Source organism: Sus scrofa, chromosome 9 (assembly GCF_054392235.1).
Source record: "Sus scrofa isolate SSC_HxYL_T2T_F1_AM1 chromosome 9, Sscrofa_HxYL_maternal_Yorkshire_Landrace_v2.0, whole genome shotgun sequence".
Lineage (NCBI taxonomy): Eukaryota > Metazoa > Chordata > Mammalia > Artiodactyla > Suidae > Sus > Sus scrofa.
In genome coordinates this window covers 142,979,602-143,051,690 of record NC_139391.1, presented here as the reverse complement: position 1 = coordinate 143,051,690, position 72,089 = coordinate 142,979,602, and the positions used below count along the sequence as shown (strand labels likewise).

Sequence of the window (72,089 nt, the reverse complement as noted above, 5' to 3'; positions counted from 1 at the left end):
TATACATCTGAATCTCACACCACGTTCGAAGCTGCAACTTCATCTCAATAAAGAGAGACAGTATGGTGCTAGTACAGATTTTCATGCATATGCGAAATGTATCCTGAATCTAGTGTATGTCTTGAATTTTCTATACCTATTTGCTCAAAGCAGAGGCCAGGGGTTATAGCCTAAAACCTTCCCCCTCTCCTCCTTCGCTCTGCTCCCACTTACGAACAAGATTAAACATGAGAAATAACACGGTTCTGTGGTTAAGGCATGGGCTTTGGAGCTACGCTTCCAGGAATGGAACCCCAGCTCATGCCTTCACCAGGTTGCACCATTAGGAAAGTGACGTAGGCTCTCTCTGTTTCTTCATCTGCCAAGGGGTTGACAATGATAATATCATGATCATTCCACAGGATAAAGAAGTACATCTTTATAAAACAAATAGACTCATATCTGGCAAAATATAATAAACCCATGTATTTTTAAAGACTTTAAAGATACACTTTTCCCTTCTATAATTTGTTTGATGTCTAAATTCAAAACCATTTCATTCTTTTTTTTTTTTTTTTTTTTTTTTTTTGTTGTTGTTGTTGTTGTTGTTGCTATTTCTTGGGCCGCTCCCTCGGCATATGGAGGTTCCCACGCTAGGGGTTGAATCGGAGCTGTAGCCACCGGCCTACGCCAGAGCCACAGCAACGCGGGATCCGAGCCGCGTCTGCAACCTACACCACAGCTCACGGCAACACCGGATCGTTAACCCACTGAGCAAGGGCAGGGACCGAACCTGCACCCTCATGGTTCCTAGTCGGATTCGTTAACCACTGCGCCACGACGGGAACTCCCCATTTCATTCTTATGTTACTTTCATAACTGGTCTTCCTGGCACCAAATTCCCCACTTTTGCTAAATTTTATTTCACACTGAAAAAAATGTTTTTTTCCTATAAAATAAAAGCCCTTTATTGATCATACTTCATTATTTTATTTGCTGGTCTCTAAACTCCTTATCATGACGTCCTTGTTCTTAAGCTGACCTCTACTTCTCTGGCAAGATGCATTGATTGCCCACTCGTCGTTTTCATCGTGTAGCAAGTTAATTGTGGTTCTTGAATTCCAACACACTCTCTGGTGCCTTTGTGTATTTGTATGTATTTCCTTGGTAGTGCCTTCGTTTGCCCAGTCATTGCCATTGCTTTTCAAGTCTTACCACGACCATCTTCTCTGCTTTGCAGTTTTTCTTGACTGTTTGATTCCAGCAATATTTTTTTTCCACCAGACGCAGCCTTTTCTTTGCATTCAAAACACATTTTTATGGACTGTGACTGCTACATAAAGGAACATATTCTCTGTACTTATTTGCTCACCTTTCTAGGAAACAATACATGTCTAGAGGGTCCTAAATGGTGCTTAACTGTCCAGTGTTTAGAGTTCATTCTCTATGTAGAGCACGAAGGTTTGCCAACCAGAAGTTAATTGAATGCCCACCCAATTCATTAATGAAAGAATAAAATTTGGGGTGATAAATGTTTTTCGGAAAATAGTTCTCATTTATCACAGGATCGAGCATCACTTCAGAAAGTTCGCTAGAAACAAGCAGGGCTCTCTTGGCATGGGAACGTCCCTCAGTTCTGACCGCAAGAATCAAGAAAACACACACATGTGCAGACGCAGACAGAAGCAAGTAAGAGAAGAGACTGCTTTGTTTTGTTGTTCTTTTTTATGATGATATGGCATACGGATGTGATTTATATATTTTTAATATCTATCATTTTGCGCATATTTCTGATATTTTAATCACCTTCAGTTATGTTATGAGAACATTTAAAAGCTTAGTAATATGGAATGTGAGGTTACTCAGTATAGACTAACTCATCGGAGTGGAAATTTCTTTAATAGAACCTCCTAAATAATCACTCCTTGGCAAGACACAGAAAAACAAAGATTAGGAGTTCCCGTCGTGGCGCAGTGGTTAACGAATCCGACTAGGAACCATGAGGTTGCGGGTTCAGTCCCTGCCCTTGCTCAGTGGGTTAAGGATCCGGCGTTGCCGTGAGCTGTGGTGTAGGTTGCAGACACGGCTCGGATCTCGCGTTGCTGTGGCTCTGGCGTAGGCCGGTGGCTACAGCTCCGATTGGACCCTTAGCCTGGGAACCTCCATATGCCGCTGGAGCGGCCCAAGAAATAGCAACAACAACAAAAAGACAAAAAAGACAAAAAAAAAAAAAGAAAAACAAAGATTATATTTGTAACAAAGTACTGACAAATAAGTAAACTTACGAATTTGATTAAGTATATTTATTTTGGTAAACTAGGAAAACTTTCTGAGGAAAAATAAATAGTTCTGTTTCCCCAATAAACACAAATGTGATAACTCCATCTGTAACGTGGTATTTACATGGAAATTTATGTTTCCAGAAAAGTCAGTGGAAGTCTCCACAAATCCTCCCTGTGGCTCTTTTGACTCAGCTACAATTATCACAAAACTGACTCCTGATTGCTCCATCACTTGGTTCTCTGGAGGATGCTAAATGCATTCTTTTTCATGCTCATAAGAGAGAAATAAAGCAAAACGAAAATCCTTTGCCAGAATGGAGGCTCCAGAAGGATTCTGGAAGAGCGGAAAATAGGCATCATGGAATCTCATCAATGCATCCCTGTGTCTATGGCCTTGAATATTCATTCTTCGAATGTCAAGTGTGTTAAACATCCTTCTGTTAGAACCACCCCTTCCTCTGGCTACTGGGCTGCACACGAACCAAAAGGAAGCAGTGTCTCTCCACGAAGTGGCTTTCTGGACAACATAAAAGGGATCGGTTACTCACAAATTAAGCCGCATATACTCAGGAGTTTTCCTATCAGAATTTGACGTTGATAATATTTGTATTTTAATAGAAGTAAATGCATATGAAATTTCAAAATGAATTTTTGCCATCCACAGGGGGCCGCTATCCCATCTACCCCCACCCCCACAAACATGATGGAGAAATGCAGCATAACAAGCTGAGGCATCAAACGTGGTTGCCGCTTCAGTGCCGTGGACACATGCGGAATGCGTAGCACTGAGATCCTGACGAGGCCTCCTCGTCTCACTTGCCAGCCCCCAGCAAAACAGCTCACCCCAGCTCAAAGAGCCTACAAACTGTGGCACACACAGTAATCCACATGGAATCCAGAGGCCGGACCCCCTCCAGGTGATGGGATGAAGTTGAATTCAATCCTAGGAAGAAGTTAGGTTTGAATGAAATATTGGTTTAGCCAAATCAATGATGGAGAAAGTGCTTTCCAGGCAAAAGGAAAGTCTGTTGGACGTGCGTCCAAGGCCCTGTGCGTCTGGGAGCTGTATGCAGGTGCAGCAAGGGCCGGGAAGGTCCTGAAGTTAAGAGTCAGTGCCAGGCTCCCCCAGGACAAAAGCACACATTGTGTTGTGGATTATGGGGGGTGACAGACGCTATGATATGGAGCATGGTAACCGACAGGCAAGCATACAGTTACTGATTGAGTCTGAAGATGGTCACCAGGCTATTGTAGTTAAGTAAGAAAAGAGAGTTCTAGCTAAGGCCATTCTACAGTGAGTTGCAATAGGACAAGGAGATACATATATATGACTGACTATCGAATTGGAATGAATCACAAAATGTAGATTTACAAGTAAAAATAAATGTTCAGTTGGGACATTTTCAGCTGGAAGAAGAAGTGAACAAAAACCACGGATAATGGGAGAGAAGCACTTGACACAAATGAAGTTGCCCTAGAAGGTCGCCAACAAAGCAGTAGCATCAGAAACACGGTGCCAAAGACCCATGAGCACGGTGTTTGTTAAAATCTTCCTGGTGTCACGGGGGAAAGAAATGGGAATGCGAGTAAGACATTGAAGCAATGAAGTCGCTCACCGATTTACAGCTGTTTTGACGGCAACTGGCCTGTGATGCTCCAACTATTAAACATCCAGTACAGTCCACACACCTGCCTGTCCAGACAGAGGCTGATGACAACTCCAAAGTCATCAAAAGGTGAGAAAATTTACATATGTGCACATATTACAATCAGTTTCTTAAGAGCCTCAAAGTCGTCATCGTGGGACAGACCAGAGATTTGTTGGTCTACGTTGTGCATTTTATGATGTATGACTTTGACTTTGAGTAACACATACGTGTGTTAGAAACAGGTGGCTCTCACCAGAGGCAGAATCTTGCACCGTCATCTGTCCAGGGTCAGATGTCAAAGCCTCCCTGGAGTTGCCAGCATCACTGTGTGCCCTTTGGATGTGAGGAGGTGACTTGATGTTCACCAGCATTTTGAGAAGAACCCTCCTCAAGCAGGAACTGTGGAGAGTGTGAGCTTTTGCCCTCCTTGTAAGCAAACAAGGTAACCAGCACAGTTGCACGGATGCTGGCAGAAGACATCCGAACCCCAGCTCGGAGACAAAGGACTTCACTCCTCCTGGCCCGGAGGCAGTCTCAGCTTCATGTTTACATCGGGTTCCTTGCCATTAAGTTCCTTTCAGAGACACTGAATGCAGGTCGAGGTCTACGTATGGGCTTTAGCAAAAGGGAACTAAGAAACCCCAACCTCATAGGTGAGCTGCTGGCAAATCAGCCTGACCTTCCTGTCAGAGGAAAGCCTTATCTTTCTTTTTTTTTTCTTTATTTTTTTATTGCTCAGTGAATGTTATTGCATTTATAGATCATCGTACAATGATCATCACAACCCAATTTTATAGCATTTCCATCCCCAACCCCCGGTGCATCCCCCTACCTCCCGACCTGTCTCATTTGGAAACCCTAAGTTTTTCAGTCTGTGAGTCAGTACCTGTTCTGCAAAGAGGTTCATTGTGTCCTTTTTTTAGATTCCACGTGTAAGTGATACATGTGAAGTTGGTGACTCATTGTCTGACTGACTTCACTTAGCATGATAATTTCTAGGTCCATCCATGTTGCCGCAAATGCCGTTCTTTCTTTCCTTTTAATGGCTGAGTAATGTTCCATGTGTATCTGGACCACATTATCTTTCTTATCCTGGTCAGGGAATGCACCTGTCTTCTGCGTGGGAAGGAGACACTCTATCGTCCCAGGCGGCCGATTCCTCATCACCTCAACGGACATCTGTAAACACGGCTGTTGACACCTCTTCACAGGTGTGCAGACAGAGCTTCATGTGGGGTGGTCTCCAAAATTACCTTTAATTCCCCACTACACAGCTTAAGAAAGCCTCCAAACTTTTATCAAGAAAGGCAAACCACTAGGCAAGCTAAGAAGACCCTTTATAATAAATGAAATTTATAGTCAGTATCACTGTGACATGTGTCTGGAGCTTTTCTCTGTGCGTATCCAGCTTAAATGAATGGTTACAGGCTCACGAACCCCAATGGCAAAATATCTCAAAGATTTCTTTTTTTTTTTTTCACATGCAGCATTTTGAAGTTCCCAGGCCAAGGATCAAACTCATGCCACAGCAGTGACAAGCCAGCTCTTTAGCCTGCTGAGTCTTAGGGAAACTCCTCAAATCATTCATTTTTATGTATTATTATTATATTATTATTTTGGTCTATAAGCAAGAGTCAGGATGCAAAGGTTTGATTCTTGAGTTCGGTAAAATGGCTGTGGTCAGAGACCTCGTGTGATTTCTGATTATCAGTCTTTCTATCAATTTGAGCAGAGAATGTTTGTTCCCTCCGGTGAAAGCACCTGTCTCCACAGCCACAATCCCGTCATCTTTGCCACGGGGACAGAGGCAGATGATCACAGCCAAATTCATTACCCGACATCAGTATGTCTCTCAGAGCTGGGTCATTTAAACGACCCCCGGAGGAAAACAGCCACAAGGGCGACGGCGCGAGTCTGTCCCCCGCACGCGCTCAGCAGCCGCTTAGTCTCCCACAGAGAATGTCCCCATCGCTGAGGGCCACCAGACAGCTAACTTCCCTCAGATCACGAGGAAAGGTTTAAACACCTCCTCTTTCCAAGACACCGGCCGCCACTCTGGCCCTAATGGGATGCCCTGTTGCTAAGGTCTGAACGTCTATGACCCCTTCAAATGCCTATGTTGAAATCCTAGCTCCCAAGATGAAGGCTTTAGGAGATGGGCGCTTTGGGAAGGGGATTGGATCATGCATAACCTCATGAATGAGGGGACACTCAGGCTGGTGGCCTGAGAGCGTGCCCTCGCCCCTCCGCTGGTGAGTCAGTGAGAAGCTGGCAGTCTCTGAGAGCTCTCCTCAGAATGCCACCAGGCTGGGGCCTGATCCTGCACTGCCAGCCTCCAGAACTGTGAGAAGGAAATCTCTGCTGTTTATCGGCTGCTTGCTCTGCTTTTTTTTGTCTTTTTAGGGCTGTACCTGTGGCATATGGAGGTTCCCAGGCTAGGGGTTGAATTGGAGCTGTTGCCGCCGGCCTGCGCCAGAGCCACAGCAATGCAAGATCTGAGCTGCATTTGCGACCTACACCCCAGCTCACTGCAACGCCAGATCCTTAACCCACTGAGCGAGGCCAGGGGTCGAACCCACATCCTCATGGATCCTAGTTGGGTTCGTTAACCCCTGAGCCACGATGGGAACTCCTTGTTCTGCTCTCTTTTGTGAAAGCAGCCCAAGTGGACTGGGACAGGCCCACAGCTTCTCTATTATGTGGGAGAGAGTTCAGAATTAGCTATGTATTTCTGCCGTATTCAGGCAGCCCACAATGTGTCTGAGAGGTTGCAGACCTTACGAAGGACTGTGCGTCATGAAGCAATTAAGTTACACGCAGTACAACTGTCACAGCAGGTAGGTAGCTAAGTAGCAGCAGAGAAAGAGGCCCCCAGGGCCAGATGGCAGGAAACCAAGCATCATGCAAACAGCAGGGCCCTTGGGCCAAAAACAAAAGCAGGACCTTCCAGACTGACAGGAAGCCACCCACTTTGGGGCAATAAGTTCCCTGGAGAAAGGTGGAAGCAAAAGAAAGAAAAGTGGAAAAGCCTGAATCGCCAGCATCTGAATGTAGCATGTTGCTCATTATGCCCTCATTACAATAAAATTATAATAAAATTATCTATGCAGGTAAGAGGGACCCCTCACCCACCAAAGCCAGGACACTTCGGATCAAAGCTAAATAAGGACAAAAACCCCTCCTCCCCTCGGGAAAGTGGAGCTGGAATGAAAATTAGGGAATGTGACCCCCACACCTCTCCTTCCAGTAACTACTCCACCTATGCAGCTGGATGCCACTGAAAACTCCCGTGCCAAGGACACCGCAGCTGCTGACCCTCTGCCCACGTCTTCAAGAGGCGGCTTTCTCACTTATGTGATCCTCACTTTACTTCCTCCATCTCCGTCTCGCTTCTGAATTCCTCCAGGGACAAGGCAAGATCGTTCCTGCGGGAACACAGCCAAATGTTGTCTGTCCTGTTCCTCGATTCTCTTAAAATCTACAGTAACAGAGCATTTGCGACCCGATTGCTACCCATTTTCAGCCACTCCTTGGAGGTTAACACCCTTCTCCAGGAAGCAGTAAAGATGCCGCTTCTTCCCACTGTGCGGATGGCGTTCCTGGTCTCAGGAGCAGCAGCTTGAATAGAAACCCCCCCTCGACCGGGGTCAACATGGGTCTGCAGAGTCTGGCCTACGTTTATGTTTAGAGAAGACATTTCAAAGAGTCTGACTCTTCTCAAAACGGGTAAATTGGACTTTATCGCAGGAACTAATTCAGTGGCTTTAAGCCTCAGAAAAACTCCTATGGAGCTTTTCAAATGTTCTCAGGCTGGAAAGGGTCTTTGCTTTGCATCTGAATAACTCAAGGGCAAACATTCATGGTTTTCTCAGAGCAAAGGAACAAAGTTTATGTTGAACCTAACTCTTCAATTTTATCCAGAATGGAAAAAAAAAAAAGATATCTAATCAAACATTTCCTAGATTTTTTTTATTATTCTCATAAGAGTCGAACATCTTAGATCTCAGTTTCAGCCAGATTTTCGTTACACACATTGATGACTTAACTTTTTTTTTCTTCTCTGTGCTTTATAAAGGAAATGATTTCTGATAATAGCTAAATGGTCTCAATTAGAGAAGATGATGATAATACAAGGGTCCCAAAATAGATTACATACTAAAGTAGCAGAACAAATGAATGCAGTACTTCATCCAAGCCCAATTTTAAAAAACAAAATTCATCCAAGTAAAATTCAAAGATTTATCTGGCTTTTACGATTAATATTTGAAATAATGAGGAATGAATGACTCCTGAGTCATTGAGTGATTCCTAAACCAGGTAGCATCCTGTTTAACAATTAGAAGGAAACCTTTGCTGAGCTGTAGAAAAGGACGGTCTCCAAGGCAGAAAAGGGGCAGAAAAAGACATTATTAGCAAAGAATGCACTCTTTCCAGCAGGAGCACCCTAAATTTGCATAATCAGGTGTTCGTCCTTTGTTTGGTGATGAGGGCTTCATAAAATGACTCCATTTTGAGCTTTTGTAACAGTTCCCCCTTTTGGTTATACTCGCAGCTTAACTGAAAGCTGTGGTCAAAGCACCATGCACCTGCCCCACTCCCAGGTGCTGCTCTACAGTTCTCACAGCGTTTCTTGATCTTCGGTATGCTATTCACAAGTCATGATGTTTTTGCTTAATCTCTGTGACATTCATAGGCCATGGCTCCAGGCTCACAACTTTTAAGTTGGTCTCTTTGTTCCTTTTTCTCATTGTTCTCTCTTTGAGCCTTTTCTGACATTTCTGTCTCAGGGATATCATGTGTCTGGTGGTTAGCAACTGTGAACACGATTTCAAGCCTTTGCGAGAAGACAACATGCCAGGGACATTCCTGTGATTACTGTATTCTAGACAGGATAATTCCCAATATCAGGGTACACCTGAGAGCTGTGGTTCCTAGGATCCAAACCACTCAAAACCAAAGTTGGGAGTTCTCTTGTGGCTCAGTGGGTTAAGGACCTGGTGTTGTCACTGCTGTGGCTCAGGTTGAAGACAGAATACGGGGTCAGTCCCTGGCCTGGGAACTTCCACATGCTGCAGGCCTGGCAGAAAAAGAAGAAGTCAAGGAAAGAGCCATTGAATGAGTCACTTTTTAAGCCAAGTGGCTTAAAACTTTCCTCGGAAAACCCACATCCTCCCCCCACCCCTTCCTATTCCTCTTATTTTCCTCAACACTCTCCACCTGTTCTTTTGCAGAATCTTGTTTTATCCAGGGTTAGACTCATTCGGAAGCTGATATTGTCAGAGATGAGCAAAGACACACCCACTGCCACGGAGAAGAGGGTTTGCACTGTCCCTGCAATTGAGCCAAGGAGGTCTGTTAACTGCCTTTTCTCAAAGGTAGGCGCTTCTCCCCCAGAGACTGGAGTCAGGGGCTTGATCCTTCTTGATGATGAAATTTCAAAAGAATGGTTTTCAGGTCTTTGGAGTCGAGAGGATACCTCTGGCCACAAAGACAAAGAGGAAGCATTCATAATAGTATGCATACATAGATAGATATTAAGAAAGGGAAGGCACAGACCTACCTTCCAAGTACTGACCACTCGGGAAGGGAAGTTGGGGAAAGCCTTGAGCTTTTCCAGTCAGGAAATGGAAAAGGACCCTGGGTGTTCCCTGGGACTAGATATGAGGCAGCTAGAAGGCTCACTGTGAGCGCGGGGTCCAGGAGAGTCTTTGTCCGAATAGAACACGCTCTACTTTGGCCGTTCGGCACTCCTAGCAGGAAGGACACAAGAGGCTGGCGGCTGTTTGGATTCTATTTTTTCCTAGTGAGGCGTAAAGGAAAGAAAGGTAAGCAGTTTAGTTTTCATTTTGATTCTATTTGAAAATGCTCACGAGCATGTATTTCTTTGTGACAAGCACAGTTTTTTTTCCCCCTTTATTATTGACACTGCCAGGGAGTAATTATTCCAACCTCCTCCTTGCTTCACCCCAGACTTTCATCTCTCAGGGACCCGCACTTATGAATATGTTTCTGTGGCCTTTCAGGGAAGGCTTCCCTTAATTGCCAAGGTTTGGGGGCTTCATCAGGTGTTTTATCATTTGAAGTTTTCCGAGGACTTAAACAAGATGTTTCAGGTCAGGAATTAACCATTTCACTCCCAAACGTAAAGTCATCTATTTATCACAGTTTTAGATGGTTCTCCACCGAGGACAGTGATTAATTCCAAAGAGTAGGAACTAATTCGCATCTTTCCCCAAAAAACCTTGAATCTAAAGCAACTATAAATTTTGAGCTCTCAGAATGTTTTACTATGAGCATTACAAAGAAAGGTGAAAAAAAAAATCAATCAACCTTAAGTTCTTCCTACAGGAAGAAATTGTGAAATGGGATTGCTTTCTCAATTAACATTTCATAATCAACTGCATTTTGAAACTCCATTTTGAAAAAACTGACATTTATACTGTATCTGTAGTAGCCAGCTTTTATAGGTAAAAGTGCTTAAACATCAGGGCTTAACTATAGATATCCAACTTTATTCAATGATAAGTTTTCAGAGAAGACATTGATTGTATCAGAGACATATAAGGATAATGAAATTGTGAAAAAATAGTGAAGATCTCCGGCACTCCTCATAATTACACTCTGAGAGCCGCAAGAATATTGTGCAGCTCTCAACTTAGAATGAGTCCCTCCATGTATAGTTATGATTGAAAGATTCCTATTTATTCACAGGTTAGATATAAGCCATATGGGTTTGTTGCCAAACGTTGGCATCCTGCAGAGGCACTCGTGGCTGTGATTTCACAAATAAAGAAGCCGAGTCATGGAGAAACCCACCTGCGGTCACTAGTGATGCGAGGCTTCCTGTGACACCAGGTGGGGCCACTTCAGAGCACGCCGGCCAGTCCCCCGGGCACTCCACTGTCCTGTGATAAGCTGTTCAGGTGACTCTGTTGAAGAGGACTTGATGTGAATGCAAGTGCTGGTATGAAATATTGGGGAGAAAACGGAGTTAGGAAGGAACTTAACTTTTCCAGAGAAATCAAAGGAAGAAACTCTAATCAAGAAGCTCGTCAAAAACATAGTCGTGTTACAAATGCTGGGAAGCAGAACAAAAAGGGACGGTTTAGTCCCAACCACACTTTAGAGGAGCCGCGGGGCCTTGCTGGTGTCACGGGTCCCCGCGGAGCAGGGGGTAAAGCTCAAGAGAGCTGGACGCCCTTTCGGGCGTTGTCTCCCCCGCAGGATGTCGCATACGGAGGACAGCTCCCCACCCGGCAAGGACACCAAAGAACCACGCAAAGGTGCGCAGAGGTGACACATAGCCCATGGGAAAGGCATACGGAGGCAGGAAGTGGATATTTTACCAGAACAGAAGCTGTGATATCAAGACCACCTGCCCAGGATCCCATTTTTAATCCCCAAAAGGCAGAGTAAAATTTCAGCACCAACTGACTGAATCAAAAGGCTGTTTCTTGTAGAAGCTTGTTTTCTTTTTTTTCTTTTTTTGGGAGGGGGTGCTTTTTAGAGCTGTGCCAGTGGCAAATGGAGGTTCCCAGGCTAGGGGTCCAATTGGAGCTCTAGCCACCGGCCAGCACCACAGCCACAGCAAGGCAGGATCTGAGCTGCGTCTGCGACCTACACCACAGCTCACAGAAATACTGGATCCTTAACCCACTGAGTGAGGCCAGGGATCGAACCTGCATGCTCCTGAATGCTAGTCAGATTCTTTTCCTCTGAGCCACGACAGGCACTCCTTTGTAGAAGTTTCTATGTGACAGTCACAACATTAGAATTTGTTCAGAACATTAGCTAAATGGGCCATGCAGTTATCCGTTTGAATTTTTTTTTTTTTTTTTTTTTTTTTACTTTAAAGTCATTTTCGCTTAAAAAGTTCTCATCCCGACGGGCCATGCTGAGAAAGAAGACGTCTGATGTACATAGACGGCCTGAGGGTGTGGCTGCGGGCAGAGGGACCCTGTGCCCGGCCGTGTTCTGAGCGAAGCCCTTACTCCCAGGGAGAAGCAGCAGGAGGCACACAGAAGCAGGGACTCTATGCCCATCAATTAATGAGTCAAAAAAATAGGACGTTAGCGAGGCACCCAGGGAAGGGAAACGGCAGCCCAGCGAGGATTAATTCACACCTCCGACGCTTTTCTATGAATTTTAGATTTTCTCCCTCGACATAAAACTTTGGTACCCTCCTTTGAAATTTATGTTTAGATAAAATTGAAAAAAATTATTGAACACCTACCGAGTGCAATCTAGTGTGCAAACGACCATAAATCTCTAAATGACCAGTATATGGAGAGACAAAATCAAAAATGTATAGCGAGTTTTGCTAATCAAATATTATAGACTATCCTTGTTTGATAGGTAAATAGGTATTAAAAAACACAATCAAGACAACAATTTTTCTTACCGAGGAGTTTGCACAACTTCACAAACTTTACTGGACAACACTGTTTGCTTACAAGGCTCTTTTCCCTCAGGAAATATGTGATTAAGTGAAATTCTTCCGCATGTACAGGTAGATGCAATTTTTACAGTGTTTTACACTTTATACTTGGTTTTTGATTAAAAGGAATTGGACGTCTATGCAAACACAGAGATGGAACTCACTGTCTTTTTCTGTATTGATCACGCTTTAAAAGAGAAACAACTATTTCAATAATAATACATTTTAATTAACTTGCATTGAACACCTTCTACCTCTGAAAGGTCAGCTCTTAACATTTTAGAAATAATTATTATTTACTGAAGACATCTGAAACTAATTGCTTCAGCCTCTCTATCATTAATTTGGGGATTTAGTATTAGGAGTATTGCCTGCCTTGGCAGAAATTGGAGCTTCCGTGTGTTACCTGTAATTTAAGGAGAGAGGACGCGTTCACCATGAATCTACTTTTAGCAATTACAAAGTGATTATTTTGAGCTCTTCCATGGAAGTAAAACTTAAAATCTCATCTTGTGAAGGCAATTAAAACACTCTAGAAAAGTCACCACATTTAAGAATTGAAAGCCATTATTAGGGAATTTCACACTCTTGTAAGTAAAACTCTATCTTTTCCATTTGGAACAGAATCTGAATTTAATTAAATAAGTGTATGCCTGGACTCTCCAGGGCAGAAGATTCATCTAAAATAAATTAGGTAACTGAGACTTGAAATATATTTGCTAGGAATGTACATTGTGTTTCATTTGAAGGTAAAGAATGGGAGGAAATGGAGAATTTACAAAGAGAAACCAAGGAAGAATGACTTTTTTTTTCTAGAAAAATTAGTTACAATTATATGTGAATATGCGTTTGGTCACAACATAAAATGACTTCCTCAACTTATAATTAATGATATTTTAAAAGGAATTTATATTTTTAAATAACGCCAATACAAAACAACCTAATACATAATTCTTTTTTCTTTATAAAATTGATCTACAGTTTATCTTGACAGCATTTTTTTTCTTTTCATTCATTCATTGAGTCACTGTGCCGCATGGGGCCTGAGAGCTGGTAAGAGGTCAATTCAGTGGCAGACTTGAACTTGGTGAGCAAAGACTGTGCGGAGGTAAAAACATTACAGAGAGGGAAGGTGAGGTTGGTCCACGTAGAACCCACCTGGCTTGGCTCCCACCTGGCTTGGCTCCCACCTGGCTTGGCTAACTGGAGTGTGGAAGTTAGGCTCCTCCTTGCTGAGTCTAGGATGTGGCACCCATTCCTCAGGGATGGAGTGGAGCAAACGATGCATCAGTACATCTCTGGCAACCTTGAGTTTACTTTAAGGGGGCGGGGGCCACCTAGGGATGCTGATGTGAGCTGTTAGAAGCTGTGTTCCTGCTTGCTCATGTCTTCAAAAGGTCCAGGTGGAAGCCTTGTGGAGAAGAGCCCAGCCAGGGTTTGGTCAAGGCAAGAATCTTCGTCATGACTACACACTACTCGACATCAAGCCAAATAGTCACCTTTTAAACACACACTTTTACGTTTTGCGTGTCCTCCAAATTACCCTGCAGAGTGCTTGGACTCGTGTGCGGCCAGCAGCCCGGCATGGACATTTTTATTTCCCTCATTACCTTTTACTTATTAATTAGCTAATATATTAGGGGCAGTTTCTCTGTGATAGGTTTCCTGTAAAATTGCTAGAAATTATTCTGTCTGCGATATCCCATTCGCCTCTTTACTGTTACACTAATTTTTCGTGACGTGGGTGCTGTGGCTCGAGTTGTGTCTCATTCTCTCCAAATGCGTGGAAAAGCCCTGATGCCCAGTGTGACCGTGTGTGGAGATCACAGGAAGAGAATGACTGTTAACTGAAAGGTCGTAAAGGTGAGACCTTGATCCGATGGGATCAGTGACCTTACAAAGCGACACCAGGCACTGGCTCTCCCGCTTTCTCTGTCTTTCTCTCTCTTTTTCCCTCCGTGAAGGCGGTTGCCTGCAAGCCAGGAAGAGAGCTCGCAACAGAAATTACATCCCACTGCCCCTGGATCTTTAACCCAGTCACCGGAACTGGGAGAAACTAAATTTCCAAGGCATAAGCCACGCAAACTGCGGTGTTTGGTGTGGCAGGATAGCAGCCCAAGATGACTGGCAATTTTCATGTGCCTTAACTTATCAATGTATTGTTTCCTACTATTTATGCTATGGCTGCTGGGGCCATAAATCCAAAGATTTAAAAGATGAAATCAGTGTGTTACTCCACAGTTAACCAAATAGGACTCCGTTGTGGTAAAATTTATAAACTTGACATAGTATGCTATTATGTTAAAATAGGGTTTTCTAATAAATACACTGGTGTTTGTCCCTGGGTTACCATTTTAGTCAATGGACCAAACTATTCTGCCATTTCCCCCTCACTTCATGTCATTCCCTTGTCAACTGTTTTAATATATGAGGGTTTAATTCCACTTTTATAATCTGTGGTCAATCTAGCCTGCTGCTGGCCCATAAATACATAATCCCAAGCCACTTGTGCAGTTTTAAGTTTCGTAGTAGTCACATTTAAAAAGTAAAAAGAAATATGAACGTTAATGTTAATAACATTTATTTTATCTAATATTAAATTATTTCATTTATAATCAATATAAAAATTTTAGTGAACCATTTTATGTTTTTTTTTTTTGCTACAAGAGTGTATTTTACACTTAATACATGCACTTGTGTTTGTGTCTGTCTGAATATTCAGACTAGCCTCACTTTAACTGCTCAGTAGCCGCAGCGACCTAGCAGTTGCTACATTAGAAAATGCAGTTCAAGTATATACTTTATTTTACAGATGAACAGTATAATTTTCCCAAGTTGAAATATTATTTAATGAAATTATGTTAGGGTTATAGGTGAATTTTAAGGGGATTTATGAGTTTATTCATCACATGGATATACAAGCAACGCTAGCTTCTAAAATGAAAAGGATGTGAAGTTTCACATGTATACTTTTTAACTTACAAGTTTTTCTGTGTAGATAGATAAATAGGATAGAAAATCAATAGAATGTTTTTAGACAGACCGTATTTTCACAGGGCTGAATTTCCACAAAAGAATTTGGGTAGCCATTGAACTGGTAAAATTTCTAGGATAAAACTTTTCCCAACTAGTGCAGAATTAAGACCAACTGTACAGCATCACCAAGAAAACCCTCGACAAGAGGCTGTGCAGTAGGTGAATGAAGGCTCATTTCCTTGTCATCTAACTGTTCGAGGAACTTCGGGAATGGATGCTCTTACTCACCTGAGTGTAGAAATGCATTCCCGCCAGGAACTGGAATTGCAGATTTAAGCAGCATTCCTGAATACTGCACCATCAAAGGTAATAAGAGAGAGACGTCTGCACCTTAGCCAAGAGCTTGTGTACCTTCATGTCGAGGAGACTTTGCTGTTCACGCCCTGGAACGTTCAAGGATTGTGACCTACGCAAAACGCTGGGAACCAGAACGGCTACACCCTCTTGGCGGCTCGTGCTGCCCGGCCATCCATTCAGTCTGTTTCTGAGGCAAACAAATAGTATCGACTCACCAAACAGGGTTTTAAATCAAGATTTCAACATGCTTCTTTAGTGTTCCTGTATGAAACCCTGGCTACTTTACCATAAAAACTGAACTGAAAAATGAAGCCAAAACATAAGGGTTCCGCCCACGCTTCGTTATTCGATTATTTCTATTTTTCCACTGTAGCTGTAGAAACTTTCAGTTTGACATCTGCATTTTGCTTATGTGGACTAAGACTTTTGTTCCCTGCTGCAAGTTGCCATGGAACCATTTTTCACTCGATCAATGCTTTCATCACTCTTCGCAATTGATTTTTGCACAGCCAATTGGATAGACATGCAGTTAATAAAATGTAGTCTGGACAATAGACAAAAGAGTCACAGCAACAGTCTCTCCTTCAATATTATACTTTTACTGGGGAGAGACATACAGTTGATCTGTACTCTTGCCACCCACTTGTTCTCTTCAAAATATGTCACGATGAGTGACATTTTGCTTTCATCCTCTAAAAACTTTGCATCCGTATGAAGAGTGGCTCAGTCCTTAGCTGAGCTCCGCTGACACTGCAGCTCTCTTTAGAACTAGGCTATTTCTCATTATCCAAATTTGGTTTATGCAAATCTTTGGTCATTTTAAAAATACCACCATTAATTTTCTGTCCCCAGTGCCCAGGGCAGTGTCATCCTGTAGCAGGGGTCACACGTGTATTTTCAAAATGAGAAGCTGTGCGGATCATTGACCAATGAATGCAGAGGGTCTTGCTTTAAAATGACACAATATTGCAAGTAAGCGTACGGTCTAGCAGATAGGTGATAGATTTTAGATCTGTCATGGTTGAAAGGTTGAGATTTCTCCCATCTAATCTTTTCTGTGCTAGATCAGGCCCTGTTGTTGATGTCCCATCTGATAAGCAGCAGAAACGCTTGCTGACGTTCTGGCTTGCTGTCCTCAGGACCAGAGAATGACTTGACCCTAAGCAGGCGAAGGAACTCTCATGCAAAGATACTGGACCTTTAAAGTCTCCATTCATCTCTCTGCTTGCGTGACAAACTGCTGACAGATACCACGTTTCCCCAAGGACTGCACCTACCTTTCTGACCTCAACTACGACTCCAAGACAAAGCCTCTGCCTGAGGTTCGCTGGGTCCCCAACCGTCAACGGCATCTGCTTAGACCGTTTGGTGTGGAATATTTCACCCTCCACTTTTTATCAAAAGGGCCAATGGAGAAAATAGGGTTTCCATTTCCCCTCCTTGGTTGAATAAAAGAATGTAATTGATACATATGCAGGGAAATGACAACTAAATATTATGTGTAATGACAATGGATACGTTTCCAGAGAAATAGCTATATTTATATTTTTTTCCAGGAAACGACATGCCTCAGGCCCCCCAAGCCCCATACAATCATTCATTGAACACGTCAGGTGCCTAATATGTGTCAGAAAAACTGGCAGAAGTGGGACAACTAGGCTTCCGTTTTGATGGAACTCGCTACCCCAGGGAGGCATATGCACATGAGGAAGAGGGGGAATAGATGACGAACCAGCAAATCAGTAGATGGATAACTGAACTTCAGATGTTACATAGCTTTGCTAACTCATGAATGAAAAGGGGTCTTTCATGGGATAGTCTTGGAATGCCTATGAAACCAAGGGCAAAACAGAAAAAGCCCACCTTGGGTGAGGTCAAACATGGACTATTGATGGAATGTCAAAATTGAGGCTGTGATAAGGATGAGGAGAGCAAGGGAATTACTTGGCTCAGGGGACTCAAAAAAACAGTAATTCAGATAAAACTTTGTGTGCAATATTTTATTTTTTCACATTTTAAATGATTTTTATTTTTTCCCTTATAGCTGGTTTGCAGTGTTCTGTCAAATTTCTACTGTACAGCAAAGTGACCCAGTCACACATACATATTACCTTCTTTTTCTCACTTCATCATGCTCCGTCATAAGTGACTAGATATGGTTCCCAGTGCTGCACAGCAGGATCTCATTGCTCATCCATTCCAATGGCAGTAGTTTGCATTTATTAACCCCAAGCTCCTAGTCCATCCCACTCCCTCCCCCTCCTCCTTGGCAACCACAAGTCTGTTCTCCAAGTCCATGAGTTTCTCTTCTGTGAAAATGTTCATTTGTGCCATGTATTAGATTCCAGATATGTGATATCAGGTGGTATTTGTCTTTCCCTTTCTGACTTACTTCACTTAGTATGAGTCTATGGCTCCACCCATATTGCTGCAAATGGCATTCTTTTGTTTTTTTATGGCTGAGTAGTACTCCATTGTGCATATATATGTATATACCACATCTTCCTAATCCATTCACCTCTCGATGGACATTTAGGTTGTTTCCATGACTTGGCTCTTGGGAATAGTGCTGCAATGAATGTACGGGTGCATGTGTCTCTTTCAAGGAAAGTTTTGTCCAGATAAAATCCCAAGAGTGGGATTGCGGGGTCATGTGGTAGTTCTATATTTAGTGTGCAATATTTTAAAACATAAAGACAAAGTTAATGCTAAATGTGATGAACTGAATAGAAGAATATTCTAAAGACAGGTTGTTGTTTTGTCTTTTGCCCTGAGTACAGGGGACAAAGGGGACAGTGCACCTCCACGAGCGCAGCCCCCGGCCGCTCGACCGTACAGCACTGTCCTCTGCCACACAGGTTTATGAGGGCTGACGATGGCAGGAGAAGACACTGGGCAGCAGAGGGGTATAATCGTATTCTTTCTTCCGTTGGATCCAAGCTATGGAAGGCTATTTTGAGACGTGTGTATGGTGATGCACAGTTCCCCTTGCCTCTGGCTCCAGGGGGCTCAGCAACCCGCTGGAGCATCACGTGGGAGTATCCCATAAGAAGGAAGGTGGAGGCCCAGGGCTGGTGACCCATACTGTTATGAGTTCAGGGGAATCTTACTCTTTGATTTTCTCCAGTACAGTTAGAGGGTGAAGACAAAATGAGTTTTATCTGGGAGCGATGCTAAATCAGTCAACATTCAGTGCTCTGCTGCTATTTAATTTTATATTTTAAGGTTGTAGACAGCTTGTCTGTAAGTTCAGAATGTAACTTTTAAAATTACGTACATGCTGTTATTTTGACTTGGATCAAGGGCAGATGCTATTGTGTCCAGTCGGCGGAACCTAACGAATCTTTTTTAGAAGATGCCGCACAGGGTTTTTATCATCCCTGTTGGTCTTCAAAAGCATCGCATCGACTTGCTACTCTGCCCTCCGACAACGTTACTCGTTAGAATACTTGCATACATTTATACTTCAGCTGTTAAAAAGTTCATGCAGAAACCCAACAGTTCCTTGCCTGAAGTTGCAAGATAAAGTGTGGGGTTGTTGAGCACATGGCGTTGGACGCCTCTTGGAAAGTCCTGATCCATTTGGGATCATCTTGTTCACAGTCAGCAGCACATCTGAGGCAATCTCATTACACACACGCTTTGAATTTCGCAGAACAGATCGAGGCAGTTTGCAGTGGCTGAGCTGGCTGGGAACCCCGAAAATAGAAAAGAGATTGTGAGTGTACGCTTCATTCTAGAAGCGGAGCAGGATGTCTCCATTTTGATTTCATCTGATAAACCGTCACCTATGAAAATTAAACGGGACCCCTATTCACCTCCCTCATAGAGAAAGCAGATGTTTAAACTTTTCCAACCTGACATAAGTGTACAGAGAGTCACACAATTTGAAATCTAATTAGTGTTTAATAAGCCATTTGAAACGATGTCGGTCAACTCTTACAGATTAATCTCGCTCTCTCAACACCTGCTGGCATTTTGCAACAGTAATTATTGCATGACAAAAAGAGGCCTGAACCAGGCTGTATTAACGGAAGCATCTCTCGCGACTGCTCCACCCTGTGTCTCTGAGAGATGGTAAAACTCTCCTCCTGGCCTAAAAGGAGAGAAACTGCTACAGACAAAATGAGACTCCTTCTAAGCAAAGGACAGTTGACTCTCCTGAAATAGAATCTCTGGAGCTCGGCGGGAGAAAAGGACCTCCCCCCCCCCCCCCCCCCCCGTCTATTAAGAACATTTCGGAGATGCCTTAACTAAGCACCTGTCTACCTGTCTTTCAAGAAACAGACTTGCATTAGACAGTACAATCGACAAAGAAACTTAATAAAAAAAAGCTCTTTCACTAAAAGTGGGAATTTGTAAATGAAATAGAATATCTTCTTTAAAATAAAGTAAACCCTGCTATAAAACTGTCAAATCATTGTCAAATCTTTCCTGAACCAATGTTTAACATCTCAGAATAACTGACTGCTTTGGTTTAACTGAAATTCAACTGAGTTGTTACCATTTCATTATGGGAGGTTTTAGTTATAAAGTTACCCAAAGCAAAAAATACTAAGTGAACCATACTAAAAATACTGAGTGAAGTCAAGTCAGAAAGAGAAAGACAAATACCATATGATATCACTTATACGTGGAATCTAAAATACGGCACAAACCATCCTATCTCCAAAACAGAAACAGAGTGTGGACATGGAGAGCAGACGTGTGGTTGCCAAGGAGGAGGGGGAGGGAGTGGGATGGGCGGGGAGTTTGGGTTGGTAGATACAAACTATTAGATTTAGAATCGATAAGCAGTGAGGTCCTCCTGTACAGCACAGGGAACTCTGTCCAATCTCTTGGGACAGAACATGATGGAGTTAATATGAGAAAAAATGTACACATATGGATGACCGGGTCACTATGCCACACAGCAGCAATTGACACAACACTGTAAGTCACTATACTCTAAATAAATAACAAATAGGTTGACATGCAGACAAAAATTGCGCTTACTTCCCAAAGCCTGTGGGGTTATTATCAAAGTTAGGAATGCGAGAACCCCTCCCACTTGCTAGTCATTCAACAAACACATGGGCTTTTCTTCTTTAGGCCCAGCACGGCTGTGGAAGTCCTCGGAGCCTCAGGGTTATGACAAACACGAGGGCCGCTCCACGTGCATGAACTCACCTCTACACAAGAGCCACACTTTTATCTGAGAGAAAAACATTAGCATAGATTGTCAACCATGAGTTCTAAGACATTACATTTCTTGGTTGAGTGATTCTGCTGATTTATCTTCTTCCAAGTAAAGAGGAATATGTGTGCATATCACTCAACTCATTTCATTTGACTGTCTTTCCATGTTCTGAGCCCCATGATCAGTTACCTTCAGTCAAAAGAAATGATTCTTCTACACCTTAGGTCCTTGTTTCAGCTATTGTATTTCTGAAAGCGTGGATGTGGGTTTCGGTATAACGGAGTCACTTTGGTGTTCAGGAGAGAGTGTCACAACAGGGGAATCAGCCACACTTCACTAAGACGTTAAAAACTGTTTCTGGCGTCATTTTTATTTTCCTTTCAAAGAGCAAGTCCTGTTATAGCATCATAATCTTCACAAATGAGTAAATACAGTGTAAAAAGCAATATCTTGCAAAAGAAGTTTTACTGTAAAGATAATGCCTTGGTAGAACAGAATCCATGCTCCAGTGCAAAATGGCAAGTGTTTCTATAGGCGATGAAGTGGGTGACTCGAGCGGATAAGTACAATGAGGAATGGACTCCGTGTGTGTGTGTGTGTGTGTGTGTGTGTGTGTCTAAAACTTGTGGGTGATGTGGTAGAAACTGTTATTTTACAACATCAATTTGTTCCTATATTGACTCCGTAAAGTTAACAACAAGCCCGACCTCCGTTTAAGCGAAGGGAAGCATCTAAGCAGCTTCATTCCTGGAGTGGGTGTAGGAAGAGGACACGGCCTTTGAAAGGTAGCAGATGCTCCTCTGAACATGTCTTCACGCCTGTGGATTATGTGAATTACAGGAGCAGGCGCCGTCTTGCGCCCGAGACAGAAGGTGAAGGAGAGTGTCTAGGCCCTGGGACTGGCTGGTAGGCGCTCCGGCACCTCCGACAGTGACTGCCCCCATCCCCCCGCTCCTTCCAGACTCCTTGGCACATGGGGAAAATAAACCCCTGAGTTTTGTTATGCTAGTGCAACTCATCTGATACCAGGAGCGAGAGAAAGGACATTCACCATGCCGGAGATTAATTGTTCTCAAGTCTAGAAATACTGCCTGAAGATCAGAGCCACACTCCAAGGCCCGTCTTCAGTCCGTCTTCAAGAAAAGACACAGTAAAGAACAGAGAGAAAATGTGTCTTGAAAGAGGATTGATTATTAGCTTCCAGAAAAGCCATCTACTGCTTCCATTCCCAAGTCACATCAAGAGGTGTAAGGAGAATTTGAAGAAGCCAGGCTCTACCACCATGAAAACGGCCATATGCTGCTCCTAAGGTGAACGGCTTGATGCATCTGTACCCTCCTTCCGTACCCTGCCAGAGAGTACCTTAGTCCCAGGACCACGTGCACGTCAAGACACTTCCACAGAAGCACGTGTTACTTGTCACATTAAAAACAGGGCCTTTCTTTAAAGATCTAAGCAATTTTCTTCCTTTTACTCACAAATGAAACCACCCTTCTCTGTGGTTCACTTCCTAATATGTTGGCCCCAGAGTTTCCGATACACTCACTGCATTCCTCCTACCTATAATTGTCTATAGATTACTATCTATAATATTCTAAAGATTACTCTCTATAATCGTCTACAGATTACTATCTATAATGTTCTATAGATTAATAACATGTAATCGTCTTTAAGATGTTACAGGGAGGAGTTACCACTGTGGCTCAGCGGAAACGAATCACGCTAGCATCCCTGAGGATGCGGGTTTGATCCCTGGTCTCGCTCAGTGGGTTAAGGACCCGGCATTGCCATGAGCTGTGGTGTAGGTTGCAGATGCAGCTGGGACTGAACCCCTAGTCTGGGAACCTCCATATGCCATGGGTACGGCCCTAAAAAGCAAAAAAAAAAAAAAAGTTATAGAGAATTTTGGGAGGATAAATAATCTTGAATGTGTATCTTCCCAAAGGAAAAATGGTTATAACTAAGCTGGAGGTATTTTTCTGATTTTCTCTCACAGCTGTGGTTTTTTTTTTTCTCAATGAGCCTTTGAAGGTTTGTACTAAACACCCACACCAAAGAAGTCAGAGGTAGAACTTACATTGCAGCTCCTTCTGTTGGACTGTCTACAAAAATCACCTGGATTTCTTTTCCACAAGAAATGTGTCTATTCTCCCACAGTTATTTGTTTATTTAATCATTTGGTTTTTTTTTTTTTTTTTTGTCTTTTGTCTTTTTGTCTTTTGTTGTTGTTGTTGCTATTTCTTGGGCCGATCCCAGGGCATATGGAGGTTCCCAGGCTAGGGGTTGAATCGGAGCTGTAGCCACCGGCCTACGCCAGAGCCACAGCAACGCAGGATCCGAGCCGCGTCTGCAACCTACACCACAGCTCACGGCAACGCCGGATCGTTAACTCACTGAGCAAGGGCAGGGACCGAACCTGCAACCTCATGGTTCCTAGTTGGATTCGCTAACCACTGCGCCACGACGGGAACTCCTAATCATTTGATTTTATCAGCATAATATCAGGGATATATACTTCATACACTGTGTCGTGATCAAATGGTGTTTATTTGGCTCAAATGGTCCTGCTTTGACCATTGGGAACTTGTTCACTGGGTCCCTTTGCCGATTTGATTTGCTAATATATTGCTGAGGATGTCTGCAATTACATTCCCGAGAGCTAGTGCCCTATAGTTTTCTTCTCTTACGATATCTTTATCTGGTTGTGAAATGAGAGTAATACTGACTTTTTTTGGGATGGAGCTAGGAAGTCCTCTTTCCGCTTCTATATTCTGTAAGACATTTTAGAAAATTGATACCAATCATATCCTTACTGCTTTTCTGCCTGTTTGATCTATCTGTACTGGAAGAGAGGGGCTGAAGTGTCCCGTAGTATATTTATCTATTTTTTGCTTGCAGTTCTTTCACTTTTTGCTTCACATATACTGATGAACTGTTATTAGATGCATACATATTTAGGATTGTTCTGTATTCTTAGAGAATTAACCCCTTTAACTTTATGCAATTTCTTTCATCATCCATGATAAATTTCCATGTTCTAAAATCTGCTTTTTTATGGAATTTAATATAGCTGCTCTGGTTTTATTTTGTTTAGTCTTAATAGGCCATATCTTTTCCCAGCACTTGACTTAGCCTATCCTAAATTTATATTTAACCGTGATTTCTTTTCACAGTGAGCTCTTTCTTTTGTCCAGTAGGAACTTTTCTAAAAGGCTCAAAATGCTGGCTAAAACGGCGTATTCACAAAAGGAGAGCACGGTACGTGACCTTGTGTGGGCAGCGTGGGCGCCGATGTTTCCAGCGGCTGGTTTCAAGAGCGCAGTGTATTTTTAAAATTGGGCCCATTTGTCCAGGCGGTAGTCCTCCTCTCCACCTTTTTAGAACCTCTGCTACCCAGCTTGGATGATGGCTAGGAAACAGAAATGGAGTGCAATACATTTTATTCCATTTCATCACATCCATCCCCATTTCCCAGTCTCCTCTGGCCATCCCAGTGAATGGCACCGCGTGTCATCACTTAGAGCAGCTGACGGAAGAGAGCTTCAAGCTATCTCAGACCCCCTTTTTCTCAACCAATTTTCAAAATGCATAGCAGTCTGTCCACAACACCAGGTATCGTTCTCCTAACACGTATTTAATGTCGATGATTTCACACCTTTTGGGAATGAGTACCTCTCCTCTGCTGGCCATGGCTTTTTTTTTTCTCCTCTCCTTGTAATAACTAATAACAAAGCCAAGTGGAGCTTTTAAATTTAAGATTAAAAAGGAATTAAATTATATGAATAAAAACAATTCAAACTGCGAGAAATCACAATGATTATGTTCAACGGCATATGCTCATGTACCAACACGCCAGCGAAAATCAGGCTCACATACCCACCCCATTAGGAGTTAAAGCTTCCACGAGACCCTTGCAAAGCACTGAAATGATCGTCTCCTTTAAGAATCTGAAGATAAAAGCCAACTTGTCCTGCTTCCCTTGTGGTCAGGGTTCTACACTTGATCTAGATTCTGACGATCTGATGTATCCTCCAGAAAATATCCCGGGGCAGAGGTAAATCAGCAAGCGTGTGGTGAGCTTATATTTCATAACTTCCGTGGCAGAGCAACAAGGAAGGCGCCTCCGAGGGTCATACTGATGTGTTTGCAGGAACAGCCCTGCGACATATTCAGGAGTTTTCTTGAGCTGCTTTATTCCTGATCACTGTCATGATGTAACATAACAGATATATTTTAATGAAATTCTGCACGCTTAAAGCGTGTTGCCTAAGCGCACTAGAGTATGTTCCACAAGCGGGGATGGACATCAGCTTTGGTTCTTTTCTTCCTTACGCCTGATGAGACAGTTGGCCAGTCAACATGAACGTGAATCGGCATTGACGCTTGATGGCTTTGGAATGAACATTTACCAGAAAGAAACAAGTGTGTTCAGCTGGTGGATCTGAACTCTAAAGTGTCCGGGTACCTCGTATGTGGAATCTAATGAAAAACGATACCAAAGAACGTACTCACAGGACAGAAGTGGACTCAAAGACTTCAAAACCAAACTTTTGGTTCCCCAAGGGGCAAATGTGGGAGAGGAGGCATCCGTGAGAGGGTTGGGACTGACAGATACCCACGACTACTTACAAAGTAGATAAATAACAGGGACCCACTACATAGCACAGAGAACGCTACTCAGTACTTTGTAATAACATATTGGAAAGTAATCTGAAAAGGAATGGATACATGCACACATACAACCGATTCACACACCCGAAACCAATGCAACATTGTTAAGTCAGCTGCATACTCCAAACATTAAAAAAAAAAAGGTCTGACTCCTCCCACAATGGAACTTGAAAATGCTAGTACCGCAGCCCACAGCCCACATGACATCCAGGACACTGGAGCTCAGGCCAGAGGAGCAAGCAGGCGAGCCAGGAGGATGATCAGAGGGAGAGGATGGGTTTCCCCCCCTGCCCACCTGAGACTTCACTTTCACTGGACTGGAAGGCAGATCAATGAGAAAAATGGATTTCCATCATTCTCTGACAATGGACAGTACCTATGCATCTGTGCAGACATTGGAAGGTGGAAGTGACAAGACATGTGGTGACAACACACCGAGCAGTCCGATGCCCACATAAACCAAATCTGGAGTAATCGAAGTTAACTTTAAGGAGAATACCAAAATTGCCTGTGTGTGAGCTGGAGTGATGACGGCATATGGAGGGCTAAGAGGCATGGGGATTTCAAAGCTCTTACGTCACATTATGGAAGGGGCATGGAAATAATTCACGGTGTCTACGAAAGAAAGGTGGCATAATGCATTAATGTCTATCTACAACAAGATGGTAGAGCGCCCCCAAACTGGAGACCATAAGAAGTAAAATGCCTTCATAAAAGAAACACAATAGACAACAGCATATGCTGTCCAGCCGTCTCCAGCGGGCACTTGAGGAGGAAAAGCTCGTGTCCAGACGAAGGAGCAGAGCTGCCTTTCGGACTGCCTGAAGGCAGCAGTACTTGAGCGGGCTTTCTGGATGGTAATCAAAGTTGAAAAAATAGAGTTGAAACTCATCCGGATCATTAAATAACATTAATATTTAAGATTTATCTGCACCAAGGCAACAGGAGGAGTTTATCTAAAGCACCAAGGGTAGAGGCTAGCTGGGAAAAATCAAAACACACACAACTGGGCATGTGTAGGCTTATATAGAAAACAAAGGTAAGACACGGCCACAGGGGAAGTTATTTTGTGTAGGCTTAGTTTTGGTTCAATTATTTCGTGCGAATCTGTGACCTTCCGCAGTAATTTTTGGCTCTCAGACAATCCATTCACTAAGAATTGATCATACTTTCAAAAATATATTATTTTGAGAGTATTTTAAGGCTCTACACTAAGATTGTTGTTTATCAGGAAAACTGAATAGTGGCAGAATGTGTTGAGACTGTACAGTATTTTCACTCATGAAAGACAGAAGTGGTAGAGTTCCCGCTGTGGAGCCACGGGGTCCGTGGCATCCCTGCAGCCCCAGGATGCAGGTTCAGTCCCCCACCTGAAACAGTGGGTTAAGGATCCAGCATTGCTGCAGCTGTGGTGTAGGTTGCAACTGCAGCTGGGATCAGATCTGTGGCCCAAGAACTCCATATGCCTCGGGGTGGCCAAAAAGGGGAAAAAAAAAAAAAGATAGAAGCAATAATTCTGGTTTTATAGGTAGTTACATCCCTTTAGAAATGAGGAATTAAATACCTTATAAAGTTTCATAACATTGGCTAAATGCCGCAAAATTGGCAGCAAGTCCTGAGAACTGCCTAAGAGTTTTGGCCTGCTTTACATAATGGATATATTTTCTGCCATTATCTTAAATATACGTATATATTTTTAAACTTTAGAATATTTTGAGAGACTAATTGGAAAGACAATAAATTCATATTTACCCCCTACACAGGGGGTAAATAGTCTTAACATTTAACATTAAAGGGTAAATTGGTTAAAATTAATAAAGAACTAAGTCTTCCTTCTTTTTTATACTGCTGTAAATATTTTTATTTTCTTTTAGCTTCGCATTCCAATTATCATGACTGGTGTGTGGGTATAACAGCATTTTACCCCTTAACCAATCTACACTCACTATTACAAGGGATTATTTGAAGATTCTTTGGGATTTTTTTTTAATCCATGAAATGCCACATGTGAAAATGATAGTTTTAGAGTGTCCTTTGTAATCTAAGAAGAAGGCTCTATATGTAAACAGAAACGGCAGCCTAACTAAAACTAAAAGCCTATTTGCAATGAAACTATCTACTAACAGGAATTTGCACTTTATCTTTTATTTCTAGTTTAACATTTGCTGGCTCTTGTATGATTGCACAAAAGGTCTTTCATGCAAACTTTGAATTGTCTTCCTTTCAGCAGGTTCCTACCTCCAGCCTTTGCTCTATCGACTGGCTCCAGCCGGGGCTTCTCTTTTGGTGTCGATGCTGGAACTCTCTGCGGGTTTCCGTGCATCTGTGACTGGAGTTAGCCCATAGGGAGAGTATTTGATCAGTGGAAGACCAGAGTGGTGAATAAATTCTCCGTTTTGCCTATCACCCTGCCAGATCTCAGGATGCTTGTAATGAGGCTTCTCTGGAAATGTGCTGGGAAATCAAAAGTCGGTGTCGCTCAGCCGTGACCAGCTGGATGACGCATCTCAGGATGGGCTCGCTCATTTCCGGCTTCAATCCACCCTCTCCTGTTCCCTGGGAACGCAGATGTTAGCAACGACCTCAAGTCTCTGCTTTGTGGACAACCTCGTCTAATTTAAGTCAAGTCCCAGGCCATAGTTCTGCAAAAAGTGGTAGTAATTGGAGTTCCCTGGTGGCTCAGCAGATCAAGGATCCGGCTTTGTCCCTGCTGTGGCACAGGCTGCCGCTGTGGCAGTGGGTTCAATTTCTGGCCCCAGAACTTGAGCAATGCTGAGGGTGTGGCCAATATACATATACATGTAAGTATATATATATCAATTTATATATATGTACATATAAATTATCCCTAAGGAAACAGCAGGGATTACTAGCTTCACCTGCACCTTCCCAAGGCCAAATTGTGAATCCAAGTTTATCGTATTAAACAGTAGAGTCCATTTATGTAGATAATACATAAGCAACAGAGCCTTTCAGCTTTAAAAATTGAGGCACATTCAGATGCCTTCTATTCTCTGGCTGCATATAACCGATCACTTCATCAAATAAATAAAGAAGCCCACAAATGCATGAAATAATGTTCTCCCACCTGAAAGTCTGTTTTGACTGGCAGAGTTCTTTAATTTCCTGTCGGTGTGGCCTTAACAAGCCAAGGGCATGGTCCCACCTAGCTGGATACATCGTGTCACCCATCCCACTTGGAAACAGAAAACTTAGAACCTTCCCTCCCAAGGGAACATCCATGGTTTCACTCGTACTGAAGTGTCTGCCAATCTCACCCTTGACCGATGGCATGTGTGAGTTCTGAGGGCGTCTTTATCCACGTGGAGCAGGAGGGCCAGGGCTTGGCTTTCCCTTCTTGGAGCACAGTTCTAATTCCTATCACTTTGCAGGAATCTGAAGGTCAAAATATGAGTTCATCATTCAGACTTTATTAGTTCTGTGACCACAAACTGGTATGGGGAAGTTGTAAATCTACGTGATATCTAAGTTATTTTTATATAGATATAGAACTTGTATTTCATATAAAGGGTTAAAATTGATTGTCTCAAAATACATCAGTTAGAATTTTTAGCATAATGCATTCCACTCTACCTTATCACTTCTATACATTTTAATGATGTAAACCAACCTGAATTACTTAAACTCAGTTTTGAATAAATTTAAAGTACTCCTTCCCTCTATTAGGTAGAAATTATATGGATTTTCTGTAGGGCTAAGCGTAAGGTTTTACTTCCATATTGTAAAAGTGGACTCAACAGACAATTCGCTCTGTGGCCTCATCAATTGCAAAAAGAATGGCACAATGTCAAATATATTTAAACCATAATACTTATTTTGGCAGATGTCATCCAATATTTAATTGGCTTTTTTCCAACAAGTGCATAAACTCTATAAAATCTATAAGTTATCTGGGAGTAAATGTCTCAAATAATTCATCTTGGGGTTCACCAGGAAGTGAAATTACTTAGCAACAAATGTCTACAGTTTTAATTCACTTTCCTTGTATGTCTGTTTGACTGCAATGGGCAATTTTAATCAAAAGTTCTCATTTACAATATTGAAAGTTCAATATTGCAGAATTTCAGTTCTTCAATCATCGTTTTCAAATTGTTAGAGACAACCTGGTCCTGTGTTTTCAGAAGGAAATCTTGTTCCTTCTCTCAGGTCACGCCGCTGTTCTTTGGGGAGGTAAGTGGCTCTCTATTCAGGAATATGCTTTTCAGTGCAGCTCGATTTTCCTACCATGATTGCTTGGAAATCCCTATTCATCTGCCCAAAGTAAGATCTCTAGAGAAAACATAACCTTAAACTATCTACCTGCTTCTCAATCCTCATTAATAATAATTTTGGAGGAATAGTATTTGTAGACACTGTTCGGACCTAAGGAATAGTGAGACATTTTCTCAAGTCTTCTAAAGTTTACTCTTAGACTAAATCTGTATCACTAAAGAGTTGTTATTTTAGAGAGTCATGCAGTCCTTCATAGAATATGTGCCACTGAAATTTAATTTGGCATTATTCTCTTGACCTACCGTGAGGAGTATTGTAATAAATAGCTCTAAAACCTCTGGTATGTAAATTTTAGCAATTATGTCAAGATGCTTTTTCAGTATCATTGCTTGTCGTAATTTGGCCTGCACAAGGGTTAAGATTCGCAAAATTTTGTTGCTGGTCTATGACTGGAGAGGGAAAGAAATTCGGAGTGAGCACTTGGAAATTTTTACAGAAATTTAGAAACCATCTAGAAATTGTTACCAAATAATCTTATATTTTTGTACCTAATATTAAAACAAGAGCTGTTATTTGTCTTGGATACTTTAGTTTTTGTTGCATTTTTCAAAAATACTATCTGCAATGATTGGAAGTTTGAAAAAAGCCCTTGACTCAGGATCATGTAGAAGGCTGCCCGCTGTGCTCCTGAGCAGAACTCAGGAAGTTCGCACGGAACTCCGCCCTGGAAGTAAATGACGATACTGTTGCTTGTTTCTCGCTTTACGCGTGTTACTTATTTGGATTTTACTACGAGAGTCTGCATATCAATTAACTTTCTCCCTTTAAATTGTTTTACATTCATATTTGGTGTAAGAGCTGAGACCAAAAGAAATGTTTGGCAAAGAATGTAAGTACTTAGGAAAATCTTTGGGTATCTGAGAAATCACTTTCCTTGGGTTTGAAGCTTCTATTTCCTTAGTTGTGGAAATTTAAATTTGAAAAGGGGGGAATCACATAACCAGAAAAGCTTGGACATATGCAAATTCCTCTGATATTAAGTTGACTTTGAAATAGTATATAATATATGGTCAGTGGAAGTCTCAAAACATAGAATCCTAAAATCAAGGTCTGTAGGCTATGGGAAGAATATGATGATAAACAAACAAAAAAATACATGGCCCATTCAAAGTTCCTGGTTACATTTAATAGCAATTAGAGCTACTCTAAATCAGCAGGTTTTTTTTTTTCTTTTTGTCTGCATCTGGGTCATGGAAGTTCCCGGGTCAGAGTCGCAGCAGTGCAGAGACAATAGCTGGATCCTTAACTGCTGAGCCACCAGGAAACTTTGTAATTTTTAAGTCAGGAATGGTGTATTATCATTTCTTAAAATTTGGTGGTGAATTTATTCAGCCTAAGACTTTTTTTCTGGTGAATACAGACTCACGGTTGAGGTTATTCTGTATAAACAAGTTGTAGTCTGTTTATTTCGTTTACTTTCACAATATATGTTTAGTTTTTGGGGGCGTTGTTTTTTGTTTTTTGTTTTTTTGTCTTTTTGTCTTTCTAGGGCCACACCCACAGCATATGGCCGTTCCCAGGCTAGGGGTCCACTTGGAGCCATAGCCGCCGGCCTACTCCAGAGTCACAGCCACTCCAGAGTCACAGCCACGCCAGATCCGAGCTGCGGTTGCGACCTACGCCACAGCTCACGGCAACGCCGGATCCTTAACCCACTGAGCAAAGCCAGGGATCGAACCCGCAACCTCATGGTTCCTAGTCGGATTCATTAACCACTGAGCCACAACGGGAACGACAGTAACAGGGTTTTTTTTGAAGAAATGAAGAGGGAGATATACCTTTCCCTCTATTTCACTGTATTTCTTCTTAATTTTTACCATGTGTGTGTAATATCTCTTCAGCAAATAGATTAACAGGGAATTAAATTTACATAGTAAAGCATGTGCAACTATTTCTAAAATAGACATACCAGGGATTCCTTATTCAGAGGTTCAAACTTTCAGTTTATCCTCTGCACAGATAAAACATGTCCACCGTGCTTATTTTCCTGTGACCTTGATCTTGTCAGAAAATGTGCCTGGGGACCAGCCATCAGTTAAATTCTTCCCCTACTGACCTTTGGCTCTTTGACTCCTGTGGCACATCCTTCAAAGCCTGTGACCTTTCTTAATTCTTTCCGATCTAATGACCACCATGAGTTAGCTCTGATTTTCAGCCATACTCCTCCTGACGAATGACCCAGAGCAATGGCAGTGGCGGTAATAAAACATTTTCAGTGTGCCCTCCAGTGGTGCTAAGTGCACGGGTTCCCTTGTGCAACCTTCTTCCCCATCTATCTTCCAAACTGCTCCTCTTCCTGAGCTGGAACTGCCCGTTAAACAAGGTTGACTCTCCTTTCAACCCACAACCACCAGTCCACTTTGGCTCCCCAGCCGGTCATTGTCTCCGTGTATTTGCCCACTCTAGTCACCTCCTGTAGGTGGCATCGTACAGCATTTATCTCTTTGTCACTGGCTTACGTCCCTTAGCATCATGTCCTCGAAGTCCATCCATGACTGAGCACGTGCCAGAATCCCCTTCCTTTTTAAGGCAGGACAGCGTCCATTGGACGCAGATGCACCTTCTGCTCATCCGTTCGTCCATCCCTGGACACTTGGGGTACTTCCACCTTTCAGAGCACTGAAGAAACCCACCGTGGAAATGGGTGGGTACAAATCCCTTCTAACCGCCCCCCTTTTTCTGGCTGCTCCCAAGGCAGGCCAAAGTTCCCAGGCCAGGGATAGTACCCAAGTCACAGCCACAACAACACTGGTGCTTAACCCACTGCATCACAAGAGAACTCCATAAAGTCCTTTTTTTCTAATTATTTTGAATACATACTCAGATGCTGGATTGCTAGATCATATGGCAGTTCTAGTTGTAATTTTCCGAGGAACGCCCATGCTATTCTTCACAGAAGCTGCACCAGTTTAGATTCCCACCAACTGAGCACAAGTTCCAAGTTCTCCATCTCCTCACCAGGATGTATTTTGGGAGCAATTCTACTCAGTGTGAGAGACTACAATTTAAAAAGCAAAGCGTGTTCTCTCTTACTCTTCATAACATACCGATGATCTTTGTGTCTCTGTTCGCATTAGGTCCATTTGAAACGGGTGAAATTCATCCCCATAATCTGAAACTTCTGCTATCCCAGCTCTTTCACCTGAAACTTTGTATTCTGTCCACCACGCTGTTTTGCTGTCTTCAATGTCTGTAGGTCACGTGAGGGCCTTAATAGCCTCAGTGACTTACTTAAGTGGCAGTATTTTAATTGTAATTTAGCCAATGGCAACTTCTGAGGTTTTACCAAAAGTAGAGAAATCCTGGTGAATAGTGTGCACTGGGTTTCATGTTTCTCTCCACATTTTATTGCAGCCGTCAGTTCTTTCCAACTGCTTTTCAGAGAAACATGGCAGGAAGCAAACCCACATCTTCAGTGCTCTGAGTAATAGCTTGACACACTGCTTAAAAAGAATCCCAGCTGCGTCGTTTCGTAACTCATATGTTTGAAAGCTTCTGCTGATTTTTCTACATGTGGGGAATGGCTTTGCCTTATTTGCCACTCCAGCTTGCATGGTTTCAAACATTCTGCTCAAAGAAAATTTCAAGCCCTAAGCCCTTTTCAGAAAGCAGGCCACCTGCTCTGCGGAGAAAGGAATGTCACCACAGCTAGTGTTTTCCTGGACAAGTTTGCTGTTTATGACAAAATGTGCTCAACTCGTTGGTTCTCTCCTGGCTCCAGCTACTTGCCGTCGCTCAGCTCGGGGGCGCGGAGGCGTGTTCCAGGGAACGCTTGGGCTAATGTTAAGTTAGAAGTCCTCTTGCTTCTCTGACCCGGACACCCCCCGACAGTGGTGTGGGGCACAGCAGACCCTCACCACTGCAGAGAAAGGGAAGATGGGTGATTTCAGGAGGATTCCTGCTTTCCAAGGATCCGCCTTCTCCAGGTGCTCAAATCTTCAATCCTCCATTTTCATGGACTTGTCCAGATCAAAATACAGAATTGGCAGCACTCTCACTGGAAAAACACTTTTCCTTTTTATACTTCTCTGTGTTTTCAACCCCATGACGTATCAGATTAAAAACTGCTCAGTTCAGAAGGGCTCTGTACTTGGTTACAACCTCATCACAGTCACAATCACAGCCATCAGACCTGCCAGCACAAGAATCCAGGGAGAAATTCTCCATTCTGTGCTCCCAGAGACCCTGAAAGGGTCCTCGACTTGAGTCCAGCCTCTCCTGGCCAGAGTCCATAAGCAATACCACTGGCCCAGAGAACCAGCGAGAGACACTGCTCTCTGTGCCCTTGGAGATCCAGAAAGAGTCCTATCGTGGCTCCAGCCCCTCCGATCCGTCAAGGACCAGTTCAGCCAACCTGGGGTTCTGGTGGTAGACATGCCGCTCTTGCCTCCAGAGCCAGGTCTGCAGACGGCAGTCCTGACTGTGGAACTTGAAAAATCCCTTGAGCCCAGTTCCAGTCCTCTTGGCCATGGTGATTGGCTAGTCCTGCCCGTTAAGAAACCATCTAAAGACCTGGCCATGGCCATTCCAGAGACTTGGATCAGATGAAAGGCTTATTATCTGAGGACCTGACTGTGGACCCTGAAGTGAACTGTTATCCCAGCCCCACTCTACATAGCAAGATGTGGGAGGTAGTATCAGCATCAAAGGGACCAGGCAGAACCCATGCCTACCCCAGCCCATGTTAACAAGCCCACCAACCATAGACCCCAGTGCAGATGTAGTGACAGCCTCTTCACCGGCTCCAACTCAGCATGACTGTAACGCCAGAGGTAATTCCATCAGCTTGGGGAACTGACAGGAAAGATTTTAACTGCAAGACCCTGTCTGCCAAGATGGAAGAGGTCTTTTTATCTCAAAATGCATAAGCTCTAGTGCAGAGCTGCGTAGATCACAAAAGGTCAGGCAAATATGAGTGACTGAAGGAAATCTACAAGGCTCCAGTAAGAGACCACAGAGGAATAGAGATCCAGAATCTTCCTGAAGAATAACTAAAACTAATAATCTTAACGTAACTCAATGAAATAAATGAAAGAGGTCAAAAATAGGTGACTAAATAAAATTAGGCAAATAATACATGAACCAAATGAGATGTTTGACGAAGAAATGGAAACCAGGAAAAAGAAAGAAAACAGAAATCCTGCAACTGAAGAATATGATCACAGAATCGAACAATTCAAGAGACCTTCACCGACAGATTTACTTGATCACGCAGAGGAAAGAATCGGTAAACCCGAAGGCTGGTTATTTTAAACTAGCCAGTTAAACAAAAGAAAAAAAGAAAAAAGAATCAAGAGTATATACATGAATTCTGGGAGACAAACAAGAGAACAAAATTCACATCACAGACGTCCCAGAAGAAAAAGAGAGAGAGAAGAGGGCAGAGACATAATGGCTAAAAAAATTCCCAAATCTTGGGAGAGATATGGTCTTTAGGCAGAAAAAGCTAAAGGACTTCAAGCAAGATCAGTCAAAAGAAGGCTGCTCTGAGACATATTAAAACTAGAATGCTAAAATTTAAACGCAAGAAAAGAATTTCACATTTTGAAAGAAAAGAATTTCAAGAGAAAAATGGCTCATCACCCACAAAAATCTCAGTGGATTTTTCAGCATAAATTTTGCAGGCCAGGAAAGAGTGGTATAATATATCTAATGTGCTGAAAGAAAGAAAAAAAAACAAAACAAAAAAAGAAGCACGAGCCACAAATACAGGGGAAATCTCCTCCAGAACTGAAGAAGAGATGAAGAGATCAGATTAACCAAAGCTAAGGGAGTTCGTCCCTAGACCTTTCTCGTAAAAGATGCTACAGGTAGTTCTTCAAGTTAAAATGAAAGCATACTAAAAAACAGCATGAAAACAAAAGTATAAACCTCATCCGTACCAGCACATACGTAAATTCAGAATAGCCTAACAATCTTATGGTGGTATATAAATCAATTTTATCCCTACTATAAAAAAGGCAATATTAAAAATAACTATAACAAGAATAATTTGTTAACGAATGCAAAATATAAAACATGTAAAGTGTGATATCGATACATAAAATGTGCAGTAACAGAAGTAAAAGGGTAGAGTTTTTGTATGTGAATGAAAGTAAGCCGTTTTCAGCATAAAATAGATTGCTATATTTATAAGCTATTTCGTATAAGCCTTGTGGTAAGCACAAATACAAAGAAATCTATGGTAATTACACAAAAATAATGAGACGGAATTAAAACACAAGTCACAAAACAATGAAATAAGAGCTAGTCTTTACATTTCCTTTGTTTATTTTAAGAAAAATGGACTAAAATCTCCAATCAAAAGACGAAAAGATGTAGAAAATGAAGGAGAAAGAGTAATGAAAAAATGGATCTCTCTCTTTATAGATGTGTAAGCACTTTGAGAGGTTCTTTTGAATTCAAAAATCGCTAAATAAATATTCTTGAAATAGAATATGCACCGAGGGAGTTCCCACCGTGGTTCAGCGGAAACAAATCTGATTAGTAACCATGAGAACAGGTTTAATCCCCGGCCTCATTCAGTGGGTTAACGATCCAGCGTTGCCCTGAGCTGTGGTGTAGGTTGCAGACGTGGTTTAGATCTGGCGTTGCTGTGGCTGTGGCGTAGGCTGGCAGCTATAGCTCTGATTGGACCCCTAGCCTGGGAACCTCTGTATGATGTGAGTGTGGCCCTAAAAATAAAACAATAAAAAAAGACCCAAAAAATGCACTGAAAGAAAAGTGAGTAAACATTAAGTGTTCTCATTACACACACAGAGAGAGGTGATTACGTGTGCAATGTGTTAACCAGCCTCTTACGCCAACAATTCAGCAATACAGAGCTGTATCAAATCATCAAGCTGTTCACTTTAAATTTACGCATATTATACGTGGATTAGATCTTAATACATCTGGAAAAATACTTCTTCGTGAGATGTACTTGTCCTAGTTTTAAAAATACTCCTGCAGCACATAAAATTTGTTTGCAGTATTTTTAGAGCAGATGTTATTAAAGAGTCTGCATTCAGCAGCAGTGCCAGAAAACGGCAAACAAGAAAGAAAAAGTCTACTTTCTGTGGCTGTTAGAGGCCAGCACGATCAACAAGCATAAGGTAAAAACGCCCTAGTGCATTTGAAAATAACTTGTGTGGCTGGCGTTACAGCAAACGCTGCTGCCAAAGACTGTGAGTCTCTTTCCTTGACCTGGTCTGAAGTGTATGGGAAAGATTCTCTAAAATAACACAGCGAAAGAAGGTGAAGAATGAACAGATTTTCACTGTTCAAAAAAAGATGGTGGAGGGCTTATTCCAGACAAAGAAACAGCTTCGCCACTGCCAGCAAACACCAGAGAGCCTGAGAGCCCAGAGGACAGGCTCTCGCTCTCCCATCACAGATTTTAAGTGACGTTCTCAGAGGTGGAAGTAAAACAAGATGCTTCACTTCTGTTGTAAGTATACATTTATAAAGTTTTTCTTTACTTATTTGTATTGTTGTTGTTGTTGTTTTTTTTTTTCCTTCTGCTTTGGATTTCAGTCAAATAGTTTGGCTCCTTTCTTGGTTTTCTGTCTGCAAAGGGAGACTGAGAAAGACTTCTCTAAAAGAAAGACTTGCAAGAGAATATATGGAGAGATGTAAATACAAAGACAGATTTAAGTGGGTATGAAACTCTAAATGCTTTTTTTTTCTTTTGTCTTTTTAGGGCCACACCAACGGCATATGGAGGTTTCCAGGCTAGGGGTCTAATCAGAGCTGTAGCCACTGGCCTGCACCACAGCCACAGCAATGCAGGATCCAAGCCGGGTCTGTGAGCTACATCATAGCTCATAGCAACGCCGGATCCTTAACCCACTGAGTGAGGCCAGGGATCGAACCTGTGTCCTCATGGATGCTAGTCAGGTTCGTTAACCACTGAGCCATGCTGGAAGCTCCGAAACTCTAAATTCTTAAAGCAGAGAAAGAATAAATCATAACATTAAAACTACAGAATGATACTTCCTATGAACATAGACGCAAAAATCCTCAACAAAATATATGCAGATCAAACTCAAAAATGCATAAAGAGAATTATAAACCTTGACCATGCAGAATTTATCCTATGTGTGAAAGGCTGATACTGCACTTGAAAAGCAATTAATGTAATCTGTCACATTAATATAATTTTTTTCCTTTTGGTCTTTTTGTCTTTTTAGGACCACACTCATGGCACATGGAGGTTCCCAGGCTAGGGGTCTAATCAGAGCTGTAGCTGCCAGCCTATGCCACAGCCACAGCAATAGGGGATCCAAGACACATCTGCGACCTACACCATAGCTCATGGCAATGCCAGATCCTTAATCCACTGAGCAAGGCCAGGGAATGAACCTGTGTCCTCATGGATGGTAGTTGGATTCACTAACTGCTGAGCCATAATGGGAACTCTAACTGAATTTTAAAAATCAGCAATTTGTCTATTTCTTTGCCAGTAACACACTGTTCTGGTTACTAAAAATGATCAAATCAATAGATGCAAAAAAAAATCTTTTGATAAAACCCAATGCCCATTCATGATCAAAACTCTCATTAAACTAGGAAATGACGGGTGCTTCCTCAACTTGATGAAGCGTATCAACAACAACAAAAACCCTACAGATAACAGAAGCTCTCTAAGATCCAGTGCAAGGCAATCATGTCCCCATTCACCAGTGCTTTTCAGCATTGTACAGGAAGTTTTTGCTGATGCAATCGGCAAGAAATGGAAATAAAAGATATATAGACTGGGAAGGAAGACATGAAACTGTCTTTGTTTTCAGATGACATAAATATCCATGTAGGAAAAAAATTTCTTGATTAATAAGCAATTTAGCAAGATTGCAGGAGACTAGTTTAATATAAAATAGCTGGTTGCTTTCCTAAATAATAACAATAAGCAAATGGAATTTGAATTTGAAAAGGCAATACCATTTTCATTACCAGCCAAATTAATGAAATATTTGGGTATAGATTTAACAAAATATGTTCAAGATCTAGATGAAGAAATTTATAATACTTTGATGAACAAGATCAAAGAACTAAATAAGCAGAGAAAGCTTCCCTGTTCATGAGTAAGAAGATGCTATATTATCAAACTATACGTTCCTTAAATGATCTATCGATTCAACACAATCCTAATAAAAATCCCAGTAAGTTATCATGTGGATATTATTAAGCTGATTTCAGAATTTATATGAAGACACGAAAGACCCACAATATTGAAGGAGAAGGACAGAACTGGAGGAGGAGTGTCACCCAACTTCAAGACTTGACATAAAGCTACAGAGATCAAAGCAGTGTGGTGTTGGCAAAAGAATACACAGATAGATCAATGGAAGAGGCCACACAAACAGCCATATTGTTCCCAGCAAAGGAGAAAAGGCAATATCATGTTGGAATAACTGGATGTCCACAAGCAAAATAATAAATCTAAGCACAGAACTTACAACCTTCATCAAAATCAATCATAGCCTCACATGGAAAATAAAAAAGGACAAAACTCCTAGAAGATAGCACAGGAGAAAACCTCCATGACCATGGGTATGGTATGCCTCTTCAGATACAAGACCAAAACCACAACGCATGAAAGAAATAAGGGATAAGCTAAGCTTGGCTAAAATTAAAAATGTCTGCTCTGCAAAAGGCAATAGTAAGGGAATGAGAAAATGAGAAATTATTTTCTTCCAAAATTAAGCAGAACTTACCATATGATCCAATAGTCATGCTGAAAGGTATTTGCTCAAAGGAACCTTAGGTTATGGGCAGACAAAAATCTGCATGTAGATGTTTATATTAGCTTCATTCACAACTGCTAAAACTTGGAAGCAATCACAGCATCCTTCAGTTGGGATAAAGAAACTGTGATACCTTCAGACAATGGAATATCATTCAGTGCTAAAAAGAAGGGAGCTACCAAACCATGACAAGACATGGAGGAAACTTACATGGAATGATCAAGTATTTTTTTACATCATTTCTCCAGGTCAACCTTAAGAAGGCCTCCTGTCACTCCCCCAACCTTGCAGAGAAGGCGAATATTGGACCATTCCCTTTACATTAAGAACCTGGCTGTTACATAGTCTTTTGGGGACAGAGGCCGAAGAACTAACTCTCTGGGCATGTCTCAGATCCCATTTTATGAGCTTATTGGCCAGTGGTTTACATCAGAATTAAACAGGACATGTGGGTCTGGGTGTGCAGAGCTGATAGAATCCACAAATAATATGCCCAGTGAGAAGACTTGAGTTAAACTCTAGACTGTGACACAACTGGTTGAGAAACATATGCAAAACTGGTATTTCATGTTGATTCATTTTTTTATACACCAACTTTTGAAAGTAAGTGAAAGACGAACAAGGTTGAAAAGGCATGAAGCGCTTAATGATAACTTTGTAAAATGCAGAGAAAAAAGGTCACCATGAATTTCTTTCTACATAACTGCTTGTATGCTACTTTTGGCAACCTTCTCCCCAAAAAGTAGCATCTTCAGGAAAGGTGGTTGAACACAGGAAATCGTTTCCTTCTACTGCCACGTTTAAAAATCTCGAAAGAGTAATGCAATTTTCATTAAAGGAACAGCCACACACGCACATTATAAATAATCTAGCTGATGGTGTAATCCTTGAACTAAAATAAGGGAGGATGTTGGGAGGCAATGCGGTTTTAACAAGGTATGTAACGTTGTGAAAGTTTCTCTCCATGTTTGCTATGTGATCTGAATAACCCAAGTCAGGACTTGTGAAATACAAGTCAAAATGCGAGGGCACAAATGCGAAGTTTAGCTGCGTGAAAGCAGAATAATGAAGATTTTAAAGGCAATCCATGAGACCACGGAAAAGTTAAGATTCATATGTATTTGAACTCATGTGTTTGTATATCACAAAGAAGAAGGCGTTTAAAAGGAGACAGAACAACCTGTAGCAGGTTAGACATAAAACAGAGGCCCAGCTCGTTGAAAACGAAAATGGCCCGGAATTTGTCCATATGTGTGAGCGGGAATGTTCTGTCTCATCTAAAACGACCGAGCGTAGTCTGAGCATGCCAGCAGCTCTGACAAACAGATCAAAAGTTTATATCATGACTATCTATGGGCTCAACACATGGAAGGGGATAAAACAGAAATAGAGGGCAGGTAAGAGGTCCCCAGCCACATGGCCGGTGCCCCCAAAGCCACGGCCATTACACATGCAATGGAGAGAAGTAAATTGGCAAGAGTACATAAAACTGTCATGAGGTTAGTGAAAATCTCACCCTGCATATTGAGAAGTTCCTACAAATTTCAAAACAGTTTTGGAACCAGTACGTATTTGTGTTTGACTGAAGCTATTAAACATTATAAGTTTAAGTAAAAAAAAGATGATTAAAAAAATTAGTACAAGGAGCTCCCTGGTAGCTCAGTGGGTTAAGGACCCAGCATTGTCACTCTGTGGTATGGGTTAGCTCTCTGGCCTGGGAATTGCCGCATGCCCTGGGTATGGCCAAAAATTTTTTAAAGAAAGGTAGAACCATAGGAACAAAATCACTTTGTTGTCAGCCTCTTCCTAGCAATGCTTAAGGCATAGGTGCCCTCACTCACATCACAAGGTAAGTCTCTGCTGTTCTCAAAAACGCAAAATTTGGAACTACGTTTCCCGAACCTCCTTTTTGTGAATCAGCTGCATGGTGGAGATTTCCTGACGACAAACAGCTTTGCTACAAAGCCGGATCCTTGGAGTGTCCATCGTGGCTCAGTGGTTAACGAATCCAACTCGCATCCACGAGGTTTCGGGTTCAATCCCTGGCCTCACTCAGTGGGTTGGGGATCCGGTGTTGCCGTGAGCTGTGGTGTAGGTCACAGACACAGCTCGGTGTAAGCCGGTGGCTGCAGGTCCGATGCGACCCCTAGCCTGGGACCCTCCATGTGCCACGGGAGCGGCCCTAGAAAAGGCAAAAAAAGAATCATAATCTGATACAGTTACAATTTTTTTTAATAAAGAAAAAAAAGCTTTCTCCCTGTGCTGAGAACACTTAGGATTGTGTCTGTTCACCACTTTCCCGTCTTCCCTCCGGCAGCATCAGCGGCAGTCATCGTGGGGGTGTGACGTCCCCAGAACTTATTTATCTTAAAACTGGAAATGTTGGGGTTCCTGCTGTGGCTCAGGGGGTTAAAAATCCAACATGGTATCCGTGAGGATGCACGTTCAATCCGGGTCGCACTCAGTGGGTTAAGGGTCTGGCATTACCGCAAAGCTGCAGCGCGGGTCACCCATGCGGCTCAGATCCTGCATGGCTGTGTGGCCGTGGCCGTGGCCGTGGCCGTGGCTGTGGCTGTGGTGCAGGCCTGCAGCAGCAGCTCCAATTCCCCCCTTAGCCTGGGCAGCTCCACATCCCTAAAAAGAAACACCAAAACAAATGCAAAGTGTGTCTGTGGGTAACCCCTGTCCCCTGTCCTCAGAGCCCGGCCTGGCTGAAGAATCGATGCCTGGAGTTTCCAACCGCTCAGTTCCCGCCCTGCGGGTGGGTCCACTGCAGAGTGTGCTGAAGCCTTCGGAGCAGTTCTGCGCCCCTCCCTGCCCGCAAAACGCAAGAGACTCTGCTTTCTGTTGTAAATGCAGAGTCCTGACCTTCAGGGCCCTATAGCCCGCCCACAAACCCTTGAAACGTCACTCACAAAACCAGAAAAGCCTAGGCACTGACTGCCAAGTGTTATCACAGATTGTTCTCATCCAGGAAATTGTGTTGGACCCAAGAGCCCTTTCAAGGTTTCCTTTGATTAAAGCGTAAGAGTCCATGCCTCACATTCCGTTAAAGTGCAGTCCTAAAACGACAAACTTCATAAAACCTTATTCTGCAGAAGACTTGCTCTTCATCAGACGAACCATGACCCAAATATCTTCCGAAGATGGTGCAAGTCTTGTTCTCCGAGTGCTGAATATGCAACGGTGTTGAAAACTTGCATCTTTAAGAAGACACGCCTCTGCTTTCTGAGTTCAGGAAATAGAGACACTTTCTAAGGATACTCGCACCTGTAAAAAGCACACGCCCCTCTCCATCCATGACCTTGAAAAGCCAGGACTCAAAACGCCGCAGTTTATTTCCAGGGACTACATGGACTCTCCTCAGGTCCATTAAATCCAGGGTGCCCCACGTAACACTCCACAGCTTCAGGGGAGCTGTTTGCACAGGGTGTGGACAGAGCTGGGACACGTGTGCTGCTGGGTCTTGACTCACGTGTGTCAGACCGTGACACACGGAGAAGCCATGCTGGCGGCGACACGCCAGGGAGGCCACAGGAAACTGTTACTTCATCCGCTGGGTTGTGACGAAGATAAATTTATCTCATATGTTGCAGAGGATACTGTTCCCAATTTGCTTTCCCTCTTTTAGTTGTATCAGTTGTCTATAATGGTAATAATAAGAGAACATTGCTCATAAGGATGCCACACAATTTTTTAATGTATAATATATATTTACTATACATAATAGCATAGTGTTACTAAATAACCAATGTTATGATATCAATGTTATTACAAAATTTAGTAAATAACCATGAATGCTCAGAAAAACATCCCAAAAGATCATGCAGGTTAGTGTAAAATATTATTATACAGGAAATATTGCTTCAGTGGAAAATGCTGAAGCTCTGAAATCCAGAGAGGACATGCAGGTGGCATGAAGTGTGCACGCAGAGGCAGAGGGAAGGGAGGGAGGAAATAAAGCAATGATCGCAGAAACAGGATTTTTAACAATTACTTCTGTTTTAGAGATACATGATTCAGGGAAGGGATACATGTTGGCTTCAAATGCACAAAGACGTCCCTGGATGACGTAACAGCAATGCCACTCGGTGGCTGGTTCCGCGTGGGGACAATGCTTCCGCCAACTGAGTCCATGAAGAGAGATGGCGAGTTTTCCACGACTAAAGTGGTGCAAACATAGACACGTATTTTCCTTCGAAGGACTTAACGTTTTGTACATGAGAGCTGATCTTGAAAGGTGGCTTCAAATCTTGAATGTCTATGAGTTTAAGAAAACTTGAGGGGAGTTCCCATTGTGGCTCAGTGGAAACAAATCTGACTAGCATCCCTGAGGTTCGATCCCTGGCCTTGCTCAGTGGGTTAAAGAATCTGGTGTTGCCGTGAGCTATGGTGTAGGCTCAGATCCTGAGTTGCTGTGGCTGTGGTGTAGGCCGGAAGCTGTAGCTCCCATTCGACCCCAAACCTGGGAATCTCCATATGCTGTTGATACGGCCCTAAAAAAAAAAAAGAGAGAGAGAGAGAGAAATAGTTATCAAGAATTAAGAATTGTTGGAAAAAATGCTGTCATGTCATTTCCAAGCCACTGATTTAGTGTGGTATTGGTGATTTAAAAGCTACAACCTGAAAGCTACTAAGAAGATATCGAAATATTTGAAAAGAAGAATCAATAAGACATCATCCTCAAGAAAAGCAACTCTCACTGTAAATTCTCTTGGGAGAAAGCCGATTGTTATAAACTCCATTAGATTTTTCTGAGAAAGGCAAGAATCTCATGATGGTTTTAGAAATTACTTTAATGCACATTAAGAGCAATAAAAAGATACATTATCAGACTGAGTGAAAGAAAAACAGGATTTTTAAGGGGGGAATACAGCCTTGAAACATGGTAATTATTCATTCAAATACCAATTCTACCACTTCTAATTCTGTAACTTGGATGAAATAATTAACTTTTATCACTTATTTTTTTCTAATTTAGAATATAATAATAATATTACGCATCTAAAATGGTTAAAATAAAGATAAAGTAAAATAAAGTTTATACGACCCCTGACAGAAAGGCTGAGAAATGAGATGAGTACTGCTTCTCTCTCTTTACCTTCTTTACCTTCAGATTTTATCAAATATTCTATTGAAAATGAAGTGAGAATTTTTATTATGATGATTTTTTTCCCCAGGGTGAGCAACCTAGCTTTGATCTGTATTACGGATTTTAGCAAACTCCAAAGCCAAGACCCTATTTTAAATAAAAATGTGCTTCATAAATGTTGAAAGTAAAATAAAATGGACTGGGCAGCGCTCAGCAAATGTGTCATTTTGCAGTGAGAGTGAGTAGATGGATCTCTGACGGGCCAACAGGAAAGAGCTTTTAATGTCGGTAACTTATTTTAACATAATGAACGAAAACAAAGGCTGGACAGCTTTGACAATTGCTATTTTCATTATCATTAGAAGGAAAAACTAAATTATACCAAGAGCAAAATTACGGTTAAGTCGAAAGGTATATGCTGAGTTGACATGTATGATCCTAAATAACTTCGTCCAGCTGGTTAATTCCGCGCTGTGTTTGAAATTATTTTACTGATAAAGTGGCTGGCGGGCCACAAAGCCGTGCAGATTAAAAGCAGTCAGCTCTTCCAGCCCACGGCAGCAAGGAGTAGCACTTGTCCTGAACATACTCCAGGCCCACATCACCCACAATCTCAGGGTGCAGCTTCTCTGTGACTAAAAGTGAACTACTTGTCTGGGTATCGGAGCTACCCACAAGAGTGTTAGAAAAACAAATAAATACAGGAAAACAAGAATGTAATTTTGATCCATAAAGCAAGCCATTGTGTGGGAAGAATGATCTTTTGATTGAGGAGAAATACAAAAGTTGCCATTTCTCTTTCCACTTTGTTCCAGAAAAAGGTATAACAAATTATTTTTATCAGATCTGGTGGTGATGGCTTTTTGAGGCATTTTATGTTTTATTAGGTTGAGTAAATTCTAGAATGGTCACACTCATTTGAATAGCCATAGGAGACTGAAAATTAAGTTTAAGAGAAAAAAGTATTAAGAACCTAGAAGATATTGTACATGTAAGCTGATTAACACAATGACAAATAAAATCAGAAAATTACAGAAACTAATCTTCCTTAAGTCAAACAAGTTTTCTTATCTATTAGAGAAGAACATAAGACAAAATAAAACAATGATAAACTGCAGGATCTGACAAAAAATAACTTTTTAGTGAGCATTTAAAATATATATATATATATATACTTTATAGATTTGGTGAACATTTAGTATAATTTATAAGTAAATACCTATAACCGTGAAGGTTTAAAACTTAAATTGATGATTTAAGAACATACTTGCAAATAATTCATGAATCAAAGAAGATCTAATAATTGAAACCTAAATAGCACTTAGAAACGAATAATTAAAAAAACCCTACATATCAGTTCCAGAAGAATGCAGTGAAAATGGAATTTTAAAAGTACAGCTTGTAAATAGTTCTATCAAATTATAACAAAGTCTGGAAATGAATGATTTCAGCAAATTACATAAGAGCTAAAACATGGAATAGAGAAAATAGAAGATAATATAAATAAAATAACAGCAGAAATTGATAAAACGGAAAAAATCTACAAAAGAAAATACCAGAAGACAGAAGTTGCTTTTGGAAGACTACTTTTTAAAATATGCATATGAATAAGTAAAACTAAAAAAACGAAAAAAGATGAAAACCTACATCGCATTTAAATAGCAAAAGAAAAAATGAAAGAAGAAAGAATCAAAAAGAATGGATGTGTTTATGAATAACTGAATCACTTCGTTGTACAGCAGGAATTATTACAACATGGTAATCAACCATATTTTGACAATAAAACTTGAAAAATGAAAAAAAGAGACGGCCCGAACAAAATTGAAAATGAATATAAGAACATAGTTAAGGATAGAACAGAGATAATAAGCTTGAGACGATAATTCTAACATTTAATTGACATATTTGAAAACCTGTATGAAATAAACCCTCTAGAATAATGGACCAGGAATTTCCTTATGCTGCAGGGGTGGGAAGCCCATATCTGTATGCCCTTTTTCAGAAGCTTTTCCACTCCAGCTTATGAAAGGTTTGAATATAGTTCCCTGCGTTACACAGCAGGCCCTTTTTGGTTGTCCACTGTGTATATAGAGCTGTTTGTATCTGCCAGCCCCAAGCTCCTAACTTGAGTCAGCAAAGGAAGTGCAGGCATCCGCGGCTGCAGCCACCTGCAAGGGTGAGCCCTGGGCCCCGAGGGAACTCAGCAAGGAAACACAGAACAGCGGCCGTCCAGCAGCCAGCAGCCTGCTCGAAAATAAAAGAAGGATGCACACGAACTTACTTGCTGAGCAGAAACAGACTCCCCGACGCTGAAAAGCTCATGGTCACCAGTGGAAGGGACTGGGGTTTGGGACTGGCGTCTGCCCTGAGGTGGACGGAGCGTCTGGCCCTCAGAAACCCGCCCTGCAGCGCGGAGGACTCACCCAGTGTGCTGTGATGACTGTGTGGGAACGAATCCGACAGAGGACGGATGTACGCACATGTGCAACGGAATCAGTCTGTCGCACAGCAGAAACGGTCACCATCTGTGAACCAACTTCAGTAAAGCTTTAAAAATAAATGAATACAATGAAAGGTTGGCGAGCACTGAAAAGAAAGAGTGCAGTCACTCTCTGGGTGAGAACCTCAGGGTGTGAAACACCAAACACTGGCCCCAGAGAGCCGAGGTGCACGGCAAAGGAAAGATCTCCAGGAGCCAGACCCTTGCCTCTGCCCACAGAACAAGGGCAGATTCCCTAACTTGAGAGTATCTGGTTTTCTGTCATCAGCAGCAATGTTGCCTTTTTTTTTTCTTCCCATCTGCCCTTTGTGGCAAACCCCCCTATACATCCTGGCTCCCCACTCACCTCCTCAGAGCCGTGCTCTCAGGGTTACTCGAGATGCTGCCTCCCGGGCGGAAGTCCTCAGGTTTGTCCATCAGATAAAACATCTCTCGACTTTCAGGGTGTGCATGTTTTGTAATACCTGCATTGTTGGAACACATCTTTCCATTATCGCCGCTCTCTTTGTTACCAAGGTAGAGTAATTAGCATCTTCCACCCTAATCATTCGAGAGGATGCATATTCCAGAAAGATGGGGATGGGTTCAGAAAACGGCATTTTACTCCCTAGAATCACTCTCGGTATCAAGAATCTTTACTAGTCAGAGTTCTCTACACACACACACACACACACACATTGTTCTCTCTTTCGCCAACAACTGACCACATGTAGCATTTACCCCTTGACAGAACATTCTTACATCACCAAGGAGAAACAATTCCTGAGGCCTGTCCGGGTTGTCACCGGGGTGAAGTCGAGTATCTGTAACTACACACGGGCATGGGCGTCATGGCAGCCTCTCGACCCCCCAGGGCTGAAGCATGAGAAGACTGACAGCAACAAGAACCTCTCTGCAAATGCAGAGGCGAAAACAGGAATCGGTGGCGCAGGCAAACCCTGCGGCTTAGGAGACAGCCAACCCTCAGCTCTGACGGGAGAGCCCTGTCCTCAGCCCATGCCCACCATCTGCAACAAGCCCGTCTCTGCTGGACGTTGGAGCTAAGCATCCTTCCATGAGGCCGTCCAGCCTTCACTCCAGGCTCCGCTTGTGTGGAAACCAGAGCCATCGGCTTTGTCCTTTGAACGCAGGCCTTCATGTGTGCGTGATTATTTGTAATCTCCTAACTCATTTTCTTAAGAACCAGTGGTCTTCTTATCTCTTTGCTTCCGGTTCATTTCACGTGTAAATAACCAGAACAAAAGGCCACCCGAGAGTTCCTTGTTCCTCTGCTCCCTCACTTTCCCAAGGATGGATGGTTCAAAATACGGGGATACTAACACCGAGCCGCTCAGTCCTCTTCTGCTTTTTGTAGCAGGGACACCTTCTCTAGCACTAAGTCTTGAGACACTGCTTCTTCAAAATGCTGTGCTTCGAACTTAACCCGTCTCTTCTTAGGTGTTTGGTATTTTCCAAGTGTCTAAAGCTTTGGCCTATTTCCTTTTTTTCTCGCTTTATCCTACACACATGTCTGAGGCAGAAAGGCCTGGCGTTATTTGTGCAGGTGACTGTGGAAGACCCCAAAGCACAAGGCATTTAGCTGATGCCCCAGAGGCAGCACAGCTGGAGGCGCAGAGGCCTGGGACGAGGGCTCTGTACCCCGATGCCCAGTTCAGACGCCACGTGCTCCACCACGAAGCACACCAACCCTACGACCTCCCGACCGTCCTCAAAAGTTTCTATTTCACACACACCTTGAAAAGCATCCTCTCTGAAAAAGAGAGCTGAAAAGCCATGATTCTCCCAGTGCGGACAGGCGCTGAAGGAAGTGCCTCGAAGGTACAACCTCTTCTCTCCCCAGGTGAATTTCCACGGCAGGGAGTTGCATCTGAGAGAACCGTGACTGTCGCCGTTGCTCTGCAGCTCAGCTGCATGGGAATCACCTCGATGCTTCTGAAGATGCAGGTGCTGGCCCCACACCCAGCTCGGAGTTGGTAAGATGGGGCTGTGGGATACGCCTGCCTCACAGGTTCCCAGATGTGTTTGTCCCCGAACCACCTTTGAGAACTTCTTAGTTAATATTGGTTCATAATGTGTGTCACCTTGACTGGTCCGTGGTGTCCAGCTTTGGACAAATACTATTCAAAGGTGTTTCTAAGGTGAGGGTGTTTCGGGATGAGATTAATGTCTAAATAGGTAGACTGGGAAAGCAGATCACTCTTCCTGAGGTGGGAGCTCTCAGCCCACCAGGGGACGGCTGGACTAGAACAAAAAGTCTGACCCTCCCCTGAAGTACAGAAACCTCTTCCTGCCAAACGGCCTGCAACCTGAGATCATGGCTTTTTCCTACTGGCTGTCCACGCTGTGAGTGTCCAGTTTGCTGACTTACGCTGCAGACACCGGGGTGTGTTATAGCCTCCATCGTCCTCCGGATAGATGAACAGAAAGACATAGGAACGGAGGGACAAAGCTGTAGATGGATAGATGGATAGATGGACAGGTAGATAGACACAGAGACAGATGATAGATGGAGAGATCTAAATAGACGGATAGGTAAATAGTTGGGGAGATAGATGAAGATAGAGGTATACGCATCCTACTCGTTCTGTTTCTCTGGAGACTCTAACATCCCGCCACTAGTAACGTGTCCAGATCATAATGAATATTGGGTATGTGAGGTAGGCTCATATTCAAAAGAAGGATGACAGTCAGATTTAAAAAAAAAAAAAAAAAGGATGGAAGCAAATCAGCAGCAGAGCCACAGCTTGGAAATCCATTAGCTTTCCGTTTCTCTACAAACCTTCTTGTGTGCATGTGTGTGTTTTTATCCTGCAGCTCTTGGTAAAGTGAAAATGACCATTCACCGAGTGCATTTGTCAACCCAGCTGCATTTGAGGGTTGCTTTTTTCCTCACAGAAATGGGCTGCTTTCTTTCAACAAGCCCCTTCTCAGCTCCCACCCTAGGTTCTTGGACAAGCAGACGACCAGGTAGGATGCAGCTGCAGCGGGCACTCTCCCAGGCCCTCGGCGGGGCCGCCCCCTCCCTCCGCGCTTCCCCAGCCCTCTCCACCCTGCACAGCGCGAACCTCGCGGTTTCACGCCCCTGGTTTTCTGGCTCTTCCACTGGCTTCGGGACACTTCAGGGCAGAGTCGATGCTTCATGCTGTCTGTGTTCCCCGTGCTGCTCCACTGCCACAGACTCACTCCTGGCAGGTGTGACGCGTTCAGCGATGTGGCTGAAGAATCGCAGGAATGAACGCGGTTTCAATAAGAGAGACGCGGAGCGCGCCTGATGATCCTGAACCTAGGAAATAAACGAAGGTGGGAATGAATGAATACGCCAGTGAATACGATTATCATTTAAATGTAAAACCTAAAGGGAATGACAGCATGGTGATCAGTGTGATTCAGCGATTATAACCCTGCGCTTTAGATTCCGGTTAATGGGCACTTAACACGTTGCTGAACCGCTCTTGAGCTCAATGCCCGTGTATAAAAACTGAAAGCCATGCAGTGATTCCTGCAGAGCAACATTGTATGTGTCAAGGGAGATAAAACCAGAGCCCCTGACACCAGAATCTACCCAGTATTTAGATGTTAGCAGGCACCCCGAGGTCTATGGAATGATTGGCCAATAGGGACCTGCTGGATGGCACAGAGAATTCTGCCCCAAATTTTGAGATCATCTGTGTGGGAAAAGAATCTCAGAGAGGGTGGGCTTCCATACACGAGTGACTGAGTCACTTTGCTGTACCGCAGAAATGATCACAACCTTGTAAATCAACCATACTTCGGTCAAACTTCAAAAAATGAAGCAGAGGTAAATAACGACTAGCAACGACTATTTTACTGAATGTCCTATGGTCTATATATTGCTTTCCCTGCTCTTTCTAAGATACGCATATTCCTCACTATTCTGATCCAGGGGAAAGAGTAACAAAATTGTCAGGAGCTGAGACTGTCCTGCTGAATTCAGAAGGTCTGGACCCTTGCGGTAAGTTTGCTTAGGCTTTGCAATCGTTGAAAAACTCTGTTATCAAAATACGTTTTTGCCGCTGCCCGTGATCCTGTCCGTGTAGACAAGCGCCTGCAGCCTGGGGTGGGGCGTGGACGGAGGCCATCTTTGGGATGCCGTGAAAAGCACAGTCCACGTCGCACACGACAGAGGAGGTAGCGCGTTTCGTTACACCTTGTCTTCTGTGGCGGCTCCGGTGTGTTCCAGGAACCCGCAGCCTGGAACAATGTCACATCACCTGGAGGCCTTTCCTGGGGCGGCTCTTCATCCTCAATCTCTGGACACATGATGAGAAGTGATGGCCTCAGTCGAGCATGTAACTTTTCCTTCTCTGCATCCCAGTGCCCACCTGGTCGATTGGGAGGCATCTAATTAACGTCAGCCCTCCCATCTGGCATCGCACTTACCAGGAAGACGTTCCATGCTGTAGAATTTCTAACGACTGTTCAGATACCCCATAGAAACCATGGGTGTATCTTAGGAATCTGCTAATCGTACATTAAAGATTCCCCACTATCTTAAAAATGCTTAAGACACCATTCCTATTTCAGAGAAACAAAGATTTGACAAGTCAGAAACTTATCAGAAAGCACCAGGTTTAAATTTTGAAGTGGATATATCTAGGACTAGAGTATAGTCATGAAGGGCAGGTCTGGGCCAGATAATGAGATTTTTATGAGCTTTGGGATACACACTCTGATGTCTTGCTTCCTAATGAAGCACTGGGGAACTCGGGAGCAACTTAAGGAGTGCGTCCCTCTCTAGACCTACCTATGGAGTCATTAATTCTTGCTCCTTGAGGCCTGTTCTCAGCTGCAGGAGTTCCATGATGGCATTTAGACTGAACATTCATTTGCTTTACCATAACAATGAGGCAGAAAGGCAAGGAAGGAGACCCCTTTGAAGACTGACGCCTTGACCACTAGCAATACTGTGCCAAAGTCAAATGAGATGGGGTTCGACTCAAACCTAAGGGTGCCCTCTCTGAACTCTTGAAGTCTGGGCCCCCCGCGACCTTGGCACCTGGAACACCGCCCTGCACCCTCCATGCTCGACTCCCACTGCGCCAATCCCCGTCCGTCCACCAGATCTCAGCTTAGATTCTTCTGTCCAACCACAGAGAACCGTACTTCACTCTCAAAAGTACTAGGTGCTTCCCTGGCCATCCACTTTTGCCTGCACCTGCTGTGTTTAAATACACTTGCTTTTATCTTTGACTATCCCAGAAGCGCCCGAAGCAGGGCTCATGTGCCTCAGTCACTGCTGTGGTCTCGAGTCCAGTGCCTTGTCTTCAAAGAGTAAATTCTTCAACGAATACATGCGAAGGGACTGAGTGAATGTCTGATAAACATTTTAGAGAGCTTAGGGTTGATTCAGCAGTCTGTTCGCCACCAAGATGAGGTATCTGTTGGGTGTATTTAAAACTGATACTACTTAGATGGTAAGAGGTATCTCAGCGTTGGTTGGTTTAGAGGTTTGACCAAAATTCGTTTACAACTTTCTCACAATAGTTCTATGTCCTAGAAATTTTCTGCAATTGGTATGCATAAGTAAAACATATTGAGAATGGAATCTTTATGCAAAAATACTTTGTATATTTGGACATTTGCATCTTTTCGTAGTTGTTTCCATCAAAATGTAGTAAAAATGGCAAATCTACATGCTAATTAATTATACGAATCTTCTAATTAAAGTGAGAGAATTAATAAATTGATGAGAACTTAAAAGGGATAGAAATTGAATCTATTGTCATAATTACATTTCAATCAGACAGGTGAAAAAATCAGAAGGTGTGGCATTCTTCAGTATTTAATTTGAAAATATCACATCCAGTACAACTTCTGGAGAATAAGGAACCTTATTATATTAGTGTTAGATCTGATAGGATAGCAAATCAGACCCAAGTGACACAAAACAGGCTGACTACCTTTACCAAAAACAGGAGACCTGTGATCAAACAGTGGGACACACACACATACCAGAGGCGTGCTCTTCGGAGCACCTCCCTATACCCTGTACCCCATGCGGATTAAGCATCTCACCCCAAAACCACTTGGAGGATCAAAACGTGCCCCCATACAAAATCAGACAACACTCAGCCCTTATGCACAGCACAGAGGGCTGGGACAGGAAAAGTTAGGGGGCCTGGGGTGGGAGAAATCAGGTCTCTGGTAAGGTCCATGCCATGGAATCTAGGGGAGACCAGTTGCAGCCAGAGCCAGTCCCCAGACTAGGAAAGCCTCCCCCACCCCCAGCACAGCCCCCCCCCCACAACATGACTTGAAGCTGTTTGTCATCTCTAAGGCAACTGGGGTAAGCATCTGGCTCATTAAATGTCCCCAAAAAGGAGCTGAAACGTTTGACCCAAGGCGCGGTTGGTTTGGGGGGAGTTCCCTTCCCCCCAGAGCCCCTCCCGTCCTGAACCTTTGCTCCTGCCTAGAGAGCCTGCCTGCCTCCATCCCTATGCCCAGAGACCGCTGGCTCCGTCGCGGGTGTCGCCGGAAGAGTCCCCCGCACCTCCAAATCCTTGCTGCGTGTGGGCAAGAATCGAGAGAAATAATGCAGGGGGATGTGACATTCCAAAACAAACAAAAAAACTAAGGCGTTCCCTTGGTGGTCGGGTCTGGTGTTTAGGACTTGGCACATTCACCCCTGTGGCCTGGGTTCAATCCCTGGCCTGGCAACTGAGATCCCACATGCAGATGCTGCATACGACAGCCATAAAAAGAAAAAAAGAAAAACTGGAGGTCAACCTAGCTTATAAACACTGAAATCTCCAGGGAAATACTAGCAAACTGAATCAGAAACGTACAAAAAGGTATACACAATGGATAAGCAGGAATTTTTTCAGGAATACAAAATTGCCGTTAGCATCTGAAAATTGACTTAATATGCATATCATAATAAAAGGGAGGAAAAATGATCATCTCAGGCACAGAAAAATCAGTTGACAAAATTCAACACCTCAGATACGTAAATCTTATGTCGTGTCCACAGTGAGCGAGCTTACAGAGGTAGACGTTGTATTAATAGCTGCCCAGCCTTGAGACCTGAGAGGTGGCCATAAAGGCACAGTGATTAAAGGTTTCTTTTGGGGAAAGGTATTTAATATTCTAAAATTGATTGTGGCGATGGGTTGTAGAACTCTGTTCTTATTCTAAAGAAACACCGACTTTTACACTTAAATGGAAAATTCCTTTTATTTCCATAAAAGCTATTAAAACATAAACATGTAAACACCAAATCAAGTGAAACCAGAAAGAGACTCCAGGCACTGGAGTGAATAAGAAAGAAAAATATGCACCCAAATATGCTAATGGAACCTACTTAATCAAATGGGCAGAAATTTAAAATCTATTTCAGTTACCATATTAAATTTAGCATAGCACAGAAGAGGTACATGGAACTTAATTCAATGTAATAAGTCTTAATTTCTTATTTGGCCAGATCTTCAAATGTTCTGTTTATGTTCCAATTTGAAATGTTATTTTGCTTTATAAGATCCAGGATTTTTTTCATTAGTTTTGAGAAAAATTAGTTTACTTAACTTCAGCATTTGCTTGATTTTATAAATACAAATATATGTGGTTCTATTAATGTTTAAGACATGTATATATTTTAAATCTAGGTTTTCAACTCAGAGAAATGTCATAAATCACAGTACCTTTAACTTTGGCTTCATGAACATAAAAGGAATGCTGTGTCCATTAGAATAAATACAATTTAAATATATATATAGCAAAAGAGTCACAGTGGAGTCCTGCTTTTTCTTTGTATTATATTGAAGTTATTTCTTCCTTCATAATGGTTACAAGAATCATTAAATATAAAAATTATAGGAATAATTCTATAAAGCTATATCACTTACTCCCCAGTCTGTAATATATTCAGACTCCAGAAGAAAAGAAAAAAGTTTGCAATCACACATAGAAAAATTAGTCTCCTTTATGTACTTTCCATCTCAAATATAAAAGATGCCGTGGCGTTTCTGTATTCATATTGTCAACATTCACACTCCAAAATTAAACAAATGTAAAATAGTCATAAAATGAACCTCAGTATAATTAAATTTGCAGTAATAAAACAGACTGGAGTTTTCTAAATTTAACGAAAGTGATCACATTATGTGAAGCACGATATGAATTAGGTTTATTTGAATGTTTATTATATTTCCAAACTTATTCCTCGGCTATAAAGCTGCAGGATGAGAGCCAAACAAAATTCACTTTTTATTCTTTTAAAGGGTGGAATGAAACTGTCAAGGTTAAAATAAATCACCAAAAATAAAAAGGCTCTTATTTTTCTAACAAAAGTCAAGATATTATTTTATGTTTTGCTTTTATTAAAATAAATTCGCCAAGCGCATTTACTAGTTTTGCTCTCTGAGTGTTTGCCGTGGTGCCCACGTACGTACTCGCCTGGTGGGAAAGGTTTCCTGCATGTTGGGGAGTGGCCATCACGCTTTCTGTCTGTGATTTAGTTTTGCAACAAATAAAAGTATTAATGTGCTTCGTTTATGGAACACCTACCTATAACAAGAGGCACTTGGAATTGAATTTATAGTCCTTATCACAGTTTTAAAAATAAAACTATAGGAAATTTGTGTGGGAGAAAGAGTGTTTTTGCTGCTTTAAAATGCTGGAAATGTTGGTGTTCCCGTCGTGGCGCAGTGGTTAACGAATCCGACTAGGAACCATGAGGTTGCGGGTTCGGTCCCTGCCCTTGCTCAGTGGGTAAAGGATTCGGCGTTGCCGTGAGCTGTTGCAGACACGGCTCGGATTCAACGTTGCTGTGGCTCAGGCGTAGGCCAGTGGCTGCAGCTCTGATTTCAACCCCTAGCCTGGGAACCTCCATATGCCACGGGAGCGGCCCAAGAAATAGCAAAAAAAGACAAAAAAAAAAAAATGCTGGAAATGTTAAAATGAGGTATTAAGTTACTCATTAATTTGATTCCTATTTAAGTAGACGGAAAATCTATTTCCTAGTCTCAAAACGTCTTTCTGGTTGTATGAAGTCTTGTGCATAGCACAATTGTTTGTTTGCTTGTTTTGGCTGCCCCTGCAGCATGTGGACGTTCCCAGGCCAGGGACGGAACCGCGCGCATTTGCAGCCGGTGCCTGAGCTGTAGACATGCGGACCTTTGACCTGCTGCCCCACAGGGGAGCGTCCCACCGGGTTTTGAAGTCATCCACTCATCACACGGTTTTGAAATTACCGCAGTGAAAATCTTCTCCTCCACAAGGACAGCAGGGACAGGGCTTTTGCACCATATTCCCTCCCAGTGATGAGGGCAGATACGAGGCTTTGCATCATAACCTTCGCTTAAAGGATAAATAGTGACGACATTCAATAACTTTGCTGCATATTTTTCGCTTAATGTTGGGGGCTTCCTAGGATTTCCAAAATAATCACGGCTTTGATAATGGGTAACTTAGTTCTTCTGGGTGGATTCTATGTATCTTTCTTATTTAGTGACTCTACTATTCCTTGCTTAGCTATACATTTCATTTTCTCAGGTGCTTAGAAAAAGGTGAACTCTAGGTTTAGGTCGAATCGATCAATATCTTGGAGAAAATTATTTTATTACGTATCTGACAATATTTATTTGCTTTTTCTTTATTTTTAAGAATAGCTGTCCTCATAAAGCACACAAGTCTATCAGGTAAAAAGTTCCGCTAAAATTTGTACTTACACCTAATAACTCCTTATCACAACTTTGATTTTTTTGAGAAAACACTTTAAATGTTATACTCTTAAGATCTTTGATTATTCATGATTTTCAGATATTCTCTTTCTGCTCTGGTAAATACTACGTGTGATTGGCATAATTGATGGGTAAACTGAAATTCCCAGAAGTGGGGCTGAGTGTTGCAATCAGGAAACTGGTGAGCTTCAGAGATACAACTGAGGCCCAGATGTGAATGCCAAGGTACCCGTTCTGTGCTCTTATGGTTGCCTCGTACTCAAAGACGATTAAACACAAAACGGCATTGATCCATTCATCCAATGATTTCAGGCAATGTTTGTAATCTATAGGGATTAAAATCTATTTTAGGTTCGATTACCAATCACATATTAAATTTTTAAAATTATTTTTCTGCCTTGGAGACTTTTAAGTGCATAGATAGACCATAAAATGATTCGAATGAGTAGAAGCCTTCTGGATAATTTGATGTAGACAGGTAATTACTATTCAATAATTCCTACATCTTTCTTCTTCTCCTTGAGAGGGATGGGTTTCTCCACAACCAGGACAACATCAGCATCAGTGACTGATATCTATGGACTAAAAAGCAGTGGTTGCAGAATGTCAAACACGTATTCTCTCCCTTGCCAGGTTCCAAGTTAAAGAATGAAGTACTGTCACAAAAGATTGGAGTTTGAGACATCTTGATAATTTTTGTGTGAGTGTGAAGAGAACATTAAAACAGAAACTTTCTGATAAAATTAACAATTATGATTTTCTTCATAATCTCTCTGAAGACACATTGAAATATAGTTTAAAATAACAGGATTTGGTTTAACCTTAGCAGTCTAAATGTACATTTTCTATGGCGTATAATTAAAAAATCAGACTATATCATCCTGAAAGTTGTGATTAAATGAAATTGACTTGGTTCTTTCATTCCTTACTCTGCGCAAAGTTCTGTCCAAGATTTCTGCTGTAAATGGTATCTCCAGGATCAGAGTTTTTGCTGACACTGAGCTTACTCATATTTCCAAATAAAATTTGCTAAATTTAAAGTGATATTTCCTTATTGTGTATAGTGAAACATCAATCAATCTCATTATTAGCAGGGATTTACAATTCTACCGTTAGAAAAAAATTGAACATATCTTTTTCCCTTGGATTTCCTAATTTGAGTGTTACTATTTAAATCGTTGTTGTGTAATGTTTCATGACTGCAATTATAATACTATTCTATCTTGTAGAGAGTATACGCTTACTTTAAATACGTTTTAAATGCTCAATATAAGAAAAAGATAGAGGAGTTCCCGTTGTGGTGCAGCAGAAATGAATCTGGACTAGTATCCATGAGGATGCAGGTTCGATCCCTGGCCTCACCCAGTGGGTTGGGGATCTGGCATTGCCATGAGCTAGTGGTGTAGGTCACAGATACGGCTCAGATCCTACGTTGCTGTGGCTGTGGGTCAGAAGCTACAGCTCCAATTCAACCCCTAGCCTGGGAATTTCCATATGCCTCGGGTACGGCCCTAAAACAAAAGCAAAAAAAAAAAAAAAAAAAAAAAAAAGAAGAAGAAGAAAAAGAAAGAATCTAAAGCTCTCTGTAGGGAACCGGGGCCTCTTGTCCTGTCCCATAGCTTCTTTAGCCCCTCATGGTAGCCTGCGTTTCAGAAGAACCTTCACGTTCATGAAACCCCAAGTGTTCTACCCAGTACTTTGACATTTGCCTTCATGAAATCATTATAGTTCATGGTAAAGCTGTAAGGAGGTGATTTGTTTTGTTTTGTTTTGTTTTTTAACCATCGAATTACAACCGGTCTGCTGCTGTAGCAAATATGCGAACCACAACGGTGCCATAAAATAGACATTTCTTTCTTACACCCATATCTTTCACTCATTATCTTGCCCAATGCAAATCTGAAACTCTTGCCCAGCATTGCATGACCCTTCGGTCATACAGTCTGATCTGTTTCCTGATGCCTGATGCCTTCCTGATGAAGCAACACCACATATTTTAGGTGTATTTGAAATAATATTGCTCAGTGTGATATTCTGAAAACCACAGTATTGTCATCAAACATCAGAAAGGATCTTGGTACCTTGGCAATAAAACCACCAGTTTCCTTAACTTAGGAATTTATGGATACCAAAAAAAAAAAAAAACCCAAAACTATTAAGAATAACCAAATTTATGTAATAAAATAAATATAATGATAACAATATTTATAATTTTGTAACCAAACTATTGTCAAATCCTAGGCCAAGTGCTTGAAAGACACTTTGTCACTTTGCCCCAGCAAGTTTAGGACACATGTTCAATTAGGATTATTTTACAGATAAAAACATTAAACCTCAGACGAATAAAGACATTGGCTCGGGAGCAAACGTTGATCCCGTTTCTGTTCTTGATCTTTCCAGCAAACACTGACGTTTCAGGCATCACAACGAGCTATTCTAACCTGACGGGAAATTGTGGTAGGAGGGATTCTAAGGGGAGTCCATGACCCTGAATTAATGCTTTTCATTTTCTGTTTGGTGTGACAGCTTGGCATCTCGGGAACCAGGCGGCTGAGGAGAGGCTGCCCTCCCAGGGTTAGTGAATTCCCAAAGTACACACCTTGTCTGAAAACACGATTTCCTATCAGATCAAAGAGTCAGTTGTCCTGCTCCCAACCTCGTCCACTGTCTGACACATCAAGCCACTACTTCCTTTGCCCTTAACTGCCCGTGGCCAGCTGCTACCCTGTATTTCAAAACCCGCCGATTTATGAGTTCCCGTATAATGCATTACGTTTTAATTTCCTTCTGCACTTTTCATTTTTGTTTTAGTCTCCCAGCTTTAAACAAATTTTACACAGTATTCTATATAAATATATCATCTCCCTTTTCAAGTCTGATTGTCATACTTAGTCCTGTGTAAGTATTCAAAAGTTAACACCAAGCCTTGAGGAAAAAAACTAAATTTTATTTTTCCCAAATCGTGACGCTACTGTAGTTTACAGTAGAAAATTATTGTCAATGATCTAAATCTTCCCTAGTTTAAATCATTTAAACATTTTCATATATTTTATTGCATGACTTTCCAATGACCAGATTAAAAATAAATATAAAACACAACTCTGTGAAACATATAAGGCATGCATGTTAGACAAATAAATAAATATATAGAAGTATTATAGTAAAAGATTAAAAATTATCTATAAAAACAAAAAATGAAATAAAATATAAGGGAATTAAACAAAGCATAGCTGTTAACAGCAGCACAATTAAAAAAGCTAAACTCAATTATTAGATATTAAATGGAATAAAGAAGATTAATCTGATGCCAAAAGTAGCACCAATTTAGCAGTGAGGAATGAACATGCTAAATATTTATCAAACTGGAAACTATAGAGAAAACACGGGAAGACTAAGACAATATTTTGGCAGTAGGAAAAGAGGGTTTATCTCTTCCAGTCTATGTGATAATATCTTATTATTTTCCTATTTAAAGACAAAGAGAAAATTAAAAGAATAAATTAGATCTTAGTAATATCAAAATATACATGAACAAACTCTGTATTCTGAAATCCTATATTACCCCACAAAACAGCCAAAAAAATTGACTTTGAGGATACCATAAATATATTTCCAGAAACTAAAATGTTTCAGGAAATTGCCCCTGTTTACAATAAAATTAACTAAACTTTAATAACAAGACTAGAAACAAAAATATCTCTACTATGTAAACCGCGTATACCATGTGGTTCTTTTCTAATCATCAAAGTCAAAGAAGAAATCAAATTGTTAAATATATAAATATTAATAATTGTAACAATAATAATTCCACATAGAAGAACCTATGGCAGGGAAGGTTCTCTCAAGAGGAAAATGTATTGGCTTTTCTCATAAGTTGATAAAAATGAAAGTAAAATGATTAATCTAATTCAAGATATTAATGACAAATGAAAAAGAAGCCATAAAGGAAAAATAAGGCGTTTACGTCATGGCTCAGTGGTTAATGAATCCAACGAGGAACCATGAGGTTGCAGGTTCGACCCCTGGCCTTGCTCAGTGGGTTAAGGATCCAGTGTTGTGTGAGCTGTGGTGTAGGTTGCAGATGCAGCTCGGATCCTGCATTGCTGTGGCATAGGCTGGTGGCTACAGCTCTGATTCAACTCCTAGCCTGGGAACCTCCAGGAGCAGCCCAAGAAAATGGCAAAAAGACTAAAAAAAAAAAAAAAAAAAAAAAAGGGAAAAATAAAATTGAAGGAGAAATAAATGCATATAGTAAAAATATACTTCTTATGTGCACAGTACATAGGGGAAGGTGGATCAAATGATGTCACACTAAAATATAAATCTTACTGATCCAAGTTACATAGAAAATTACTCAGAAGGCAAATGTTCAATGTACCTCTCTCATGAAGTTCTGATCCAGAAATTTTTCCAGAAAAATGCTTCTAAATCTTCATAAAACTGCTTACTACAGTGTTACTCAGTGTTCTACAGCACAACACATATAAAACTTCTAAATTATTCTTATAAAACCTTTATAACATTGGTAATAAGCTCAAGATATATTTAACACAGAAAAGCAATACTGCAGATCAATGTAGGTTAAGCATATGAATATAAGTAAAATATTAGCAAACTGCATTAATAGAATATTTAAAAAGTACATCATGATCAAGCAAGATTGTTCCAGGAATACATGGATGAGTCAATATTACAAATCAATACCTAGTTTGTTACTAATATAGGCATTTTTTCTCTGTAAATGTTGATAAGATGGTTGATAAGTCAAATCCCAGTTTTGTTCAAAGAAAAACATGCGAAGATGTAATAGACTTAAAAGTAATATATGTTAAACTCTTTTTCTATTCGTCCTTAAGCAATCTCATATTTAATTCAAGAAATTATTATCACATTAAATCCAAGGAAAGCTTAAAAATTTTAACAACCTTCTGGACACACAAGTCAATGGACTTAAGGAAGAGAAAGATGGAAGAATCATAAAATTAAATGGAGATTTGATATGGAGATATGATTGTCAACATGGAACTCACAAAAAGTCAACGTGTAAAGCAATAAAACAACAAATGTAATATAAATTTACTATTCAAAATTGGTTTTCATTTATTAAAAAAGTAAAATTGGGAAAATGGAAGAAAACATTTAAGTGGAAAAAAGTGACCAAAATTGTTAAACAAGGAAGAAGTGAAATGAAGTAAATTAAGAAAAACAAGAAAAAGTATGGAAGCGTCACATGAAACAAATCTGCTGTGCTAACATTAAAACATTCAAGGTGGGTAACTTCAAAATCAGTACTCGACAATGCGCAGATGGAGACACTGCAACAAAGAACATATTCAGAGTATAGCCGTGAGAATAAAGGTAAAAAGTTAAGATACCAGTGAAGAAATTCAGATGATAAATGGAGGTGTCTCATTAGTGTCCCAACTTGAGTTGCATCAGAAGAGGAGTTTGGAAATGGAAGAAGAGCCATCATAGTTTAGATTTTTTTAGAAAGGAAGAGCATAGGAGCACAAGGATTGGAGTAGATCATAAGTCCATCACAAGCAACTGAAGCAAAGCTAAAGGTAGAGATATTTTAGAAAACCTGTGGAACATCAAAGATCAAGAGCCCACCCTGCCAGCTGCTGGAGCGTGCCCACATCAGGTACACAGAGCCCACCCTGCCAGCTGCTGGAGCGTGCCCACATCAGGTACACAGAGCCCACCCTGCCAGCTGCTGGAGCGTGCCCACATCAGGTACACAGAGCCCACCCTGCCAGCTGCTGGAGCGTGCCCACATCAGGTACACAGAGCGACCATCGGGCTGTGAGCAGCTGGTCACGTCAGTAATATAGACCAGTTTGCTCGAAAGATTCACAACCCTGCTTGGTTGTCATTCTATACATGTCAGAACATCAAGTATTTTCAGAAACGATTAAGGAAATTACATCAAATATGCTTTTTCTAAGAGAACTTGAAAAGCAAGTAAATCAGCATGAAAAATAATTAAACAATTTTAAAAACTGGGAGACTGGAAAGATGGAAGAACAGTAGGAAAATCAGAGTTAAAACAAAGGCCAAAATGGATGTTTTTAATTGGGTAATTGAAGCACTAACGTAATTGCCATGAATGAGAGAAAAATACACCTACAAAATAATTTTTCATATTGCTTAAAAACTTTGTATTTTAAAAATTTGAGTAACTTTAAGATTATAAAATATAATTTATCACTTCCATAAACATAAAGGAGAACGAGGCTGTTGATGCAGAACGTCTATACCAATCCAACGGAAGCTGGAAAATGGAAAAAAATTTAAAAAATAAAATAAAACAGTGAAAATAATTCTAAGTAATTTAATATCGAAATAAAGGTGAACAAATATGAACAAAAAGCGAGTAGCAGAAATTATAAACTAATTTTTAAAAATTCACTCAGGAGTTCCCGTCGTGGCGCAGTGGTTAACGAATCCGACTAGGAACCATGAGGTTGCAGGTTCGATCCCTGCCCTTGCTCAGTGGGTTAAGGATCCGGCGTTGCCGTGAGCTGTGGTGTAGGTTGCAGACGCGGCTCGGATCCCGCGTTGCTGTGGCTCTGGCGTAGGCCGGTGGCTACAGCTCCGATTCAACCCCTAGCCTGGGAACCTCCATATGCCGCGGGAGCGGCCCAAGAAATAGCAAAAAGACAAAATAAAATAAAATAAAATAAAAATTCACTCAAATTAAAAATAAACTGCATACAGGAGTTCCCATTGTGGCTCTACAGGTTAAGAACCCGACAAGTATCTAGGAGGATGAAGATTCAATCCCTGGCTTTGCTCAGTGTGTTAAGTAAGGATCCTGCTATGTTGTGAGCTGTGGTGTAGGTCACAGATGTGGCTTGGATCCAGTGTGGCTGTTGCTGCGGTGGAGGCTGGCAGCTGCAGCTCCAATTCAACTCCTACCACAGGAATTTCTGTATGTTGTGGGTGAAGCCTTAAGAAAAAAAAGCATACACACGCACACATGCATGCACATATGCACATTCAAATTTGCAAATATTATTGAGTCATGGAGGAAATCTCAAAAATATCAAATAAGAATGTTACACAATAAATAACCTTATTACAATAGTATAAAATTTGACCCATATATCTAAATATCAAGAATCAACAAATAAAAATTTGTCACTTAAATTGCATTCCTAAGAAATTCAAGGCTTAAGCTGTAAAACACTTCAGAAATTATAAAATGTTTGGAACTCTTGACGAAATCTACAGGGAAAGTTTATGTATTTAATTAAATGTTAAATAAAAGAAAAATAACTGTCCAAATTCAGAGAGTGTAATACCAACAAAATATCTGTATTACTTATAGATAAAAGAAAATCATTAAATGAAAATTATAAAAAAAAAAAAAGAACAAAGGAAAAAACCAAAGAGGATTAAACTGAAATTTGATGTACTAGGGAAAAAATTATAAAGTAAAGAAACCTAGCAAGATAAATCTACAAACAGAAAAAATTTTAAACCTATAATCAAATAATATGTTTAAAAGTCTGCTAAAACCACAGATAGAAGCAATAATTTATAAAATTCCCCCAAAAGCAAATAAATGGAAAAATAAATGTAGAAAAGATGGATACTACAAACATTTTTCAAAATTTTGTGAATGCTAAAAAATACAAATAAAGGAATAACGGTATAATTATTTAAAGTATGGTTGTAATAAAATTTACCAAATATTCACGGAGGCAAATCATTTAAAAAAGATTTTGCCACACCATCCATAAAATCAAAAATACCTATTCTTTTTATTCATGTATTTATTTTTAGGAGTTCAGCTCCAAGCTGCAGTTGCGACCTGCTGCAGTATCCGTAACCCACTGTCTGGGCTCAGGATCGAAGCTGCATCCCAGGGCTACAGAGATGTCACAGGTCCCTTTCCACCCCGGGAGCATCTCCACCCTCAGCGCCTTTTTCCATTGTCTTAGAGACCAGCAATGGCTCCTGGCTTCTGTGGAGCTATTATGAGCCGGCCGACTCCTTGTAACCCGGTCAGCGTGTACCTTGCCCACACCCAGAGTGCTTTTGATACAAACGTTCTCGTTTTTTATAATAGGGAGAATTTTCCTGATCTTTAACTTCTGCCTCCTTTGTGCTTAACAGTTCTATCTTCAAATTATTTATCTCTTCTAGCATTTTATCGTAAGCAGTTGACAGGAACCAGACCTCGTCTTTGATGCTCAGCTAAGCATCCAGTGCCATCACATGCAAGATCCACTTTCCACAAAATACTATATATGAGCGCCATGCAGCGAAGTTTCCTGCTGCTGTAAAGCGAGAATGGCCCTTCTCCCAGTTTGCAGTGAGATGGTTCTCATTGCCGCCTAGGGCTTCACCAGAATGGCCCTAGGCGTCCGTATTCTAGGAAGCGCCTGCTCAGGATTGTTTCGAGCTCCTGGAAGAAGGTTAGGGTTCTCTACAGCCCTCTTTTCTTCCCAAGCTCCCATGAGGATGCCCTTTGCCTTCCATTCCCTGAAATAGAGGCTTTTGCTCGTATGCTCCTCAAAAATCTTCCAGCCTCTGCTCATTTCCCAATTCCAGAGCTGCTTCCACATTTTTTAGGTAAGTGGTAAGATGGGAGAAATTTTCATCACCTTGAGTTATGGGGAAGTCATTCTGGCTTATGCATGATCTGGTTTAAACTTTATGCTACCTAGAAATAGCCTGCTTAGTGGCCCATCACAGTCACACTGGACATCGGTTTAACCACGAAAGAATGGAACGCATTTAACAATCAAAGTGCGGTCACCATGATTCAGGCATTCAAAATGGATCCAGCTGGCCACTGCGGATATGGTTTCAGACGTGTTGCTGCATTACTGAGACTTGAATTTTCTCAACTCAAGACATCACCAGCTATTCTTCAAAGAACACCCGCTAGCATCTGTGGATCTTACAGTCTCAACGTCTCAAAGTCTCCGCCTTGTAACTATGCAGCCGTTTCCAGCCCCACCATTCCTTGCTTAGTAAGCACCGTTACCTCTTGCCAGTTCCGGTCCTAATTCTTAGCAAACAACTTAGGTATTTTGTGGCTTTTTTGTCCCATCTGGTAGTCCAGTGGGACACGATTCAAGTGCTTCTTGAAGCTGGGCCTCGCGCGGCCTGTAGTGCTCAGTTTGCTCAAGCAAAGCTCGTTTCCATTCTTCTTAGATGTCGTTTATTCATTATTTCCATTGACAGTTACATCAACACCTTCCTCGAGGCTCTGAATCCATCTTAGCTCTTTTGGGCTAATATTGCAGAAATACCACCGACTGGGTGGCTTAACAATGAGCCTGTATTTCTCACAGTTCCGGAGGCTGGGTGGTCCAGGACTGAAGTGCCACGGATTCTGTTCTGATGATGCTTCACTTCCTGACTCTTAGACGGCTGCCTGCTTGCTGTGTGCTCACGTCGCAGAAACGGTGAAGGAGCTCTCAGATCTCCTTTATGAAAGTACTGACCCCACTGACGGCTCCACCCTCAAGACCTAAACATTCCTCAAAGGCCCCACCTTTGAATACCACCGTATTGAAGACTGGGAATAAACCCAACCAAGGAAGCAAAAGACGTGAGCACTAAAAGCTATGAGGCATTGCTGAAGTAAATTAAAGGAGACACAAATGAGTGGAAACACAACCCACGTTCATGGATTAGAAACCTTAACATTGCTGGGATGTCCATGCTACCCAGCGTGACCTACAGATGCAATGCAAACCTCATCAAAACTCAAATAGCCTTTTTGCAGAAATGGAAATTAAGAGTTTAAACTCACATGACAATTCAACGGATACTGAACAGCCAAAATACTCTGGAAAAAGAATAACAATGTTGGAGGTGTCACAATTTCTTATTTCAGAATGTATTTTGAAGTTATGGTGATTTAAATGGTGTAGAACTGTCCTAACAATATGCAGAAGAAGAGAACAGATTAGAGAACCCAGAAATAAGCCTTCACCTGTATGGTCAAATGACTTTCGACTAGGGTACAACGTGGAAAGCCAATTTCTTCAGCAGACGGTGAGAAAAAGGATGTCAAAATGCAAAAGAATAAAACTGAACCACTCTCTTACACCATACACAAAAATGAGTTTGAAATGTATTAAAGATAAGACCTAAAACTTTAAAACTACCAGAAGAAAGTATAGGAGAAAAGCTTCATGACAATGGATTTGGCAATGATTTCTTGGCTATGATGCTGAAAGCACAGGCAACAAAAGCAAAATGGAGCAACATCAAACTTTAAATTTGCTGCCCTTCAAAGGAAACACAGTAAAAAGGAAAGTACCGAAAAGGAGAAAATGTTTACAAATCATATAGGAATGCATATCCTGAACATATAAAGATCTCCTAAAACTCAATGACAAAAAAAAAGATTAAAAAACGAACAAAAGACTTGAATAGATATTTGTCCACAAAAATATAATAATTGCCAAAAATCATTGAAGTTCAATATCACTAACCATTAGAAAAATACGAGATAAAACGCACACAATATCTTCTTACACACGTCACGATGAACACTATCCGAGAAACTGAAAATAACAAGCATTGTAGAGGATTTGGAGAAGTTAAAACTGATGATACTTGGAAATGTAAAATGGTGCAAGCTCTATGGAAAATGTTATGGAGGTTCCTTAAAAAACTAAAAATGGAACAACCCCGTGATCCAGAAATCACAATTGTGGGTATAGAGCCAATAGAAATGGCAGCAGGATCTTCCAGAGATATTTGCACACCATATTCATTGCAGCGCTATTCATAACAGCCAAGATGTAGAGGCAACACCCACACCCATGGACAGATGAATGGGTGCAGAAAAGGCGGGGTAGGAGTTCCCACTGCGGCTCAGCAATAATGATCCCAACTAGTATCCGTTTGGACACAGCGTTGATCCCTGGCCCTGCTCAGTGGGTTAAGGATCCAGCGTGGCCATGAGCTGTGGCGTGTGTTGCAGAGGCGGCTCGGGTCTGGCATTGCTGGCTGTGGTGTAGGCCCTCAGCTGCAGCTCTGCTTAGACACCCCAGCCTGAGGACGTCCATAAACAGTGGGTGCAGCCCCCCCAAAACAAACAAAAAGAACAAGAAGAAGAGGAAAATGTGGTATACGTACTTACAATGAAATGCTAGCCTTAAAAATGGAGACCCTGTCGCCTTCAACAACACGGATTAACCTCGAGGGCGCTGTGTTAAGTGAAATAAGCCACAAACGGACAAACGCTGTGTGATTCCCCCTATATGGAGTATTGAAAGCAGCCAAATTCACACGATCAGCAAGCACAAGGGTGGCTGTCAGGGGCGGGAAGATGGAAAACGAGGGGCTGCTTCCTGGGGATACAGCTTAATTTTTGGTGAAACTGCTTTCAGGGTCTGTTGCAAAACAACATGACTCTAAGTCCCTCCACTAAACTGTGCAGTTAAAATAGTTGAGATGCAGGAGTTCTCTTGCGGCGCAGCAGGTTAAGAAGCTGGCATCACTGCAGCAGCTGCTGCTGAGGTGTGGGTTCAGTTCCTGGCCCAGGAACTTCCACATGCTGTGGGTGGGGAAAAAAAAAAAAAGAAGAAAATAGTTGAGATGATAAATTTATGTCTCATGATTTTTACTACAATTTTAAAAATTAAAAGCATCTATAAGTGAAGTACTAATTAATGTAAGTAACATTTAAAATCAACCACTCCATTTTTTTATTTTAAAAATAAACCATGTCAAATAATCATAAACTGATTGTTAGCAATGAAATTAATGCTTCAAGACTAAGTGTTCAATAGTTTCTCAAGTAAAAGGTTGTACTTAAAAGTTTCATTCTCTTGTGCTCATCCATAGCTGATCGACTGATCAGATTGGGGAAGCTAAACAGCTCAGTCAAATACTAATCTTCTGGAATACTTGAAATGGTCACCAAATGTAGTTTGTTAGGTTTGCTTCTAAGTAACTCTTCAAATAGAGAAGTTAATAGCAGTACTATTTTTTTTTTTTTTTGCAGCCTGTGGAAGTTCCCAGGCTAGGGGTAGAATCAGAGCTACAGCCTCCAGCCTACACTACAGCCAGAGCAACGCCAGATATGAGCCACATCTGCAACCTACATCACAGCGCATGGCAATGCCAGATCCTTAACCTGCTGAGGGATGTCAGGGATCGAACCTGTGTCCTCATGGATACCAGTTGGGTTGGTTATCACTCAGCCACAACGGGAATTGCTAGCAGTACATAATTTTTAAAGTGCCTTTAAAATAGCACTCTTGCCTTAAGGATATTAGTTTTTTCTTGTTTTTAATGTCATGAGTTTTTAAATTACTTGGCAAAGTCTCCCTTAGCAGTGCTTAAAAATATAATATGTGACTTTCAATTTTCATACGGTTGCATCTATTCCTAGCAAATATTTCTAAATATTAATTTAAAAAATGTTTTTCATTTCTAAATGATTTAGGAAGTATTAAGAAAGGTATGCAAAGTTTAAGGTATCTAATCAATTATGCCGGCTACTGAATGAGAGGTCATTCGGTTCTTTGTTCTGCCCTGAAACATTATCTTCAGTGAAGATGAGTTTTAAAACCGGTTAGAAGACAATTCAGGAAACGGATGGAAGTGGATCTCATATTTGTTTTTTCAGCCCATATTCTCTGTGCCTGTGGCAGGAAGTAGGAATAAACCTCCTGAGAGGCAACACGGACGGAGGCCCCCTGGGGACAGAGACTAGTGTGAAGGCAGGGGGGGACCACAGGCCTCCTTCCGCAGGTGCTTACGCACTGCGCGCAAGTTTACAAAAGGTCGCCTGTTAATGTGTAGATTTTTCTTTTCTTTTCTTTTCTCCTTTTTTTTTTTTTTCTGAAATGCAGGCTAAAGGGGTTTGCTCTCTTCTGGAAAAAGAGAAATGAGTCAAGATTCACAAGTGATAAAACAAATATACTGATGCGGTCACTTTTAATCAAACTCAAGAAAGGAGAGTCCAGCCTCTCGTCGGAGGGGAGACCAGCACTGGGTTCCTTAAAGTAATTTAGGGAACGTGGCGTCTTCTGAGCCACTGATAATTCTCCTGAGAAAGTGACTTCTGGGAAAAATCAGCAAGATTAGGTCATTCTAGGTAAACAAGTAATTTCACTCCACCTGAGAGGCCCTCCATAGCCTCACACACAGAGTCTCAAGAAGGGAGAACGGGTTGCAAGACGTCCCGCCGGAACTGACGGAGACTCTGTGTGCAGCGGAGCAGCCCTGGGGTCTGAATTCAACCAGGCGCTTCGGAAAATCGCCCGCGGTTCCTAAGGCACCACACACAAGAGGCCGGGACCCAGAGGCACCTGAGCATATTCCGCAGGCCCCCGTCGTGCCAAGGCTCTTTTCACACGTCGGTTCACTCGTCCAAGTCTACTCGGAGTCGGCGATTGTGGATAAACAACTGCAGGCATAGGGAGCTGCATTCAGTATCCTGGGATGAAACTTTCTCAGAGTCTTTTCCATTACGGTTCATCACAGGATGCTGAATATGTGTGTGTGTGTATATGTGTGTGCACAATATATATAAAACATACGTTATTTTATAATATAAAAATGGAATCACTTTGCTGTACAGCAGAAATGAAAACAACACAGTACATCAAGTAAACTTCGATAAAATTAAAAAAAACAACAGAAAAAGACAAAGGTTAAACTCTCCTCTGTTGAATGGAGTTCCCTTGTGGCTTAGTGGTTAAGGATCCAGCGTTGTCACTGCAGTGGCCTGGATTTGATGAGGAGATTACACTTCCTTTCTGGAAATCAAAAGTTAACCATTTTATAGAAAGATGTGTTAGAACTAATGTGGGCGTTAGAGACTTCCAACAGACTTTGCTCTGCCGTTTTCTAACCTGTTAACTCAGGAAGACTCTCATCTGTGTAAAACCAGTGGTACTTATAATAACCAATCAGGTTGAGGGAGTGTCTTGTGAAAGACTGAGTGTGAAAATGCCTAACACATCAAAGACATAGTGTTATCTAGTAAATGGATTATTTCCTTCTTTTTTTTGGTTTCTTCATAGTCGGTTCTTTAACTTGGCTAAAATACAAAAAATAAAAATAAAAAAATAAAAAGAATATTCATCAAGAATAGTAGAACATCCCCAGAAACTGATTTAGAGCTGAGTTCACTGAAGGCCAGGCCAGGCTCATTTCCCACCAGAGGACGCACAGGACCCGAAGCCACTGGGTTAAAGATTGTAAGCGCATGATATTCTTCTGGAACTTTCCTAGTTGGTCCCAATCTCTGATCAATATGCCTTCTTTGCAAATATTGTTGTTCTAGGAAAAGTCAAGTTGTCGTAATTCAGAAGACACACCAGGATCACTGAGACATCTCCTGACCTCAGCTTGGATGACCAAGAGTCCCCCAAAGAAAGAAGAATGCAAGTTTATCCAATCCCGATTCCTATCTGAAACCCCATTTTTCTCCATTTAGACCATAAAAATCTCTGCTATTTCTTCCCCAAAGGAAGTCACAGTCTTTGAGGCATTAGCCTGCTGCGGCTTCCTTTGCCTGGCAAAGCAGTAAAAGCTATTTTTTTTTTCTTCTTCACCTAAAACTCTCTCTGCATTTCTATTCAGCACTGGTGGACAGAGGCTGAGTTTTGGCAACAGCTAATACAAACTATTTTTTGGAGTAGATTTCCCTGTGCTACACAGTAGGTTCTCTTTATACAACCCGCTTTTGAAGATGACTTAAATGGGTTGACAAGTGTGCGAGCCAGTCTTCCAGGGACGTTTCCCAGGTCTGATTTCACGGAGCCCTGTACTGATGCTGCAACGAAGTCTTCCTTACCTTCCAGCCCTGCCAGATGGTCCGGACGCCCGCCTCTGTGTGCTGAGGCTGAGAGCTCAGCAGCAGGGGAGGGGACCAAAGCCTGTGGCAGCACAGGTGTGGATCGAACTTGAAAGCAGGTGCATTCCCTAGTCCAGGGGCCCGTGAGGCCTGCCAAGTGCTGCTTCCTGCTTGGTTCCCTGAGGAAGGAGTCTTGAGAACTAAAGAATGTCAAAGCTTCTGCTTCTGGCATCACAGTAGCTGGTGCTGACTCTTTACATGTGAAAAACTGCTCAGCACACCCTGAGCTCACTGCCCAGCCCCCGCCCCTCCTTCTCTTCTCAGGCACTGTTTTTTTCCTATTTCCTTAACTCTGGCTATTAATATACTGTTAGGCATTAATAAAACTGTTGCGTTTTTTCCAGATTTTGCTTATAAACAGCGATAATCACACGTGTGCATATTTTTTAACCTAAGAGTAAAG

At 41.7% G+C, this 72,089-nt stretch overlaps 1 long non-coding RNA gene across 3 annotated transcripts; it reads left to right on the top strand.

Annotated features, from left to right (window-relative positions):
• Positions 1–36,843: 36,843 nt before the first annotated feature.
• LOC106505064 (uncharacterized) lies at positions 36,844–54,884 on the top strand. Of its 3 annotated transcripts, none has more exons than XR_014816902.1 (6): positions 36,844–37,252; positions 48,981–49,113; positions 49,955–50,107; positions 50,333–50,440; positions 51,045–51,113; positions 51,342–54,884. It is a non-coding gene; the product is annotated as an uncharacterized LOC106505064 (long non-coding RNA). The 3 variants fall into 3 exon arrangements; XR_014816901.1 differs by having other exon boundaries at positions 50,263–50,440; XR_014816903.1 differs by having other exon boundaries at positions 50,318–50,440; positions 51,342–53,951.
• The last annotated feature ends 17,205 nt before the right edge of the window (positions 54,885–72,089 follow it).